The sequence below is a fragment of the Hypanus sabinus genome, chromosome 9, assembly GCF_030144855.1.
Source record: "Hypanus sabinus isolate sHypSab1 chromosome 9, sHypSab1.hap1, whole genome shotgun sequence".
Classification (NCBI taxonomy): domain Eukaryota; kingdom Metazoa; phylum Chordata; class Chondrichthyes; order Myliobatiformes; family Dasyatidae; genus Hypanus; species Hypanus sabinus.
Window position 1 is genome coordinate 119173231 of NC_082714.1, and position 72089 is coordinate 119245319.

Below are 72089 nucleotides of genomic sequence, written 5' to 3' on the forward strand. Positions count from 1 at the left end.
TGGTGAGAAAAATCAGCGTTTGCCTAAACATTTCTAAATAGGATCTGAAAAATACACAGTGCTCACTTGGTGGCTGTAATGTGCTTGCATAGAAGGATAAGGTGATGATAAGATTAGTTTTAAAAGACAGCAGCAAACCTGCTGTTTGAGATAATGCACAAGAATAAATTTCATTCTTGCTACAATCAATTAATTGCTTAGTTTAAATAAAGTATTTGTGTATTTTATATTTATTTGTGAGGACTTGTCAAAAAGTAGCCCAGATGACTTCGTCACTTGCCAGAAATTTATTATCTTTATCATCCCTGAACTTAAAGCTCCTTAAAGCAAGTATATCTTTGAATATTTTAGTTTACAAACCAGTTCTGTGGCAGTTCAAATAAATGCTTGCAAATAGTTTCTGATATTAACTTTTCTGTTAAATTACTATATTTTTTACTGTATGCCTTTCACAGATCTGCTTCTTTAAATCTGAGACTGCAGTTTATCTATTAGCACAAGAAGGAGAAGAATATTAAATCAGGACTTGACTGAATCCACATCTAATTGGTGGTCAGCCCATGGTGCCAGTCTTGGCTTTAATTGCAGGGGGACTGAACAACTGCCGGATGATACACCAACATTTATACTTTTGCTGAAATGACTCATCATTTTCCCAGATTTGTTTGCGACCTGCACTGAAATATTTCTTCACTCATCCTGGCATTGCCTAGTGTTATGGTAGAAAACACTGAATCTTATTGATGATCAAACAGTCTGTGTGAACTTCCTGTTAGCTACAAGATATGGAGAAAGGTAAACAAATAGTTCAGGCATTCACCAGCAAATTCCATTTATGCCAAAATTATGAAAACCAAAGTCTAAGCTAATTCCTTACAAACAAACTTCAGCTTAGTCACAAATTTTATAAAGTTTATTTTAACCCAGTTTGCAGGCTATGTGATTTCATAATTTGAAATGAGGTAAAACAGGTTACTAAGTTCCAATATGTTCTCTCCTTTGGAATGTTAAAATTCAGCAGTTTTGTCAGTAAGTAACCAGTGAGGTGGGGGAGCAGGGTGGGAGGGAATTACTATGATCTTAGTCAACATGGAATATTAATTATGTGCTATAAATGGACAGAGCAAATACAAAAGAAAAAATTAGCTTGATATGGTGTGAAGACATTCACCTTAATTCCAAAACTATTAAAAGCAGGCAATGTTAGATCCACATCATTCATTATGTGGATGATGTTTCCAAAACTTAATTATTAAACTGTAATACTTCAGATGGTGTTCCTCCATATCATTCTAATCACATTAGAATAGCACATAGATCATTTCTCAAAATCAAATTTGTCCTCAACCACATTTTTTTTCCTTATGGAAAACTTTCAGACAGTTGAAACTTCTTAATTACTGTCAAATCTGGTTGCAAATGTAAATTATCTGCCAATGTCAATTTTACATATGAGAAAGGCATATACAACAAGCCCAACTGGAGATTAATAAAATGAGAAGCAGAGGAGATAAGAAAGGTTTCTGTGGGAAGTATAAGAGGTGAACATTGTAAAGCTAGACTCTAAGATTACTGGAAATGCACAGTCACAGTAATCAAAGTCTTACTGCTATCAGTCATAGGACACAAAAAAATTTTAAAACCATTAAGATTAAGGTGGAGCATCTTGTGCAATGTTTCATCCAGAAGCTAACTGACTTGGCTAAAGTACACTGGCAGTAAAGCTATGAGAACAGAAGGAGCTGTGTATCATGGCTGTATGGGCTGCAGTTGATATGGGTTGGGACAAACCTTGAATGAACTCTCTCTTTCTAAGGATCTTCATTTCCTTAGGTTCTAGTTTCCAGTAACTAAATGTACTGTATTCTACAGAAAAGAAAAACAATCAAAAAATTGGTCAATTGTATATGACCGGATAAATTCAATATCTTGAAGTGAATAACTCCTTGTATACAATCAGATTATCCCACAAAACCCATGTCCAAACCATCAACCCCTTCTTATCTCACCTGAGAAAATCAAATGATAATCAGATGGCATGCCAGTACCACTGGTCTGTGTTTGCCAGAGGGAGAAATAACACATGAACAACTTTAGTTTAAAGTGCAGGCAATTGGTGAGAGATTTGGGGGACTACTCAATATCTCCATGGCATTAATGAATTTTGTAAGCGAGTACTACTATAAAAACCTACTCACTCATGAGTCATCTTGAGAATTAGCATGGAGTGCCTTTGTACTAGTTCAGTTTACCCAACAGCTGTTTCTGAAGAATTAAAATATGGTTCAGCAGAACTATAATATGGTTCAGGGATCTCAGCAGTTGTTGGAGCAAAATCAAAATTCAGCTTTGCAGATCCAACAGCTGGTTTGGTGGAATTCAGACAGGATATATAGGAATCAACGAATACCTGAACTTGCTTGAATCTAATTTTCACATTAGAAGCAAAATAATAGGATATAAACTTGACTTTCCTTCAGCTTCTCAATTGGTTTTGCAGACCTCATCGGAGAAAGAGTATTGTTCAATCATTATAATTAACTGCTGCCCAGCCCAGGCATAGTGTAATAAACTTTACAAAGCTCCCCTGGCATCATCAAATTCTTTTACACCATGCTGATCATGATTACCTATGTGAAACATCCTTTTCTTCCAAGGGCAATGCTAAAGGCTCCAGATATATTTCCCTTGAGCTTGGCTTTAAGAAAACATTTCAAAATCCTGATATACCCAAATGGCTATTTACAGCAAGATGCAATCCAAGGCAATATATTTCCAAGAGATTGTGGGATAAACAGCATGTCATTGCATCATTAGGCAATTCAGCTCTCGTTCTGTGGAGGGAACTCATACTAATCTTTGTTCCATTACATGTTTTTGTTAATTTTCAAGCTATTTATATATTTCTGTATAAATATCATGCTATTAACTAAACTAAATTACTTATTCTTAACTATTAAAGTATGTAACCTATATAATTGATGTATTTATGACTTGACTATTTTTATCAAAAGATATTAGCCACCAGATTAAAAATACTTCAGTAGTTACTTCCTAACTTTTCAATTTATTAACATAATTATGAAAAAGTAGTGAACTTTATCTTTCAAGAGATCATTTTCACATTTAGTTCCATCCAAACTGCATTTTCAAACACTCAACAAAAAACACAGAGATAAATAACCTAATTTTAGGCCAATTAAATATAAATCAGACCACTAAAATGTTTGAAAATGTACTAATCATATATGTACAAACATGAAAAAAGTCAGAACTAGTATCATACATCTTTTAGCAGTTATGGGACGAATTCATAATGGAGGATTTCAGTTAGGTGAGATCTGTGTTAAAAGCAAATGTATATCCCGAGAACGAACTTGCAAGAGAGAAGCAGCTGAAGTCAAAGTCATTACAGGCATCATTAGAAAATTCCAATGAACACTTATTAATGCTTAGTAGTAGGCATATTCTCCCACAGTACAACGGAAATAACAAAATCAAAGCTAAGAGTTCCCTGCAGTCCCTTGCAAAGAACATCTGGCATTTGATTTCCCCCACACCCATTGTTAGTCTGCATAGGCTAAATTGTTTTTAAAAATGAGTACAGTTGATGAATTGGCAGCTGCTTTGGGATATTGTTAGCCTAAGGCAATCAAAAGACTTGAGTTCAAACAATAGGCATACTGTAAATCGAATGTGATACCTTGCTCTCAGAGTACTCGTTTCTGATTGATTTCATAATACACTGTACTACCATTCAGAGTATCAACAATGCAAGTAAAATGTGGATATCTTACAGTTCTTGTATTCTTTAAGCTTGCTGTTACTTCATTTAATTCTGCTACTGTATATTTATTGAAGAAAACTATGCAATGACACTACCAGCATTCTTTGTGGAGAGAAAAGAATCTTTTTTTTTCCCCGTGGCTGGAGCTAGAGTGCAAATCCTGTCGACCATTTATAATGAAATATTGGGATATATTCTAAATGGTAGACTTGCTGTCAGCCATTCAGTGATGGTCTTAGAGTAAGAACTGATTCATCATTAATTAACCTTCACATTCTATGTAGATTTCCTCATCAAGATGCAGTTAATTAAACTAAGGTCATTTCAAGGACTGACAAAGCTGATGAAAAAACAGCGATGTTCAGAAACAAATTCCTGCCAGGGAAACAGGAAGTTTGACAGTCCCTGCCTTGTGATTGATAATAGCATCAGCTTAAAATCTCGCCCTCAAGGAATATGACAGCAGCTCGGAGTGGGATTGCAATTACAATAATATGGCAGGTATTGGATGGATTATAGTGTACACAATGTTAAAACGTCTTGCTGTCATGAATTCAAGCACCTCGTACTCAAAGCTTTATAGGCCAATATATCTGCTTCAACTGAATCATTACCTTTCATGGCATGACTATTTATTTTATATACAATAATGCCAAAACATGGTGTTTCTTTGGTCTTAATAAGCGAGTAATCACTTTTCTGTGAACTGCATGGGCGATATTTTCAAAAGTTTCAAAAATAAATCATAAGAATGATCCTTCAGAATGGCTTGTTCTCGTCAGCTGTTAAACTTCTGCTTGGATTTCTTTATTTCTGGGTGGGAAGATTTAGTTTTCATAAACACAGGCTGTGACTATTCACTGAGGGAGAAGTTCATTATCATAATGAAAAGAAGAAATATATTCTTGATTGCTGTGAACTCTTTTTGAATGGTCCTACCTAGTACATGAAATCTGGATTGCCAATTGTCGAACACACTACCGACCCAAGTAAAGAATTTCAATGAACGCATTTTATTTTACATATTTATTAATATTATTTGTGATGTTTATCCCACAATAAAAACTTTAAGTTTTCCAGGTCCATATAATATTACATTTAGCGAATGCTTCCATTTTAATAAACTTACCTGAGCAGCATCCTCCTGATATAATTTCCTTTTGGAGAAAATCTTGGTTCAAATTCTGAAAAGTCAATCCAAAATAATAGTTTGTGATTCTAATATGGCTAATGCCAATTAATCTATTTATCTTTGTGTTTCATTTTATAGCTAAATTTAGTCATTTAGGTAAAACACAACCTTTCAACAAATAGGATATTGATTAGCAGTCTTGATTTCATCCATTTACATTCACTTCAGAGTCAGATATAGTGTGGAAATCAAAAGTTTACCAAAAATTAAAGAAAGAAAATTCAGATAGAAATTATACAATTTGATTACATAACTGCTTGCAAATAATTTAAATATAATAGCTGAAACCAAATGATAACATGGTAATTTTGACAGGAGAGTATACATGACATTTTGACCAAAGCAAAATTATGTAAATATGGTAATTTGCAAACTTATATGTAATCAAACTTTCATGGCAACAATTTCTACAGGATAAATTTCAGAATAAAAGTGAAGTAAAATTATATGATTTCACCACATGCGACTATTTTATTTTTTTAAGCAATTGTAATTGAATTTCAGAATAGATTAAACTTGTTCAAAGGACTTTCATAATGTACGTTTCTCTTCATTTTGGGTGGGCTTTTAAGTTTCCAAGGGAAATGTGCTTCCTTTCTGTTTCATCAGAATAAAAACAGGTTTGGAATTTTCCCTCTGGGCAAAGTCACAGCACAAGTGAAAATTGCACTAGAAGAGCAGGTGAAAAAAGGGTTCTTTACATATTGATCTCATTTTGCTCTGTTTCTGATTTTGTAAATAAATAAAAAAAATGTGCACTAGATATCCAAATGCTTTGCCCAACCCTTGGCTTAAATAGAGCATAAGTTTGTTTGACTCCAATTTCATGATTAAACATGGCAGTCCCTGTTCGCTTTCTGCCTTTGACACTGAGACGGTTGGTTGGTAGAGAATGAGAGAAAGCCACTTGAAGGTGTGATGCAAAGTCTGCTAATTGACATTCAGCAAGTAAGATTTTTTTTTGTGAAAACAACATCCACAGGATCACAATGGAAGAAATATTACAATAGTATGCCTGTTGCCATTGACTACTGGAGTATGAACAAAAAATGTCTCCAAGCCTTCTTAAACTATGCCAACAAAGCAAAGGTTTTGATTCAGCCATCACTTGCTTAATTTAGAACGTACATTAACAGGTTCATGAGCGATGCTATAGTGGAGAAGGTTGATGTGTTTTAAATTCTTTTTTTAATGCATTAGCAATAATATTTATTTAAAAATTAATTATTGGGGACAGTGTCACAGTGAGACGGGGCAAGGGAAGGAGTGTGGATTGAACTGATAAATGATTCATCCTTTATACCTGCCACTGTGTTTCTGAGCAGCACAGCTCAATTATTACTTTCAAAAAGAGTTGCGACATTCGAATCTTCTTACAAGGAAATAACAAATAGTCCTGGATAAGAAAGACTCAAAGAAAGATAAAGTGATATTTATTCTTGGACTCATTTTAAAGGAGCATTTGCATTGGCCAGGGAACAAGTTACTCATATGCCATGTTGGCTGTGGATGTAACCTAGTATGGAGATCTGGGAAACATGAAAAATGTAATCCTACTTACTCCTATTCTCAAAGAACCTTGCTTACGATTAAGCTGTTTAAAAATGAAAATTAAGTGTTGTGCAATGGCGTTATGTTTGATGACATTAGTGCAAACTACTGAGCCAAATTACACAACAAAGCAGAAGAGACCCTAAAAGACATTATTGGCCTTTCTACTGGCACATCAGGTGGCAACCTTGCCATTACTTTAGTGTTCTTTTGTCTGTTTTTACGAGGCTGAGTTGCTAGCTCAATCTTGCATGTATAGAAAGTGTGTAAGGAGCTGATCAGATTCGAACGTGGAACCGCTCACCTCGAAGTCCAGTGCGGTTGCCACTACACCACCGGCAAGCTTAAAAGACATTAGAATTTTTCTTATTGCTGGGTTCAATAACTCCAGACATTGAGCTAAAAGAGGAAAAATATGTTCACCTTATTCATGCATTCAAAGAAAATCCACAAAATAAATAATTATTTTTAGAATGTTGCATATTTGGTAACATTTCTGAAAGTAATGCTTCTCACTTCAGCATCAATTAAAAAGCTAAGGCTCCTAGACTAAAGAACTGCTTCATATTCTTTAAATCATTCTTGGTTTGTCAGGGAAGAACTAGATGCTAAATTCCCAAATATTTTACATATATAAATGCATCAGATTACATTAGGCCATCTGGATTTAATTCAGTTCCAACAGCCATCAGTAACAGAAGACCTTTGCCATGTTCCCCCGAGTTAAATTCAAACATGTCTCCAGAAGAAAAGGGCAATGAATGTAATTACTATCCACACTGATTTTGCCCCAAGTATTTTATGTAATTTTTCATTCATATTTAACTGGGGTAGTCGAGGAAAAGTAAATACAAGTAAAGCAATGCAAGTCCCAGTATACAATCTTTAGTTATAGAAACGGTGACCCTATTGCTCATGTCATCATTATTTTTTTACATGTTGCACTCTTTGTACTATTCTATGCTTTAAGTTACTTCAGCATAGGCTGACTCAAACGTAATATGAAAATAACACACCAGAAGAATTAGTCTGTTGATCTAAACTGTACTTTTCATCTGCAGTGTAGTAGTTGCAGGTATATGTGTCCCCACTCCATCTGAAAACCTTATTATCTCTTGTGAGAAACCCATTTAAATCTTTGGGGAGAAAAGATTGAGAAAATTATTTTCCATATCTTCAGGTAAGCAAAACTACAGGTATCACTTCACTCATCTGAACTGAAAGTTATTCTTTTTTAAATAACTTTCCCATAAAATATTAAAAATTTCCTAAGAGTTCTAGCTTACTATTGTAGTAATCTTTCATATTGATGCACCATCAATAACTCACTCTGAGACGTAAAGGCGAGATATCGGCTTTTAATTGACTGAAAGAAGGAACAAGCAGTGAGTGACCACCATACTACATCCTGGAGACTAAGAGGCCGAGCATCCGGCCTCAATCGCCTTTAAACCGGGAACTGTGGGAGGAGCCACAGGAGCAGTCAGCAGGGGGTGTGTCCAGACAGGTATATGTAGTTCACCACACACATACATAGTCTTAAACATAACATCAAGCCACACTATTGATGTTGTTTTAGAATGTTGAAATAAGTAGTCAATTAACATAACTATTTTAAAATGAGTGTTTTGAAATTTAATTAGAAAACTCAAATATAAATAAATTTGGCAAATATTAAATATATAAGTCAAACCGAAGATCAACACATGGTTAATTCTTCTTTCAACTAGATTCATCTTAAATAGTGAAATTATTTCTTTAAAGATATGTCCTGAAAATATTTTGCAGTGACTGAAATCTGTCATAGGCTGTCTGACATCAAATACTTTTCCATTATCAAAGCTCAAAGATGAACTGATCACAATTGCATAAATTATAGGACAATTACAGACACCTATTTCACACATGTATACACCAGTGTGGTGGCAATTTTTAAATTCCCATGCATTTCCAGAGAGGTGTTGCAATATTTATTCATTTATTTAGTGATACAGCACAGCAACAGGCCTTTCTGGTCAAACGCGCCTGCACTGCCCAATTCACCCATGTGACAGATTAACCTACTGACCCATACGTCTTTGGAATGAGATTGCAATATTGCATCCAATCTGAGAACAACTTAAGACTTCTTTTGTTTTGAACTTGATTGAGATTCTACCCTGCATCTGAAGACTAATTAAATGAAAGAGTGTGTCAGTTAATGGCTCATATTTTGTACTATCTATTGATACAGATGGGAAAAGCAATATATTGCAGTTGTTATAAAACTGAAATAAAAAAAAGACAATGCTGGAAGTACTCATGTCAGCCAGGATTTGTGAAGAGAGAAACACGTTAACGCTTCAGACTGATGATCTTTCAGAAAGAACAATGCAGAATGAGCTATCACTTTACTTCAATTCCTTTGAATCGGAATTATTTTCAGATAGCTCAATATCGGCTGACAATTTTTAGCAACTTTTCAAGTTCAAGCTTTTTGTCATCTAATTGTACATATATACACTAAATGATAAAATGTTCTTCTGGATCATGGTGCACCTGCACCCACAAAACATATATAACAGCACAGCACATGAAACTAAATATTACAATAATTAAGTTAATAAAATATAATTCAAAATGTATGTGGTGCGCAGCGCAGGTAAACAATAAACAGTAAACATTAAACAGCTTGTTGAACTTGTGACAAGACCTTGTTGGTGGCAGGGTATTCATTAGTCTCACAGCCTGAGGGAAGAAGCTGTTACCCAGTCTGGCAATCCTAAAGCTGATGCTCCTGATGGTAGTGTGTCTCAGAGACTGTGGGATGAGTATTAGGAATCCTCAACACTGTTTCAGGCCCTTGTTCTTCAATTCTCACAAATTTATATATTTATTTATTGACATAAAGCATGGAATATGCTCTTCTGGCCTTTCAAGCCAGGCTGGCCAACATCCCCTGATTTGACATAGCCTAATCATGGGACAATTTACAATGGCCAATTAACCTACCAACTGGCATGTCTTTGCACTGTGAGAGGGGAACTGGAGCAATCAGAGGAAACCATGCGATCGAGGGGAAAGCATACAGACAGCAGAGGGAGTGGGAGGGATGATCCCAGTGGTCTGATATTGTTGAGGTCAATATTACAAAAATTTTTTAAAAACACACCATTTAAACTGGAAATGATAACCTGAGCTGGGCTGGTGAAAATTATGGCCACAAAATACAAAATTTTAAAGAAAATACTCTATCATTATTTTGTGATTCCTTTATTTAAAACTGTTGGTTGTCTTTAAGGTCACTTAAACCATGGGTTTAGTTTTGAAAATACTGAAGTTTTTTGATTACGGGTAATTGTAAAATCAGAAGTTTGAATTCTTAAGATGCATCTTCATAGTCTAGATTTTCATCTTATTATGGGAGGTTACAAAAAGAGCTTTTAAGCTTTATTAAGTTCTAATGGCACATCAGAGAAGTCATTCTTTTTTGTCCCACATGCACTAATAAATTAGTGTTTAAACGCAACTTTGATATTTTATAAGTTGTCAGCTGTTAATGGTGGTATGGTCAATGGGGACATACTTTTAAGGATATTTCTTAAGTGCCAATTGATTCCCAAAGTCTTTAAATCAGTACTGATGAATTTGCTTAATGGAGGTAATCCCTTAAATGACATAATCGTCTTCCCACCCAGGCATCCTAATTAACAGGCTTCAATTGGAGTGCTAAGCATGTTTGTGCCATTAAAAGTATACATCAGTTGTGATTAGATCCCTTGACTGCACAGTTTGGAACAGAAAAGTTTGCATTCACAAGGCGCACACATAGTCAATCTTATCAGCATCAGTTTAACAGTGGACTCACACTGAACTAGATTGATAAAGATCAACTTAATACTTGAAAAGAACAGAATGGTAACATCAGACATTCACATTTACATTCTCTGGTTATTGTGAAATCTCAAAATTTCGTGTTTGCCCATTTTCCATGTTAATTATCCACAAGCATTTTACATTATCCCCAATATAATAGTGTCTCAGAAATTGGAGGTATCCTCTACTTAAGTCATTGATGGATAATTCTTTCACTGATAAGTAGAGCCTAATACACAAGTTTCTAGATATTGATAATGTCTCTTGAATTACTAGCATCATTTTGCTCTTTCAAGAAAATCTGCTGTAGCTTTTGACACTACAGTCGGTCCTCCTTATCCGCGGGGATTTGGTTCCAGGACCCCTCGCGGATACCAAAATTCATGGGTGCTCAAGTCCCTTATTCAACCTGTGGTGGACATTAGGACCCGGTGCCAGAGCTCTGAATGCACAGTGTTTCTGCTCACGAAAATAATCACGATCACGATTGAAAATAAAGTGGAAATAATAAAGCAATCGAAAAGAGGTGAAACGCCATTGGTCACTGGAAAAGCATTAGGCTACCTCGGTCAATGATCGGAACAATTTTAAAGGATGAAGTGAGAAAGGCTCTGCCCCGATGAAAGCTACAATTATTACTAAGCAACGCAGTGGTTTAATTATTGTGTTTTGGGGTTTTGAGTTTTTGATCCTCTGCATCAACCAGGCACGGATGGAGAGCGCGCTCGGAAACAATCTCTCACTGGCTTGCACTCGGGAATGGTTCCCGAGCCCGGCGCTGAAACATACGTTCTTAGTGTTTTATATGCATAGAAAGGTAAAACATATATTATATACTAAGACAAACATTTGACTAAATGATGCTTAATAATACCGGATGTACCTGTTCCGACATACTTTGTACAAAAACTTCCAATTTTTTTCGATCCCAATCCATGATACCTCACGCACATCCTCCCATGTACTTTAAATCATCTCTGGATTACTTATAATACCTAATACAACGTAAATGCTATGTAAAATAGTTGTTATACTGCATCGTTTAGGGAATAGTGACAAGAAAAAAAGTCTTTACATGCTCGAACAACAAGTGCGGAAAGAGCACTTCTGAGTTTTCGTGATTCGCGGTTGGTTGAATTCACGGATGCGGAATTTGTGGATAAGGAGGGATGACTGTAGTTAAAGTATATGACTACTACCAAATGACTTCAAACCTCAAACCCTTTCAACAAAGCAGATTTTTTGAAAAGTTTTTAATTGCATGTATGAACAAATTTAATACAGGTTATTGTTTAAACATATGAAGTTTTGACAATTTCAGAATGGATTGGTCTGTGCCTTTAAGTATTTATTTGTGTACATTTGCTTGTAAACATTTTCTCTAACATGTGAAATGAATTTGTGTCAGTTGTGGAAAGGGTAGCTAAAAATCACACCAGGGTCGATGGCAGGCAAGTATACGAAATTATGCAAGTCTGTAATCTGTGAGATGGAGGCAGAGGCTCTTTGGGTCACTCAGTCTCTCTGTGTCTCAGCAACTTACGATAGTCTGATTGTACTTGGGTTAAGTGCGCTGGCACATTATATAGATCTTCCAAAATGGTATAGGCCACAACATTTCTGTCATTGTTATGAATATTCCTCAAAAATGTGGAGAACAACTTGAAAACCTAAAGGGGTTCAAATCTACTCAGTGTCTACTTGTGAGCAGCTATGTTTAATTTATATCTTGTAAGAGAAATTTAACGTGTTTAAAAAAAGTCTTTAAAGGAAAGGATTATTGTGTCTAAGGTACACTCTAGTTAAATCTGCTATTAAAAATTAAACAATGGAATCATGAGAAAACAACTGTGTAGAACCATATTAATGATAGACATTAAGATCCGATCATGTTACAATTGATAGTATTGTGGAGTATTGATACAGGTTTTCTCTAATGTTGCTAAACTTCAGAGTGGTGTTGCAACTTTGTAATGCTTAGTAATCATGATGAGATGTCATGCAAGCTTGTGATGCTATCACATCCATTAATGATGAAAACATCAATTGATGAAAACCTAACAAGAGAAACTGCAGTGCTTGATGTTCCATCCTTCAGCTCTCCAGAATGTAATTAAAAATGGTGGAGGACTTTTTATACATTGACAGCCTAACAGCCGAAAGTTAAAACAGTTTGTTAAAACCATGTCACTAGATTACAATGCTGTATCATTAGATTTGTTTTCCCATTGTTTGGAGCTGCTCTTTCAATGTTGAAGTAATTTTTTTAGTGTATAGAGGATATTTGACCCCCTAGCTATTATTCCTGAGTTCTACAATGCCTATGGTGCTGGTTCATCATATTCGAGTAGTGTCATGTTTTTATTTTCTACCAATATTTATTTGTGCTCATAAGGGTACGAGATGGATGGGAGTGTGCGTCCTGGCAAATTCAGCCCTACGGAGACTTCTATTTCATCCTGTCTTGAAACAGAGAGAAGAAGGTTTCAGAGAGAAGAAAAGCATTCTTTGTGTTCCACCTTTACTAAATAATTGTGCTTCAAACCTCCTTGGAATGAAATAGCATGTTGGTTTTGTTCTTTTCTTTGTGCCATGGATATACTATATAAATTTGAATGATGGGGTAGATCGTAGTGACCTATTTTTATCTTATACAATTGCCTGTTGTTCTTTTTCACTTAGTTGTTCTTTTTTTCCTTGTCTGTCGTTTATTTGCATTGGACCGTTGAAGATGTATCCATCTTTGATAATTTGACAAATATAATGACCAAACCATTACTTATTTTGTGTGTCTGTATATATTGTATATATTTCCAAGTGTTTGCAAAAGTAGTGATGAAACTTTGTAGTACAAAATATGAAGGTGAGCAACAAATAGTGAGACCTCAATGAATGACTTTACATTTAATTTATCCATCTTTATTTAAGATCTAATAGAAAAACCTGAAACCAAAATTACAATATAACATGTTTCGTGCATGAACTACTTTTTGATGTAGTAAAAGTTTATATAGTTAATTGTGTTTGCTATTACAATCAAAATATCAATTTCCTTATCCCTCCTAATAACTACCGTAATAGTTAATATTCATTTATGACAGTGCAATCCTCTTTCATTTAAATATAAGCATGTTTGTTTTCAATGTGTAGTAAATAGGAACTTGTGTACTGCTGTTAAATTTGCTGTATCGGGGAAAATATCAAAGTTACCAGAAAAGGTTAATCTCAAGTAGAATATACACAGCGGCTACACCTAATGTATTTTTTGTTGATGATAGACTGTAATATTTTATCTATCAACCTGAAAATCAGCCTCATCTGAGTGAGATGCCAAAAGTGTTTGATCTTTTCCAGACGCAGTAATAATCTGCTTCTCTGCTATCACTCTCTGACTGATCTCTTCATATAACAGAACACATTAGAACAGAGTACAGACTGCCCTCTGTTTATCAGTTGGTCACTTGCTTGAGGGGAAAGGGACATAAAACAACATTGTTATAATCTAGATGTAGAAAGTCAATTTATAATACCTATATTTGTGATCTCGACTGAGAAAAAAAACAAGTCTGAAATAATGTAACATAACACCTAATGGGTGAATAGCATTTTCAGAATTTAATCATTCTCAAAGTAAAACACCAGTTATTAGTTATGAGTGTATTCTGTGTGTATAGCTAAAGAGAACAATTATTTCCTAAGCACTAGTAGTTTAAGTAGGCACCTGAGTGGAAGAATTTGACTTTACAAACAGAGAGGTCTATGGTCCTAGGTAATCATTTGAAGACTCAGGCTCCTCTTAACTGACAACTTAACAAACTATATTCTGCACTGACTTGAAACTAAATAACATTAAAGAAATGATGTGTTTTCTTGCTGCAATCTTTATACCATCAACACTCTGATTTGAAAAGGAGACCCATGATTGAGATATGTGCCATAAGCTCAAAATAAATCTGTTCAAAGGATAGAGAGATGCCATAATCAGAGTACTATTCTTTCATCACAGATTCCTGGACTGATTCCAACCCAATGTGATAATGTGAAAAGCAGCTCTTATACCTTACAAATAAAGAATTAACACATTGCATACATGTTTGAAGAACATAGGCTACAGATAAATCTATCATCCACTAGGTAACAAAGATGCATGCTGTATTTTTTTAAAAATCAGTATGAACGAAAATATTGATTGGAGGGAAGAATTAGGACCAGATATTCTGTATTTTTATGTATTTACACTCATCCTCAGGAAGGCGAAGGAGCAGAACCCCACTCTTCTTCTATTTGTAATAGGATACAATAAACATGCCTAGAAATTAGATTCATTTGTGTACATTTTGTGCAAATTGCACATAAAGTTCTTTCTGTGCATGTTAGATTGTGCTAGTGATCATTTCTGGGTCAATTAATGACCATCAGGAAACTGGTCTGGGCACATCAATTCAGTTTAACGAGGCTGACATTTGTCTGGCATCAGTTGCACAGCTAATAAGATCCAAGACTGTGCAGTGCACATTTCCTCCACTGCCAACAGAAATTGGGGCTTCCAGTGTAAGCCACCAGCCTTTGATGTTAGCTATCAAAAAAACAAAAAAAAAACTAGGAGGACTTTGTGGAAGATTGGGAATAAGACAGCAATTAAAGAATCTGCACTCTGTCGTGTAAACAGCATCTCACAGCCTTACTATTCAATGTGCTGCAGTTTGATGGATAATTCACTAGAGTTTCCCTCACTGATTACAGTCATTTGAAATGATCACCTGTGACCTGCCTGTCGCAATCACGTGGCCACAGCTCACTGTGGCATGGGGACCACCTACAGCATGGCAGCTGATAGGGCTAGTCTTTAACTTAAAGTGAAGGGAGAAATTTCCTAGACTGATGAAGGAATACCCTATCCTGCCCCCTCTTCCACTTCCTCCCACTTTCATGGTCACCTTTTCTGCAACAGCACAGGCACTCGCATGGGAAGAGTTCCTTAAGCTTGACTTGCTTCCCAGTAGAGTAGACATCCTCATGGAAAACAAAACCCATCTTATTTTAGCAGCTGGATCATTGTGACAATCACATGCTTTACAACTTTATTCGGATAATCAATGGGGGCACCGATGTGCAGCATATGTTAGCACACACAAAGACAACAGACTTTAATTGTTGAGAATGAATTCTTTTGTAGAGAGGTGACCAGCACAGGCAGCTTGTTCTGAATATGAAGATTAAAGTCAGAGGGAGTGTGGGATGCTATTTCTAACAATTCACAGAAACCATGATGTTGTTGTATATATCTAATAGTAAACTACTATTCAGACTAACACTTACACCTGTATGCAGAAACAAACAAAAGATGTTATTAACATACTTTCAGATTTTAACATTCCAGTCATTTTTTAATGTTTACACACTTTACTTTCTTGTCTTAGAAAAAATTTAAAATTTAATTTCTAATTGTTTACAATTCTTACCTTTTGCACAAAATCATTTTGAATCTAAAGTAAAACGCAGTGACACACACATACAGACCCATTGCTTCAGCTTGTTCCAAGCATTTTGAGTGTGGCACTCGGATTTCCAGCATCTGCAGGTTTTCTTTTGTTTGACATATTAGACAACAAGATTTAACTCCAAGGTGAGATCAATGGCTGCTGTGTTCACTTTGACTTTCAAAACATGAAGGCAACTTCATGAACTCCCACAGACCCTGATGACCCTGTGATTTCAGTCTCTGAAGCTGATGTGAGAGCAGCCTTTAGAAGGGTGAACCCACGGAAAGCATCTGGCCCAGCTGAGTGCACGGCCAAGTATTGAATACCTGTGCTGATCAACTGGCCGTAGTGTTCACTGATATATTTAACCTCTCATTTTTGAATTGAATTGAACTGACTTTATTACTTACATCCCACAAATACACGAGAAGGAAAAAAATCTTTACGTTACGTCTCCATTCAAATGTACAATGTACAATTATAGTAATTTACAATAAATATTATGTACAACAGGATAGTCAATATAACAGAAATACTGTAACGTCAGCATGAATTAAGCAGTCCGATGGCCTGGTGGAAGAAGCTGTCCCAGAGGTTGTTGGTCCTGGCTTATATACTGCAGTATCGTTTCCCGGATGGTAGCATCTGGAACAGTTTGTGGTTGGGGTCACTCAGGTCCCCAATGATCCTTTGGGCCTTTTTTACACACTTGTCTTTGTAAATGACCTGAATAGTGGGAAGTTCACATCTACAGATATGCTGGGCTGTTCACACCACTCTCTGCAGAGTACTGTGATTGAAGGAAGTACAGTTCCCATACCAGGCAGTGATGCATCCAGTCAGGATGTTCTCAATTATGCCCCTGTATAAAGTTTTTAGGATTTAGGGGCCCATACCAAACTTCTTCAATGGTCTGAGGTGAAAGAGATGCTGTTGTGCTTTTTTCACCATACAGCCAGTATATACAGACCATGTGAGATCCTCGGTGATGTTTATGCCGAGGAATTTAAAGGTGTTCACCCTTTCAACCTCAGATCCATTGATGTCTATAGGGGTTAGCCTGTTTCCATTCCTTCTGTAGTCCACAACTAGCTCCCTTGTTTTTGTAACGTTGAGGGAGAGGTTGTTTTCTTGACACCACTGTGTCAGGGTGATGACTTCCTCTCTATAGGTTGCCTTGTTATTATTTGAGATTAGGCCAATCAATGTAATGTCATCAGCAAATTTAATTAGCAGATTGGAGCTGTGGGTGGTGATACAGTCATGGGTATACAGAGAGTAAAGGAGGGATCTTAATACACAGCCCTGTGTTCAGGGTTAGATGGGCAGAGGTGAGACAACCCACTCTTATCACCTGCCGGTGATCTGACAGGCAGGAGGCAGCAAATAGGAATAAAAGGGGCCTTTTCTGCTTGGCTGCTAGTGACTAGTGGTATTCTTCAGGGATCAGTATTGGGACCACTGCTTTTCACATCATTTGTCACTAATTTAGATAATAGAATTGATGGCTTTGTGGCAAAATTTGCAGAAGATATGAACATAAATGAATGGGTAGGTAGTACCGAGGAATCAATGCGATTGCAGCAGGACTTAAGCAAATTGGAAGAATGGGCAAAAAAGTGGCAGATGGAACACAGCATTGGGAAATATATGCTAATGCATTTTGGTAAAAGGAACAATAGAACAGACTGTTATCTAAATAGGGAAAAAATTCAAACAGAGGTGCAAGGGGAGTTAGGAGTCCCTGTGCAAAACTCCCAGAAAATTACTTTACAAATTGAGTCTATGGTAAAGAAGGCAAATGCAATGTTGACATTTATTTTAAGGGGAATAGAATATAAAGGGAAGGCAATAATGCTGAGGCTTTATAAGACACTAGTCAGGCCACACTTGGAGTATTGTTAACAGTTTTGGACCCCATATCTCAGAAAGGATGTGTTGTCATTGGAGAGAGTCCAGAGGAGGTTCACGAGAATGATTCCAGGAATGAAGGGGTTAACCTGTGAGGATCATTTGTCAGCTTTGGCCCTGTACTCCCTGGAATTTCAAAAAATGCATGGGGATCTCATTGAAATCTACTGAATGATGAAAAGCTTTGGTAAGGTGGATGCGGAGAGGGTGTTTTTTATGGTTGGGGTATCCTGAACTAGAGGGAACAGCTTCAAAGTTGAGTGGCAACCTTTTAGAACAGAAATAAGGAGGAAGTCTTTTAGACAGAGGGTAGTGAATCTGTGGAATGCTCTGCAACAGACCGCGATGGAGGCCAAGTTCTGACATAGGTATTTGTATTGTCCAGGTGATCCAAGGCCATGTGGAAAGCCAGTGAGATGGTGCTACAGTAGATCTATTGTGGAGATAGGAAAATTGCAATGGGTCCAGATCCTTACTGAGGCAGTAGTTGATTCTAACCATGACCAACCACTCAAAGCACTTCTTCACATGTGAGTGCTACTGGACAATAGTCGCTAAGGCAGCTCACACTGCTTTTCTTGGGTATACAGTAATTGTTGCCCTTTTGAAGCAGGTGGGAACTTCTGACTGTAGTAATGAGAGATTGAAAATCTCTCAGTTGGTTGGCATAGGTTTTCAAAGCCTTACCAGGTACTACTTCAGGGCCTGCTGCTTTGTGAGGGTTCACCTCCTGAAAGGCAGCCTGACACTAGCCTGACACAGAGATCACAGCATTACCAGTGCCACAGGGATCTTCAAAGCTTGAAAGCTCCCTTTCAAAGTGAGCATAAAAGTCACTGAGATCATCTGGGAGTGAAGCATCGCTGCCATTCATGATGTTGGGCTTCGCCTGCAAACCCTGCTTCAGTTGACAGGCATCCAATGTCATATCCAACCACGTTTGGAATTGTTCCCCAGCTTTTGAAATAGCCCTCTGCAAGTCATACCTAGTTTTCCTGTACAGAACTAGGTTGCCAGATTTGAATGCCACAGATCTGTCTCTCAGCAGACAAGGAACCCCCTGGTTCACCCATGACTTTTGATTTGGGCACACACTGATCCGCACAGGTTTTAATGAAGTCAATGATTGCTGTAACGTACTCACTCAGACACAAAGATGAATTCCTGAATACAGTGCTGTCCACTGATTCAAAGCAGTCCTGTAAGCGCTCTTGTACTTCCCTGGTCAATACCTTCCAGGTCCTCACTACTGGTGTTGCATTCTTCAGTCTCTGCCTATAGTCACAGAGTAGAAATACAGCCAAGAGAACAAACTTTCCAAAGTATAGGCATAGGATAGTATAGTAAGCATTCTTGATGGTGTTGTAACAGTGGTCTTGTGTGTTGGATCTTCTGGTAATACGAGTATTAGTTCTTAATAATATCTTAGAGATTTTTTTCAAGATGGCGGGTTAAAATCCTCCAAAATGATGGGGAAGGCATCAGAATGTGTTGTTTTATGCCTGTTGATTACATTGCTCGGATCATCTAGAGAACTTGCTTGAAATTGACCTGAGGTGGGATGTACACCACTACTAAATGATCACTGAAATCTCCTGGGGCAGATAAAATGGTGGTCTAGTGAACAGGACTGGGACAGCGTCACCATGTTTGTACATCACAAGGAACTGATCATGAAGCATACTTCAGGACCACTGACTCTGAAAGAGTCAATAGTGCTACCTGGGAGCATATCATGTACCCTGTTCATCCTGTACAATGCCCTCTTTAAATATCTTATCAAGTAATGGCAAATTATTGCACCAGACTTTCCCATACATTAAATAATTAGCTCTAACTGGATTATAATTGGGGATGATCAGCCTATGAAGAAAAATAAAACAAAAATGTTCTCCCTTTTGGTGATCATAAAGCATTGAAGAAAGATACCCTCATTATCACATAATAATAACTTACTATCTGAATTTATTTTTCTTTATTGATATACTTCATCAACTTTAAATGGATTATCATAGGAACAGGAATTTGTATACCATAGCATCTTTTAAGAGACTCTTAGATAGGTACATAGAGCTTAGTAAAATAGAGAGCAATGCATTAGAGTAATTCTAGGCAGCCTCTGGAGTAAGTTACATGTTGGTGCAATATCATGGGCCAAAGAGCCTGTAATGTGCTGTAGATTTCCATGTTTCTATAATTTCATGAAAAGGGAAAATCCTCCATATTTCACATATACAGTGGATTCTGGTTAACTGGGTGATTGTGAGCATCCACTTACTTGGAACAACATGCTGCTTAATTGGGGCAAGGGACTGTCGCCAAATAATTTGTGATGTGTATCAGTTGCATGCACCTCTGTGGCCATTAGTCACTACACCATGCTTAGAAATATCATTTTTAAGTAGCGTCAGTGCAAGTGTTTGTGTTCAAAAAGGAGTGATTTTTGTCACTGATAGTTGTTGACAATTAAGCAGTAAGATCATTTAGAACCATTTTGCTCATTGTGGTTTCAAGTGTTCAGAGGTGGAGATGCCATAAGTAGCTGGGAGTGAAAATAAAACAATTTCACTACTTCGACAACTTAGGAACTATGAAGGTATTGACAAACATCCTGAATGTTACATTGAAAATGTAGATTTTGGAGGATGCAGTCATTTATGGCATTGTATGAAGGTAATCCATTATCTGCTCTAGGTGTATGCACTAATTTTCTTCAGTTACAGTCAATCATAAGAACATGGCAGATGAATTCCTATGTTGATAAATATTAGGAACTAATACACAGCTTTATAATTCGTTAGAGGTATTTGTAGTGTTTGAATTTGTTCTGTACTTCATTTAAATACATACGTTGTTTCTCAATTAAACAGTCATTTGCCTTTTTTATATCTTTTAATTATTTCCATGAAACTTTGGCTAATTGGGGCAGCAGTTAATCAGGCAAAAACATTATGGTCCTGATGTGACCCAATTAAGCAGAATCCAATTTAAATTATAATTTAAAATATTTTGAAAACATTAGTCCCTTTGATATATTACTCTATCTACAAGTATCGGCAATAATTGGAATTAGAGTTGATAATGCTCATCAATGATTTGCCAGTTTCAGAGTCAGAGAACCATCAAAGATAGCACCTGAGTGTGCATGTAGCCTCAGTCTGCAGCAAATTGTCCTAAACTTAGAGTCATATTAGATTCAACTATATTGTCATCGTGCCAAGTACAGATACAAAGCCAATGAAATGCAGTTAGCATCTAACCAGAAATGCAAAGAATAGTGTTATTTACAAAATAACTGTGAATGAAAAGTAAGTGCTACAGCACGCAAATATAAAAGCACTGAGACAGCATAATATAGGTGCAATACTGCTTAGCGCTGCGATGTGAGATTCAGCAGGGTCACAGCCTCAGGGAAGAAGCTCTTTCTGTGCCTGCTGGTGCAGGAGCAGAGGGTCCTGTAGCACCTACCAGATGGGAAGAGAGTAAAAAGTCCATGGTTAGGGTGAGATGCATCTTCGATAATGTTTTTCACCCTGCCAGGCAGCGTTTATGGTAGATGTTCTCAATGGTGGGCAATTGGGTGCCAATAATCCGCTGGGCAGTTTTCACCACACACTGGAGTGCTTTGCGGTCCGATACGCGACAATTGCCATATCACACTGAGATGCAGTTGGTGAGTGTGCACTCAATGGTGCAGCAGTTAAAAGTCTGTCAGTATCCTGGGACAGAGGTGAGCTTTCTTGATGCTCCGCAGGAAATAAAGGTGCTGTTGTGCTTTTTTGATCAGGATGGAGGAGTTCAGGGAACAGGTGAGATTCTCAGAAATGTGGACACCAAGGAATTTGAAGCTTGATACACGCTCCACTACAACTCCGTTGATGTAGATGGGGATGTGAGTGTGGCTCCTAACATGCCTGAAATCCACAATGATCTCCTTGGTCTTCTGGGTGTTAAGGGCCAGGTTGTTGTCAGCATACCACACGGCCAGGTGCTGGACCTCATCCATGTAGTCCGTCTCGTCATCCCCTCTGATCAGGCCAACTACCGTGTGTCGTCTGTGAACTTGATCATGGAGTTCGAACCATGTACAGGAATGCAGTCATAGCTGAAAAGGGAGTACAGAAGAGGGCTCAACACACAGCCTTGAGGTACTCCAGTGTTCACGGTGAGAATGGAGGAGGAGAGGTTGTCTAACTTAACAGATTGGGGTCTGTTAGTTAGAAAGTCCAAGGTCCAATTGCAGAGGGATGAGCTGATACCAAGCTGGCAAAATTTGGTGATCAGCTTGGAGGGGATCACAGTATTGAACGCTGAACTAAAGTCAATTAACACAATGGTCCCCAACCATCGGGCCACAGACCGGTATCAGGTCGCAAAGCATGTGCTACCGGGCCAGAAGGAAACGATGTGATTTGGTTATATGATACGATATGAGTCAGCTGCACCTCTCCTCTTTTCCTGTCACCCCCACTGTTGAACTTGCATGCACGCGAGGTCATCAGTCGGTCATTAACCTACAACTACTCGATGAGTAAAAACCAAACATCACTTGAGAGTTTCTTTGGAAAAGGTGATAGGGGAAATAAAAGGCCTAACGATGATGATAACACAGAGACAGCTGAGGCCGAGACTGCAAAAAAGGAAAGCTTCCTTCAACAGAAAATACGACGAGTCATACATAAAATATGGCTTTAATATGACTGGTGACTCGCACGCTCCTGTGTGTGATACGTGGAGACAAGCTGTCTAATGAGGCAATGAAGCCCTCAAAACTGCTTCAGCACCTTGAATCCAAGCACCCTGCACTTAAAGACAAACCCGTTGAGTTTTTTGAGTGGAAAAAATGTGAGTAAGTGGGACAGAAGCAAGTGCTGAGAGCTACCACCTCCACAAATGCTGCTGCTCTGAGAGCATCGTACTTAGTGGCGAGCCGTGTTGCTAAGGCTAAGAAGCCTTTCACTGCTGGTGAAGAATTGATTCTGCCTGCTACCAAAGACATGTGCCATGAACTGTTGGGAGAAGCTGCAGCTAACAAGATGGCATAGGTTTCTCTTTCAGCTACCAGTTTCAAAGAGAATTGATGACATCGCGGAGGACATCGAAGCACAGCTGTTGGAATGGCTTAACGAGTCATCATGTGACGAGGAGTGAATAGCAGAACTCGCTTATCTTTGTGACATCAACTTGCTCAATCATCTCAAATTGTCACTTCAGGGGAGAATGATAACTGTCTTCAAGTTGGCAGATAAAGTGTCTGCTTTCAAGGTCAAACTGGAACTGTGTGGACTGCGAGTGGACAAGGGCATATTTGACATGTTCCCAACATTAGCTGGGATTTTGGGAGAGACTGAGGCTGCTCCTTCCTTCTTGCAACTGGTGTGTTATCACCTATCTTCACTGTTGACAGAATTCGAGCGTTACTTCCCAACCGCAAATGACCCAGGATGTGCAAAGGTATGGGTCTGTGACCCATTTGTGAATGTCCCCGGTGAATTGTCCGTGTCAGCACGGGAAGAATATCAACTCCTCGAGCTTGCAAGTGACGGTGGGCTGGAAAGTATGTTTATGTCAAACGGGATCTGCCAGCATTCTGGATCAAAGTCAAGGCCGAATATCCAGAGATAGCCACAAAAGCACTGAAAACGTTGCTTCCATTTCCAACATCATATCTCTGCGAAGCAGGGTATTCTGCAATGAATGTAATGAAAACTAAATTGCGGAATAGACTGAACATAAGGAACCCCCTTCGAGTATTGCTTTCTCCCATCGCTCCTCGATGAGACCATCTTGTTGCAGGGAAACAAGCCCATGGCTCCCACTGATTCAGCAATACTGGGGTGTTGCAATGATTTTATACGTTCATACGGGGAAAATATGTGCTGTGTGTTTAAAATCCTAACGTTACTTAAAATGTTATGATACCATTGACTTATAAGTGACATATAATTGACTGATCACTATATTCATGCGAGGAAAATACGCACTGTGTGTTTAATATTAAATTTGTTAGATAAACCCTTTAGAAACAAAACTGAGTGCATTAGCCACTTGTAAGTGACTTATAGTTGACTTATCGCCTATATTCCTGTAGTGATTAACACTACCCCTCCTCTCCCCCGTCAGCCAGTCAGCAAGAATATTGTCAAAATTAAACTGGTCCACGGTGCAAAAAAGGTTGGTGACCCCTGAATTAACAGCATTCTGATCTACGAGTTGGGGCTGACCAGTTTGATCAGGGCAGAATGAAGTGCCATGGAGATGGCGTCCTCTGTTGACCTGTTGGTGCGATGGGCAAATTGATGGGGGTCCAGGGCAGTGGGCAGACAGGATTTCAGATGTGATAGAAACAGCCGCTCAAAGCACTTGGCAATGATGGGGGTGAGTGCAACTGGGCGGAAGTCATTCAGGCCCGTGGCAGTGGAATACTTCAGCTCTGGCACAATGGTGGTGATCTTGAAGCTTGTGGGGACAACTGCCTGGGCCGGGGACAGATTGAAAATGTCCGTGAAGACCCCGGCCAACAGCCCTGCACAGACTCTGAGCACACGGTCAGGTATTCCGTCCGGACCAGCTGCCTTCCGTATATTCACCCTGCTCAGGGTGGTGCAAATACCGCGGTGGAAGGTGAGAGAGGCAGTTCACCAGGTGAGAGAGGGCGACCTCCTTGTTCTCTTGGACAAAGCGAGCGTAGAAGTAATTGAGCTCATCAGGGAGGGAAGCAGAGCTGGAATGGGGCACAGTACTAGGTGGTTTGAAGTCTGTAATGACCTGTATGCCATGCCACATGCGCCAGGGGTCCAAGGAGTTGAAATGCTCCTCGATTCTCTGTTTGTGTGTTTAGCCTGAGAGATTCCCCTCCTCGGGTTGGCCCTGGCTGAGCTGTAAGCCTCCCGGTCTCCAGACCTGAAGGCTGAATCTCTGGCTTTGAGCAGGAGGCGAACCTCTCTGTTCATCCATGGTTTCTGATTGGGGAAAACTTTTATTTGTTTTTGTGACGTCACTCTATCTACATGCTTGTTGACTTGCTCAAGGACAGAGTTGGTATATGAGTCAATGTTAATCTGAAAGTCTGTGGTGTCATGGGCAGCAAATGCGCTCCAGTCTGTGTGCTGGGATTGGTGCTGAAGAGCAGAGTCAGCACCCTCCAGCCAGATCCTAATAGTCTCCATTGTGGGTTTCACACGTTTAATGACCGGGCTAAACTTGGGAAGCAGAAACAATGATAGATGGTCAGACTGTCCCAGGTGGGGGGAGGGTAGTGACTTTGTAAGCGTCAGTGAAAGGGAACATTCTATCCATCACATCTATCTTGACAACTTTGCCCACCTACGCTCATCCCATTTATCTGCATTATGTCCGTATCCTTTATGGCTTGCCTGTGTAACTGCCTGTTTCAATGGTTCTTACATATAATAGTTGCATTTGATTCTGTGACCTCTTCTGGCAGTGAACTCTGATATCAAAAACTCTCTGCATATAAAGGTTCCTCAAATTCCCATTAAAACTCCTTCAAATTAATCATATACTGACCTGTTTTTGATACCTCTACCAAGGAAAAAAGATTTGATCTATCCTACATATGCTAATTACAATTTCATATCCATCTATCAAATCATCCCTCAGTCTATTTCACTCAAGGGAAAACAAAATCACTTCCAATAATTTAAGTCCTTCGATCTGTGCAATATCCTGGGGAATCTCTTCTTCAGTGTAACTACATCCTTGCTTTTCTGTGGTGACCAGAACTTCACACATTACTCAAACTGTGGTCTACCCAATGAATCATAAAGTTGCAACATAATGTTACAACTTTTACATTTGTGCCTTGACCTATGAAATCCTTGCCTTCCTTAGCCTGTCACTTTTGCGGAACTATGGACTTGAATCCCAATGTTCCTCTGTTCATCAGCACTTCAAAGTTCAAAGTAATTTTATCATCAAAGTAAATACACATGTTACTACATACAACCATGAGATTCATCTTGTGGGCATTCCCAGTAATGACAAGAAACACAATAGAATCAATGTAAGACCACATCCATTCAGGCAGACAAACAATCAAAGTGCTAAAGACGACAAACTGTGCCAATATAAAAACAAAGGGAAAAAAGGAAAAAGTAATTAATAAATAAGGAATAAATATTGAGAATATGAGATAAAGAATCCTTGAAAGTGAGTCTAGAGTTTGTGGAAACAGTTCAGTGTTAGGGGTGAGTAAAGTTATGTTTAGTGAAGTTACCCCCTCTGGTTCAAGAACCTGAGAGATGACTGTCCTTAAGCGTGCTAGTGTGGTTCCTGAGGCCCCTGTACTTTCTTCTTGGAGGCAGAAGTGAGAAGAGAGCATGGTCTAGATGGTGGGAGTCATTGATGAAGGATTCTGATTTCCTGCAACAGCACTCCATGTATATAGACAATAGACAATAGGTGCAGAAGTAGACCATTCGGCCCCTCGAGTCTGCACCGCCATTCTGAGATCATGGCTGATCATTCACTATCAATACCCAGTCCCTGCCTTGTCCCCATGTCCCTTGATTCCCCTATCCATCAGATATCTATCTAGCTCCTTCTTGAAAGCATCCAGAGAATTGGCCTCCACCGTCTTCCGAGGTAGTGCATTCCACACCTGCACAACTCTCTGGGAGAAGAAGCTCTTCCTCAACTCTGTTTTAAATAACTGACCTCTTATTCTCAATCCATGCCCTCTGGTACTGGACTCTCCCAACATCTGGAACATATTTCCTGCCTCAATCCTATCAAATCCTTTAATTATCTTAAACGTTTCAATCAGATCCCCTCTCAATCTCCTCAATTCCAGCGTGTACAAGCCCAATCTCTCCAATCTCTCTGCGTAAGACAGCCCTGCCATGTGAGAAAGACTTTACCTGTGATGGACTGGGTGGTATCCACTACTTTTTGTAGGCTTTTACATACAAGGGTATTGGTGTTTCCATAGCAGGTTGTGATGGAACTGGTCAATATACTCTCCATCGCTCATCTATAGATGTTTGTCCGTGTTTTAGATGACGTGCCGAAACTGCACAAACTTCTAAGAAAACAGGGTTGCTGGACCCAGGACAGATCCTCTGAAATGTCTGAAATAATATTGTACCATTTACTGTGAATGTTCTATCTATTTAACTTCTGAAAATAGATTGCCTCACTCTTGTGAGAATTAAATTCCATCTGCCATGCTCTGCCCAATTTTCCATTTGATTTATATTCTACTGTACAATATTCTTTGCTTGCCAGAACACCGCCAACTTTTTATATCATCTGTAAACATAACTCTTATATTTACATCGAAGTCTTCACGAATGAAAAATATCCTTGCGCCTATTTCTTCAGGGCCATCAGTAAAACACCCTTCCACCATGACCTTCAGCCTCTCTATAATCGAGCCAGTTTGGATCCAATCAGCAAGCTCACCTTATGCCTTAACATTCTGGAACAACCTACTATGCATGTCTGTATCAATTGCTAATCAATGTCCATATAGGCAATATCTACTGCCCTGCTTTCATCTATCTCCTCAAAAAATTCAGTAACATTTGCGAGGTAGGAATTTCCCTGCACAAATCCATGCTGGCTGTCCTTGATCAGCTCCTGCCTTTCCAAGCACACTTATAATATTTTCCAATACTTACCCCACACTGGCAGAAAGCTTACTGTTTTGTTGTTACCTGGCTTAACATTGCCACCCTTCTTTGACAGAAGAACAACATGAGATATCCTCCAGGAAGTTTGAATTAGTTTCAAACCAAAATAAAACAAAGAACCAAGAAAACACTTTGTAAATTCCAGCTAGCAACAGCATGCATCTGTGGAGGAAATACTTTGATGACCGAGACATAATAAGGAAGATAGTATCAAAGGAAAAAAATAAATAGAGGGCAAATGGAGAGATAAATAGCATTAACATTAAGTAAACTTAAGCATATTTTCTTCTACTATAATTAATACACTGTCATAAATATCAAGAATATATTTCCTGATTTGTCCATAATGAGAAAAGCAGATCAGACAGGTACAGCTAGGAAATTAATTAAAAAAGATATATCAGATATTTGTGTAATAAAAAGCTCCTTCCTTAACTATTGAGAAAAAGATGTTGAATCTCTGGAATCCAATGCACGAGGGGCACAGATAGAAAGGAATTGATCACTGAGAAAATAGAGTTGTCAATCTGTTCAATCATGTTTAGATGTTTTGGGTATGCATCCCACTCCAAATTCTGGAGCAATAATAATCTTTGCTGATTCTACATTGAAAGTATAAGAAACAAATAAACTGTCGAGAAGGTTTTATTTTCAGGCAATGTTAAGCAGAGTCTCCATCTGCTTTCTTAGGTGGACATAAAAGAGTTCTCCGGCTATTATTAGAAAGAGAAAGGTGTATAATCCTTGCTATCCAAGCCAATAGTCATTTCACAATCAACAGCGCTAAAATTACCGGTGATGAGCAAATGGCACAGAATGGATTTTAATATGTAAATTGGTTGATACATTACAATTACGTCGTTAGAAGTAAAGAGTTTTAGGATGATCTGATATCACCGGGGTACTACCAGAAGTTGAATTTAAAAGGGAGAATGAAGGCTGAAAATTTTTGCACTGCTGAATATATATTTTTTTCACATTCATGCTTACTTCTTGTTTGAAGTCTAAAAGCAAGACATTGTAGTTTGAAATGCTATTGAACTATTTCTGACATATTGCACATGCATACATGCAGGACTCTTATCCTAAAATAGACATGTAAGGGAAAAATCATTTCCTAGCATTGGTTCATGGTATGGCTTCCATTAGAATACAGACTTCAGGCACTGGAGAATTGCCCTGGCATTAGGCCTGGGAATTTAGAACTGGTAGTATTGCTAGGTCCCTTATAGCATGGCAACACATGGCAATAGTAAAAGCCATTTATACAATCCAACGTGCTAATGGAGAACAAACTGTACAAATAGATTGCACCTACATGAACTTTGGTTACAGAAGAAGGGTTCAAAGGTGCAAAGGTTCATTTGTTATCAAAGTATAATAGTCTGAAACTCTTCTCTGGGTAGCCATTATACCAAGAAAGAGAAGAAAGGCAGCATGATCATCAACCCCCAACTCCCACCTCCTTGCACAAAAAAACTGAACAAAATGGAGCCGGCACATCGATCTCCAAATCCCCCTCCATGCAATAAAAAACAAGACCGGGCAAAAAACGCAGAATTTAATAAACTATAAGACTGAGAAAAAAAAATTCTACAGTACAAGTCGACATCCAAAACACAGAAAACCAGGGCAACACTCTCTAGGCACAGCAGCAGGCTCTTCCCCCTCCAGTAGCAGTGCCATCAAAAGACAGGCAACTGGTGCTTACCCTTCACACTTGCTTTGATGCTTCAATCTTCCTCGTCACTTTCATCTTTAATTGGTGAAATGGGGTCAAACATTGGCTTGTGCACAATGTGCCATGGAGTTCCCAGTCTCCCAGAATCCTCTTGGAGACCGCAGAGCGCTGATGCACTCAAATAAACTCCAAACTTTCGCATTCGCCTTGATGTTTCAATCACCTTCATCGCTCTAATCAGTGAACAATGAAAGCTTTATTCAGCAAATGGAGTCAAACATTGGCTCACACCATGTCGCAAAGCTTGCCTACTGTGAACTTTGCTTATGCTGCCTCTACCTCCCTAACTCCTCTTGGAGATTACAGAGCGCTGGAACACATTAATGATGTCCAAACAGCAAATCATAGGCTGCAACAGTGCTAGAGTCACATTCAAGGTGAAAATCAAATGTAAAAGACATTCAAGAAATGAAATATATGGTTTCATGATCTATTCAGAAGATGTCAACTGAAGGAAGATTGTAGGCAAATGCTATCTTGACCGGAAGCCAGGTGAGAAAACAATTCTGATTGAATATAATCAGGTGCAAGTCGGATGCAGCCCATTACTTCCTACAAAGAAAAACCTAACGTTATGAATGGCTGTGATGCCTTACTCTTGCAGATGAGCTTGATGTCTTTTACGCACACTTTGAGAGGGCAAATAAAACTATACCTGTGCAAATCCCTGCAGCATGTGGTGACCCTGTGATCTCTGTCTCGGCGGCTAACATCAGAACATCTTTCTGGAGAGTGAACCCTCTCAAGGCATCAAGCCCTGTTGGTGCACCTGGCAAGGCACAAAATACCTATGCCAACCGACTAGCAGGGGTGCTCAAGGACATCTTCAGTCTCTCAGTGCTGCCGTCAGAGGTTTGCACCTGCTTCCAAAGGGTGACAATCATATCAGTATCCAAGAAGAGCACGGTGAGCTGCCTCAATAACTATCATCCAGTAGTACTGACACCTACGGTGATGCAGTGCTTTGAGAGGATGGTCAAAGCCAGAATGTATGCCTACATGAGCAAAGACCTGGAACTTTTGCATTTTGCCTATTGACAGAAAACGTCTACAGGAGTTGCAATCTCACTGGCTCTACACCTGCCCTTTAAACATCTGGACAAGAGCAATATTGATTAATTACTACAGCTTAGTGTTCAACATAATCATACCCTCAGTTCAAATCAGCAAGCTCCAAAACTGGGTCCCTCTGCAACTGGATCCTAGACTTCCTCACCTGGAGACTATAGTCTGTGCAGATCCAAAATAACATCCTCTCCTTGCTAACAATCAACATTGATGCACCTCAGGGATGTGTATGTGTCCACTGCTCTATTCTCTCTACACCCACAGTTGTGTGGCTAGGCACAGCTTAAGCACCAACTATAAATTTGCTGCCGACAATACAATTGTTGGCAGAGTTTCAGAAGATCATGAGGAAGCATACAGGAGCAAGATAAATCAGCTGGTAGAGTGGTGTTGCAGCAACTACCTTGCTCTCAACATCAATAAGACCACAGGATTGATTGTGGACTTCAGGAAGGGGAAAGCAAGGGAACAAACACCCTCTTTGAGGGATCAGAAAAGGAAAGGGTGAGCAGTTTCAAGTTCCTGGGTGTCAGCTTGTTGATGCAATTACAAAGAAGGCATGACAGTGGCTATATTTCATTAGGAGCTTGAGGAGAATTGGTTTGTCATCAAAGTTTCTCGCAGATTTCTATAGATGTACAGTGGAGAGCATTCTAACTCGTTGCATAACAATATGGTATGGAGGTGCAACTGTATTGGATCAGAAAAAGCTAAAGAATGTTGTATAATCTACCAGCTCCATCATGAGCACTAGCCTCGCCAGCATCAAGAACAGTACCTCAAAAGGCAATACCTCTAATAGGTGGCATCCAACAGAAAAAACCCCATCATCTCAGACATGTCCTCTTCTCATTGCTACCATCAAGGGGGAGGTACAGGAGCCTAAAGACACATGCTCAATGTTTCAGGAACAATGTCTTCCCCTCTGCAATCAGGTTTCAAAATGGACAATGAACGCATGAACACTTTCTCAGTATTATTTCCCCCTTCTTTCTGCACTACATATTTAATTTATTTTTGTATACAGTGTACTTTTTATTGTAATTTATAGTTTTTGTTATTATGTATTGGAATGTACTGCTGCCACAAAACAACAAATTTCATGACATATGCCAGTGATGTTAAACCTGATTCAGAACTCTGAAAGGACTTTAGAGGAATGTTATTTAAGGAATTACCACACATTGATCTCTTGTTTTTGGGAAAGCATCAAACAGGATTCAAGCTTATTACATTATGTCAAAATTCCCTTGTTGTTCCACTGTCTAATTTATTGCAGTATTACATAGCCAAAATGTTTATGACATACCATTTGTGGATTTTTCTGAGTACTAAGAAATACAGCATATTAATAAAGCACCAAATCATTTTAAGTGCCATTGGCATTTTACTGGTTTACCCAAAGTCATGTTTTTAGTTATGGTTTTAACCAGCCGGCTTACAACCTGAATAGATGTGAAAAATTGTGAGCTTGTTTTCTACCAGGATTTCACCTTTGCCATAGAAGACTGTGATAAGTACACTCAATGGCTACTTATTAGGTACAGGAGTGAAACCAACTGTGGTCTTTTGCTTTTGTATTAGCCTATCCACTTGAAGATTGTTCTGCATTCAGGGATGCTTTTTGGTTCACCACTGTAGTAACACGTGGCTATTTAAGTTACTGTCACTTTCTGTCAACTTGAACTAGACTGGCTATTCTCTTCCGACCTCTTTCACCCACAAGGCATCTTCCCTCTCAAAACTGCTGCTCACAGGATCCTTTTGATTTTTTTTTGCACCATTCTCTGTAAACTTTGTAGACTGTTGTACCGAAATTCTTTAAAGATCAAGATTTTCTGATACTCAAATCACCTCCTATGGCACCAACAATCATTCTACATTCAAGGCCACTTAGATCACATTTCTTTCCCCATTCGGATATTTGTTCCAAACAACAACAAAGTTTCTTGACCACGCCTGCACCCTTTTATGCATTGAGTTGCTGCTGCATGAATGGCTAATTAAATACTTGCATTAATAAGCAGATGTACAGGTGTACCTAATAAAGTGGCCATTGACTGTATCTTGGCATGTCTTTTAACAAAACCCTAGGATATTAACACAATTCTTAGCAAACCAAAGAAGAAAGTAGTATGAAAGTTAGCTTTAATGGAATGCTTCAAATCCTTGCGGATGACAAGAGACCTTATTTAATATCTATCTATCTATCTATCTATCTATTTATTTATTATTTATTAATCTACCTATTTAGAGATACAGCTCAGAACAGGCCATTCTGGCTCAACAAAATGCACCTCCCAGTAGCACACCTATCCAAAATCAGCTTAATCACAGGACAAATTACAATGACCAAGTAACCTACAAACCAGTATGTGTTTGGACTGTGCAAGGAAACCAGAGCACTCGGGAAAACACATGTGGTCAAGGGAGAATGTAGAAACTCCTTACGGATGATGCCGGAGTTGAACTCCAAACTCTGGAACTCCCGAACAGCTATACTACTGTGGCATCTTGCAGATACTTGCCAGTTAAGCAGGGAGTCTTTCTTCAGAAGGCATGGAGTTAACCCTCCCAGAAACTTTCCTAAATCAGGAATCTCGAGTGGACGTCAGATGTTCTTGGAACAGAAGAGGTAATCGAGAAGACTATCAGTATGCTCAATCATAATGTCTTAACTAAACCTATGAGCTTGTACTATACAAATCTGACTTCTTATTGAAGACGCAACCAGGAATCATCTTGGAACATCAAGAAAACAGTGAAGATGAAAGTACTTAATTCAAGGTATGATTATCAGTATTAAGATGCTGAACTTGTTACACTCCACTAACAATAGAGAGACCTGAGCTGAATTCCCATAATTGCTATTGTGAAATTTTAATTGAGTTAGCATTCTAGGTTTTTTAAAACAAATTCCAAGTAGCAGTAAAGAGTCCACTGTATTACTAATTGTAGTCAAAACAAAGAAAATAGTCTACTTTGTTCACTGATAAGTTTTTCAAGGCAGGAAAATCTCCACATGTACTGTACTAACATGGTTGAAAATTCAATGTCCTCTAAAGTGGCTAACAAATTGCAGGGTTCAAAGGCAATAGATATTAGTTGTGTCAACACCACCCAGGTGCTTAAAAATTATTAGATAAAAGCAAAAAATGAATTTCATCATTTTCTTCTGAGAAGAAAGAAAATAAACTTGGACTGTGCTTTTAAAGGTTGTGTACCTTGAGTACAGTTTTATCTGAAGCAATATTGAACTATTAAGTTAAAACTTAACATCTAAACTTTTGATAGGTAATTTCAAAATATTAGTGTGTAATGATCATGTCAATTTGAAGAGAAAATGAATTTGAGGGACAAATCTAAACTATTTGCAATAGATACCATTCCACAGTGTACTTCTCAGACTCCTTTCGTTTAATATATTCTATTTCAATTTAATCTATTTAGAAATGCTGAATGTTCAGAGAAAGTCTATGAATGGTCTCCATACAATCCTTAGAGATCACTTACATCAAAACACTAGATCAAAAAGTGGTGCAGATATAATTTGTCATCAGGGATTTCCTTCTAAAGAATTACAGTGGAGATAGGTGTGGATCAATACTATGGATTTTCACTGCAGGGGCTTGATAGCCTGATTGCTTAGAAACATGTGCAGTGATAAAAAGGCAGCACTGCCAATTTGTTACAGATAGCAGAGTCAGCACATAGAGTATCCAGGATTTACAAGGTAAAGTGATACAAAATGTTATGATTCCTCAGTGGTCATATCTTGGTACACTCTGTGAAGTTTAACTCTCTCCTTATATCTGGTGTTTTGGATTTCCTGTAACAAAGTCATTGCATAGTATTCAAATTATTACAACCAGTAGTATGAGGGTATTGTTACATTTTTTAAATATATAAAAATTTGAAGATATCACTATTCATTTCAGTATGATTCAATCAGGTTTAGGTGCAAATTGAAGTCTCACACCAAGACATGTGACAATGTACTCCTTTATGCTGTATCTTTCAAATGATAAGTTATACTGAGGCAAATGAACGTGGACTTAAAGATGCCAGCGTCCTTTTCACACAAGCATAAGGGAGAATTTGCATAGTCCTAGCCAGATTCCATCTCTTATCTATCTACCAGCAAAATATATTGATAAAATATTTATTTTGCTTCGTACAACTTCCCATGCATAACTGAAAAAAACGATGTAGACTGTTTGCAAATAATATGCATGCACAACGAGCCTGCCAAATACTCAAAGGCGTTAGCACCATTTTATATTTGTTCATAAATGGTGGAAGCCTTGACCACCAGAGAAGATCCTAACTAGAAGATAACTAACTCCAGTAGGCCTATTCTAACCTTGGTCATCATCGGGGTCTCCAAACATACATCTTCCTTCAATAACATTTTTATTTTATTGCTCTCGTCCCCATTCCAACCAATAATACTCCAACCCATTTCCCTGTACTCCCATAATTGATTTCCTTTCTCTCACACTCTCCAAAGCACTTTGAATCTTCTCCCTGCCATCTACAGTATTATCATGCATTGATAGCGCTTCCCCAAACTTCACATTCAATCGCTAGGTTATGCCAGCACCTCCACCACACCTCCACTCTGACCACCACCAGTCCATTTTCCAGCACTCTGAGATTGTCCCATCACCTATGTTTTCACCTGCTTCTTGGCTTAGTCTGTGCAGCCCCCAAAAGATCAATTCCCTTTAGCCCCTCTCAGTTTCATTCATGCTGATCATCACGTCCCCAAACCTGATCTGATTCCAAGCATATCACGCTCTGCATTATGACAAAGAAAATGTTCCATATAAATTTCTCTCTGTTAAAGATCTGTTTTGCTTTTTGCTTGTTGAGTGTTTCTGACATTTTCTCTTTTTATTATGCATACAAACTCTGCACTACCCACACAAAGCACCAAGGTAGAGTCAGTGATGGAATATGGATTGCCTTTAGGTTCATCCAGAATGGCATGGGACCTTTTATAGAGTCTCCTCAACAGACAAAAATACATCTTGAGAGATTTCTAGCTCAATAAGTTTTAATTCATTTTGAGGCTGTTTGTGAGTCCTTACTGCATTTCATTTGCTCATGAAGCCACAGTTGCTCCATTTCAGAAATAATTTATCAGTTCCATTGTGCTTTCAGGAAATCCTGAGGGTATGAAATGTCTTACTGAAAATTCCTTTTCCCTGCAAGAGGAGACAATTGTATTATCTGGAGCATTGCTTTCAGCTGTAGGAATTCCTATGATTTTTCAGAAGTTAGTGTCTTTGTTTCAAATGTTGCAGCATACTCTTTGCATAGGGCTTTTCTCTGGATTCACTCATAATTATGCAACACTCGCTTCGCCTAGCGGCTTAATCTAGGTGGGTGATAACCCACTGCCTGACCAAACTTAAGAAATCTAGTTTGGGTGGATGCTGCACGATTTGTCCCATGTTACAAATCAGTACCCCGAAATAACAAACCATATACAATATGTGATTAAACAATTAAGCTTTATAACTCTTATAGCTACATGGTTAGCAGAGAATATGAAAGAAAAAGGGCTCCAATCTTATTAAACAGTCATGTGCACAGAAAGTTGGAGCTCACACAGTTCAGTAGTTCTTCTTCCACAATCGATCTCCTCATTCGGACCCCCGCTCGGAGTCCCCCCCCCCCCCCCCATCCGGTGATCTACCACATTTCTCCATTCGCATCTTCTCTCTTCATCTCTCCTTCTCCTTCTGGCAAAAGCCCTCAAAAACAATTGCTTCCAGAATCTCAAGACACAGCAACAATCTCTTATTGGCTAGCTCCTATGTCATAACCCAAACATTGCTGCTACAGAGAAACCATTACCTTAACAGTGGAACATTACATAGAAGCCATTACGTTAGCCTTAGCAGTGAAACCTTACAGTGTGTTACACTCTCCCCCCACCGAATTTAGTCATGTCCTCATGACGTTGTGATAATTCACCAACCCTTCCTGCAAAACACAAAGCCCAATCCAGGTGCAAAAGGCAGTTACATAGCTCCCCAAAGCAGTAGAGATCATGCCCTGTTCCCCTGGCTCTACATAGGCCAACCTATGCGGTGGTCTCCTAATTCTCTGAGATCTCCGTACCCCCTCACCAAACTCTTCAGGCTTGGACGCTACTTCGGGTCTGCTTGGCGAATCCTCCCCCGATCTATCACTCACGCCCCCCTGCAACTCGGAGCTCCCTGTCCCATGTCCAGGCCCCGATTCCTCTCCTTCGGGGTCCTGCTGTACCCCAGACTGCCCACAGATCACTCTCCCCCACCTCACTTCACCTGGAGAAGGGCCAGGAAACTCTTCCTCATTCAATGGGGAGTTAGCGAAAGGCAGCATGTACCACACATCCAGTTCATCATCCTCCGAATCAGTATCCCTCACATGGGCAGGGCCCGGCCCAGCCTCTCCAGCTGTGGGCCCTGTAGTCGCCCTGCATTTCCTCAGAGTCCTCTTACTAGGTGTAGTTGGGTTCTGGGTCTACTTGCATCTCTTGTCCCGGGACAACAGGTGGTTCCAATGAAGAATCTTGACAGGCCCATTCCCCTCTCCTGGTTTCATCCGGAAAACCAGTTGGTTCGGCATCTGACTCTCCACGTCATAGGGTGTGGCTGCACAGTGGTCAGCTAACTTGTGCTTCCCAGGTAGTCCCAAATTCCTTATGAGGACTCCGTCTCCCAGCAGGAGTTGGGAGAACCTCACTTTCTGATCATACTTCCTCTTATTTCCTTGATTCTGCATGCTGGCTGCAACCCCAGCCAATTCAAAAGCCCTTTTCAGCACTCTCCTCATATCAGACACATACGTCAGAAAAGGCTTCAGTGGTAAGTCACCCTCGTCAGTCCCAAAACAAAGGTCAATGGGCAATCTTGCCTCGCGCCCAAACAGCAGATAATATGGCGAGTACCCAGTAGCTTCATTTCATTTCAGGCACGACTTGCAGTATTCTTCAACCTCCGACTTCATTCGGGACCAGTAAAACCAGTCTTTGAGCAATCCATACGTCTTTTCCACCCCCAAATGTCCAGAATCATCATGAAGTGACTTCAAAGCAATCCTCTGATACTTCTGGCGCAAAACCAGCTGGCAACACCAGGGTTGATCCGGGGGTGACGTGACCTGGTGTAAGATCTGGTTCATCAACTCCAGCCTAGGCCATTCTCCTAGTAATGGAGGCACCACAGCGTGTTTCATCTTCTCCACCTGAGCCATGTCTCCCTTTTCAACCGCAGACCAAATAGTGCCAGTGCCCAGGTCATCTCGTTGAGCAGCTGCCACTTCCCCAGACCTCAATTCCGGCAGCTGATTGGTCTTCAGAGCAGTCAGGTTACAGTAAACTTGGGGGATGGCATCATCAGAAGCTCCCAATTGATCCACTGCTTGATCTGGCCTCTCCTTTTCCTCTGCCTTCACGGTAATGGCAAACTGACACATGGCCTTCACCCCAGGGGCAGGAACACTCTCCCACTCCTTGTCCCAGTCCAGTTCCTCATGCACCCATCAGGACAAAGCATCAGCATCAATGTTCCGGCTCCCCAGCCAGTTCTTCAGGCTGAATCATAGGCAGACAACGCTGCCAACCACCATTGGCCTGTGGCATCCAGTTTCACCGAGTTTAGGATATAAGTTAGTGGGTTCACCGCAAATGTGGCCCAATAGAGATAATCACTCAGCTTTTCCACCACTCCCCATTTCAACACCAGGAGTTCCAACTTGTGCGTGGGACAGTTTCTCTCAGAGGGTGACAAACTCCAGCTGACAAACATCACAGGCCTCAACCCGGTGCCCTGATCCTGATACAGGATGCCCCCTAACCCTTTTCGGCTGGCTTCTGTGTGTAGTACATACGGCAATCGGGGGTCCATAAAAGCCAGCACTGGTGCTTGGGTCAGCAACTGAAAAGCCTCTTCACATTTTGCATCCCACTTCTGTCCAAAGGGCTCTGACAGGTTTAGATATTCTTCACCCTCCTGTCCTTTTTCTCCTTTCCCTTTCTTCCCCAAGGGAGGGTAACCTCACAGAAGATGATTCAAGGGGTGACTCGCTTTGGCATGGTCCTTCACAAATCTCTGATAATAACCACAGAACCTAAGGAATGAGCACAGAGCATTCACAGCTTGGGGCCTTGGCCAAATGGTCACTGCTTCTATCTTAGCTGGGTCTGTAGCTACTCCACTCCACAAGATTAAGTGTCTGATATAACTAACAGAACTAACGTTTTATAGGACTGGCACTTGTCCAGGGAAAGTTTTAACTCTTCAGCTTTCATGCAGCCAAGCACCTTCAGTAGCCTTGCTTCATGTTCTCCCAAGGCGGATCCAAATACTATGAGGTCATCCAAATGCACCAACACCTCAAGCAAGTTCATATCCCCCACCGTCTTCTCCATGACCCTCTGGAAGGTGGCAGGGGTTCCCAATATGCCCTGGGGCATTTTTTTCAAACTGGAAGAATCCCAGTGGACATATAAATGCCATCTTCTCTTTGTCGGCCTCACTCATCTGGACCTGGTAATATCCACTCCTCAAGTCCGGCACACTGAACCACTTCGCACCACTCAGACAGGCCAGCGTGTACTCAACCCTCAGGACCATATACTGGTCAGGGATGCTGTGCCTGTTCAGAGTCCCATAGTCCACACACATGCATACCTTCCATTCTTCTTCTGGGACACTACTATTGGACGCATAGGGGCTTCGGGACTCAGTGATGATCCCAGCTTCCTTCAACTAACACAAATGCTGCTGCATGTCTTCCACATCTGCAGGGGCCAGACACTGCGACCTCTCTCTAAACAGGGTGTCCTCAGTCACCCGGCTAGTGTAACAAGTGTTCCTGGAACAACCCACATCAATCTTGCCAAAGGAAAAGACACCTTCCAGCTTCAACATCTTCTCTACCAGCCTCCTTTTCCAACCTGCAGGTACCGGGGAGTCCCTGAAGTTGAATGACTCAGTGGTCAACTTTCCCCCCTTTTCCAATAGTTTCTCCCTGACATGCCTCACAGGGGCACTAGACATTACTGTCACAAGGTACAAATGTGCCAGGGGCATTCCCTGCTTGAAGGTGACCTCCCTCTTCATAATGTTCCTGACAATCACTGCCATCCTGCTCACCTGTACAACCAAGGGCTTCTGCAATTTGGGCCTCACCAGTACCCCAGCAGGAAATCCCGACTCCCCCCCTTGTGGTATTCCGGAATATCCGCTAAGGGGGCTTCGCCCTCAGGCGCTTTGGGAAATCTGGGGGTACCCATCACTCTCGCTACTTCCCTGGACAGTACCACCCTAGGCTTTGACTGGGTGCATGACACAGTCCCTCATTTAAACTCGGTAGCCGGCCCAGTGCAGCCATGTACTTCCTCAAAAGCAGCTCGAAACACCACCACTTCGACTGGGTGCACAAGCAGCTCTCACCCACCTTCTCCTTGTAGGCCCACATGAGCCTCCTCACAAGAGGAGCATTGAAACGCCCCCCTCCCCCCGTCTCAACAGGGTCCGGACAAACCAGTACTAATATCTCAAGAACCTCAGACACTCCCTCATCGGCCTCCGAGAACTCCAATTTCACTGACAAATAACCGTCATATGGATAATCACCAGCACTGATACCCCAAATCTCCAGTGCACTGAATGGTGTAAAGGGTAAATGCTTCAGATACTGATTGTAAAACGAATGGTACAGTAACATGACCTGCAACCCGGTGTCGAGTATGGCTTTAGCATAGATTCCCTCCATCTGAAATGACACGCTGGAGCGCGGTCCCACTAATCCTTCAGGAATAGGGTCTTTTGCCTTCGGGAGTTCCTTGGTACATTGCTGGGAATGTGTTCTTCCAGAGGCACCAGGCCATTCCCTCACTAGGTCTCCTCTAAATTTTCCAACACCTCTCCCTCCTTGGTTACCCGTGGGCTCACTCTCCAAGGGGCTTCCTGCACTCACATTCCCACCGGAAGCGTCCCTCTTCCCCACAATTATAGCACATGCTACCGGCCGCCCTCTCCTCACGGAACCCCGGCCACCCGCAGCCCTCTGCTTAGTCCGTCACCTTAGGGGGGGGGCCCTCTCTACCAGTCCTATCATATGTAGGGTCCACACCTGCCTTGAACCCCCAAGACATCTCCGTTCTCAGCTCGGCCACCACCTCCTTTGCCAGTTCCCGGGTCTTGCTGGCCCTGGTGTCACTTCACCACAAGGGGCTACGACTGAGGACTGCACCCTGCTGACAGAGTCCTCTCGCGGCCTCAACGCGTTCTCCTCCTCCAGCACCTCTCTGATCAGCTGAACAAAAGAAGGGGAGGGCGCGTCTTATGAGACTGTCGGAGACCCCATGCAATCTGGTCCTGGGACTGGGCACCCTGGCCATCTGGTCCATTCTTAACTGACCCACCTCAGCCGCCTGAATGACCCCTCTGGGCCACAAACAATTTAGCTGCCTCTCTAGCCGAAAAATAAAAACAGAAAGCTTCTCCCCCTTCTCCTGACGCATGTTTTTAATCCCTACCAGGAGCTCCATTGGGCTTTCTAGTGCCTGCAGATAAGTGATGGCTGCCACTGCAGGGTAATTTAACCTGATTGTTCTGACAATGTCAGCAGCCCGCCCATTCAAACTTTCAATCAATCTCTTGCTTTTCATCATCCGAGCACGGCCACCTAGCTAGCAACTGAGAGGCCAGCTTCGCCCACATCTCATACTCATTCTCCCCTTTAGGGCTGGGCATTATTCCAGAGACTAGTTGGAGCCTGCCATAGCTGGGACTTTGAATCTGATTTTTCCATTTATTCGCCAGAGAAGTAAGGGTGGATACTAACTCAGAATTCTCACTCTTCACCAGGGGACATGGACTAACTAGACATTCCAAATCTGACGACTCTTTCCCCTCACTCCTCTGAAATGATAGAACCCTGTCTTTGAAATCTCCAGCCCCCAGCTACCTCAGCTCTGGTCTGCAATAAAACGAGAACTGCGCCCATCATTTTATCAAGCCTTCGCTCACAATTGCAACTTTAACAGTACTTAACAGTGGAATTAACAATTCATCTGGAGTACAGCAATCTGCCCCACTGGTTCTTTGCTCAGGGTAATCACACAGCATCCAATGGAATCAATCCCGGACAAGCCCCCACAATTGTAACATTCGCTTCGCCTAGCAGCTTAATCTAGGAAGCGATAACTCCCTGCCCAGCCAAACTTAAGAAATCTCTTTTAGGTGAATGCTGCACGATGTGTCACTGTTACAAATCAGTACTTCAAAATAACAACCAGTACACAATATGCGATTAAACAATTGAGCTTTATAACTCTTACTTTGACTACATGGTTAGTAGAGAAACAAAATATAAAAGAAAAAGGGCACCAATCTTTTTAAACAGTCATGTGCACACAAAGTTGGAGGTCACACAATTCAGTAGTTTTTCCACCATCGATCTCCTCATTCCGAACCCCGCTCGGAGTCCCTCCCATCCGACGATCTACCACATTTCTCCATTTGCATCTTCTCTCTTCATCTCTCCCTCTCCTTCTGGCAAAAGCCTGCAAAAACAACAGCTTCAAGACACAGACAACAATCTCTTATTGGCTAGCCCCGAAGTCATAACCCAAACACTGCTGCTACAGAGAAAACATTACCTTAACAGTGGAACATTACATAGAAGCCATTATATTAGCCTTAGCAGTGAAACCTTACAGCATGTTACAATTATAATATGTAAACTTTATTTTGTCTGTAGGCCTTTCCAAAATAGACATGCTTTGGACCTATTTCAGAAAATTTGGAACACTAATTGCATTTTAACAGACCCTATCTAAAATATAGATCTTAAGTACTCAATAGCTGGAGCCTCAACTTTAGGCCAAAATTATGTTAGTACTTATTTTATAGGTTTATTGCTAATGATACATGATGATTATTGAATTTCTCATTTAGGTTAAAGCATTTAAAAAGAACCCCAACTTTTAGGAGATAGGATTTGGCCAAATTTAATATTTTCACTGATAAACATATGTATCACCACAATGGAAAAAAATGGAATGTGTTTGATTTTTGTTCAGACTGTACTGCTAATTCTGCAGGCGAAATTGCCATGATTGATCTTCAACACATTATTCAAAGACCAAGAAACAGACTCTTAAAACAAGCACCCTGTTCCAAGCTCTATAATAGGAAGAGATTAATAAGCAGACTGAAAAAATTCAAGAAGGTGGTCAAAGCTTTCTTGTAAAGTTCAAAATCTTTGCATCATTTTCGGTCCATGGTCACTAAAAGAAGAAAAGGAACATTCAACATGGTATAATGAACTAAAGTCTAGCATCAGGTGCACACAGAAGTGAGTGTAATTCACAGAAGGAACACACCATCTTACAAACTATGCACCTGCCTTTCCCTTGGGCACCTTCTGCTTTACCTACATATGTGGTTCCTACTTCAGCCTCAATGGTCACCTCTAAACTGACAAAATCAGCATGAAAGCAGGACAAGCACAAGAAAACCTGCTAATACTGGAAATCCAAAGTAACACACACAAGTAAGAAGTCAGACTTCCCTTTCTTTCCAGTCCTGATGGAAGGTCTTAATCCAAAGTGTCATATTTTCCATCGATGCTGCCTGGCCGGCTGAGTTCCTCCAGCATTTTGTGTGTGTTGCCTCAGAATGAAAGCAAATCACCTTCAATCCCAAAAATTGCTGGAGGAGAAAAACGATCTTTGACAGAACAATAGAGACATCTCTAGCTTTAAGAGACAACATCTATACATTTCCAACTAGGATTTGAATTTACAGTATGCAATGTGTTGTACACTGAATTTACTTAATTTGGAGTTGATTCTAAACAGTGATTGACCACTAATAATTTTCTAGACATCTTTAGCATATACAAGTATACATTTTGATAAAGGAAAAAAGTCTAGAATGTATTTTAACATTCTGCCATTATTGTCACATTTCAGCCTGATTGCTATACCATGTGTATTCCACATATCAATGATTATGGCAGATAACAAACAATTTTTGCACTGGCTTACATTCTTTCTCACAAAGAACATTTCTGTTGGATAAAATCTGTTGATAAATAGCTACTTGTTACCCTATATCACACTTAGAGACTGAAACTTATCATGGAAGGGTATTTGGGATTTCAGTTTATTCTGGTTGATCACAAAGGGTTCTTATCTTGTTCCAGATGAAAGCTTTTTATTTGATCATGATTTGCATTGAAATAATTCAAGCTGAAATCTGTGATAATAATTAAAATGTGTTTTAAATTTGCTGTCCTGCTCAGGAGACTGAGAGCAGTCCCATATTAGCTGAAATAATTTCAGAGCATGTGAGTGGTTTCCAGGTCAATAACATTGCTATGAATACATTTGTAGAACTTCTACGGCAGTGGATTTAGTCTCCTCATACTAAATTTCAATGTTCAAAGTAAAACTTAGTATTAGAGATGCATGTCACCACATACAACCCTGAGATTCTTTTTTTGCAGGCATGCTTAGCAAACCTATAGAACAATAGCTGTAAACGGAATCTGTAAACTGTAAATATCAGGAACTGTAAACAAGCTTTGCAAATGCAGATTATAAATAAATAGCAATAAATAATGAGCATGGAATAACGAGATAAAAAGGTCCTTAGATGTGAGTAGTTATCCCCTTTTGTTCACGAGCCTGATGGCAGAGGTGTAGTAACTGTTCTTGAACCTGGTGGTGTGTGTCCTGAGGCACCTGTAACCTTCTACCTGATGGCAGCAGCAAGAATGGAGCATGGCCTGGGTGGTGAGGATTTTGATGATTGATGCTGCTTTTCTATGGCAACATTGCATGTAGATGTGCTCAATGATTGGGAGGGTTTTACCCGTGATGTACTAACTAGGTTGAATACACTTTGTAGGATTTTCAGCTTAAATGTGTTGGTGTTCCCGTACCAGGCCATAATGTAGCCAGTCAGCACACTTTCCATGACACATCTATAGAAGTTTACCATTCTCCAATCATAGTGTTACATTGCAATTATGTATTATTAAGAGAAGACAACTTTAATAGAACTCTTTAATGTTTACTCCAGTACTCTGTTCACATCTAGTTATCAATAGAAGCTGCACACTAACATCCTGTAGTTAATATAAATCACACATTTGAATTGTATTATTGACCTACCACTGTGTACCACTTCAAAGAAAGATGAAGGAAAAAGAATGGGAATGAAAGAAGATATTGAAAATATAGACCAATGTAAAGAAGGATAAAGTCCTATTTCCAAAAAGGGCAACCGGGATATTTCATAAAAATAGGTTTACAAACTAATGGGACAAAACGTGACATTTAAAATGTGTTCTGTTGAGTTATTGAGGGTTCATTCTAAAGTAAGTTGTGCAAAAAAACTTAATGTTACAAGCTAATTTATTTCAATAATGCTGTCTTTTCAAGTTTACATTTCTCAAATATTTTCTGCCTTTTCAAGTCTCGTCCAGCAACAACAAACTACCAATGTCATTTTAATAAATGATTTCTCTCCCTGGTGAATGTAGAGACTCAGCATTTGGGAATGTAGTTGGGAAGGGTGATAATTGTGGCTAGGAGACAGGTTATTGGTGGGAAAGAAAGTAAAGATGCATGTGTGTAGGAGAGGATTTGTTTAAATTCTCAATGCCAGATAAGTATTGGGAAGCAGCTTGCCACAGATAGATATTCTTTCCCCCAAGCATTGCTTCAGCAAAAGCTACATATGAAAGCAGAAAATCCAAGGAGGTGCTTTCACATTCCCAAAAGAATTATCTGCACATTGAGTTTAGAGAGAGAGAAAGATTAATGGAATCTACAATATTTTGGGCATACTGAAAAAAATATAATCCAAATGCTAATTAGGTTGCTTATAAAATAGAAAATTGCCTTTTCAGTAAATTTTTTTAAAAAATGTAGCCCAGCACCTCTGCAGTCATGAATGTATAATTTTGAACCAATAGGTGCTGCTGTTGCACCTTATGTCCTGAAGGGTGCAGCAGCACCATTTTCTCTTCTCCTGTCTTATTAACAACAATGGAGCGATTTGTAGCATTGGAACATATTGAATGGATAACTATATATTGACATTTTACTGCTAATTCTCATATTTGTGAGCTGATGGAATGTAGATTGACTTTTATTATGTTTAAACGCCAGAAAGCTGTGCTAAAAATGAGGACTAACCCATAAAAATACTTCGCTTGTCGTGTGTTTATACGGCAAGTCGTTGGTTGTGTAAATAATTCTGTTTTGATGCTATGGGGAAATCTTCGAAATAGCAGCACTTCTAATCCACAGGAAATGCTAGTAAATGTAGCTAAAATGTGCAAAGCTGTTAAAATATTTTAAAATTACAAATTTGGAGAACTGTTGTAAGCACTCTTAGGGTACAAGTGGCAGAGATTTTGAAAATGAAATCTTGTGGTGTTTGTTTTTCACACATAGAATGGAAACAGAAATAGAATCAAAGAGTTAGGGGAAATAAATTACAGAGTTACAGATTTAAAAGGAAATGGGAAGTAATGTGATTGTTTACGTGGTAGTTGGTATGGACTTGATGGACTGCATGGTCTGAATTTCTGACTGACACTTATAACAAAGTGGGCCAATTAAAAATCTTATTCTATTTTACATCATGTCAATCTTCTTTTTAATGAAACAAGAGTGTATGAAATCAAGTACAATGCAAAAGGAGATGCTAATTCAAACTCCACCTATTGTGAGTTAGTTTTGCTGACTAATGTCACCCCAAGGTGCTTTAAATGACTAATATTATACAGAACCTGTGCAGCTAATAAAAGACACATGTGTAGTTCCTCCATCTTAATTGTTATAAGTTTTGTGCAAATGAAAACTTCTTGGCTTATTCTGTTAGGGTGTATTCTGAAGTTAGGGTATATAGCAAATATTAATTTCACCAACAACCAATCTTCAAACCTGAGCATGAATTGTAGATTGAATTTAAAATCCAGCCTTGAATAATAGTTTTCCTGGAGCTGTGAGTTAGAGTTGTTTGCCATCCAGACAATGCTGACTAACATTCATTTTGGATGTCTGGAGTGTGAGTGCGAAGAAGGAAGTGTTTCACAGCTATATATGATTCAAAGGAGGCATTGTAGATACATTGCAACTATAGAACTGTCATGCTGTTACCTTTGATGTTCAGCATATAAACTATCATGTAATTCTGGGTCGAGCAGGCCTCTTTTTCCAAGACTGTCTCAGTATGATGCCTACTGCTCGTTTTTGTTGAATAAAACACTTCTATATCGACTAGCTTCAGTGTCTCTCTGGTGACGTTGTTCACTCCACAATAATTTGTATTGGCCCTTGGGAATGAGGTGTACTTTAAACCCACAATTGCAATTTGACTTGACAATCTCTTCAACACACAGCAACATTTAAACATCAATGAGAGAACTCTGTTGAAGAAAACTCAAGACTGCTAAATTACAGTTTAGAGCAACTGCAGTTTTCTAATATTATCTGAAATATCCTGCATATTAAAAGTCTGTATAGATTTATAAACTACAGTATAAATATTGACTGCAGTTTTCAACCAAATCAGTAAACTCTTGACCCGAGAGTTCAAAGTGTGCTGTAACTGTCAAAGCTGTGGGTGTTAATGCAGTCAATGCCGCTTCAAAACGCCAGAGCAATAGCTTACTTCATAGCCTAAAAACTGTAGAGGGTATTTATTCATTACACACCAAGTTATTTTCCTAAACACACTTTCACCTACACTTTGGAATTAACTATTTAAATGGTAGTTGCCATTTAAAGTTAAACACCAGCAATTCTGAAGCCATTGTCAAACTATACAGACAGGGATAATAAAATTGAAACAAAAATCAGTCAACACACATAAAATGCTGGAGGAACTCAGCAGGCCAGGCAGCATCGATGGAAAAAAGTACAGGTGACATTTCAGCAGGACTTGCTGCAGGATCCTGCCGAAGGGTCTCGGCCTGAAACATTGACTGTACTTTTTTCCAAAGATACTGCCTGGCCTGCTGAGTCCCTTCAACATTTTGTGTGTGTTGCTTTGATTTCCAGCATCTGCAGATTTTCTTTTGTTCATAAAAAAATTAATTGTTTTTTTTCACATTTTCAGAGGATGACGGCACGCATAGACTGGCTCCAACCAATGGTGAAATTTCTTGACCTGTTCATCTTTACTACAACCAAAACACACTGCTGAAGATTAAGAACACCAAAAACTGCAAGTTTACCTCATTAGTGAGCAGAATGCACTGCACATTTATGGACTAATGCGGGGAGAGGGCTCTCACTTTGCCCCTCAGTCTATTACAGTTACTCAGGGAAGTCGCTATCAGAAATGGTGCAAACTCAGAAGCAAGGTAAGCGCACCAGTATTAAAGTGAGACTTAAAGCAGATCCCTGCTGGCCCGTGTTCTTGTTGATTTTACTCGCTAATGTCCGATATGGATTACCTGTGTCTGCTTCTGAACCAGTGAGTGATAATAGACAATAGACAACAGACAATAGACAGTAGGTGCAAGAGTAGGCCATTCGGCCCTTCTAGCCAGCACCGCCATTCACTGTGATCATGGCTGATCATACACAATCAGTACCCTGTTCCTGCCCTCTCCCCATATCCCTTGACCCCACTATCTATAAGTTCTATCTAACTCTCTCTTGAATGCATCCAGAGACTTGGCCTCCACTACCTTCTGGGACAGAGCATTCCACATATCCACCACTCTCTGGGTGAAAAAGTTTTTCCGCATCTCTGTTCTAAATGGCCTACCCTTTATTCTTAAACTGTGGCCTCTAGTTCTGGATTCACCCATCAGCGGGAACGTGCTTCCTGCCTCCAGTGTGTCCAATCCCTTAATAATCTTATATGTTTCAATCAGATCCCCTCTCATCCTTCTAAATTCAAGTGTATACAAGCCCAGTCGCTCCAATCTTTCAACATATGACAGTCTCGCCATTCCGGGAATTAACCTTGTGAACCTACGCTGCGCTCCCTCAATAGCAAGAATGTCCTTCCTCAAATTTGGAGACCAAAACTGCACACAATACTCCAGGTGGGGTCTCACCCGGGTCCCTGTACAGTTGCAGAAGGATCTCTTTACTCCTATACTCAATTCCTCTTGTTATAAAGGCCAGCATGCCATTAGCTTTCTTCACTGCCTGCTGTACCTGCATGCTTGCTTTCATTGACTGATGTACAAGAACACCTAGATCTCGTTGTACTTCCCCTTTTCCTAACTTGACTCAATTTAAGGGACAGTTGCACACTCATCCTGACAATAACATGGCTTCAAGACACCATTCCAAACTCAGTCACCTAATCTCCTTTGGGGTAGACAAAAGTGCTGCCATTTCCTGCAAGTCCTATGGAGGAGGTCTGTGCGTCTATATCAAATAGAACTGATGTGCGAACACCTCAGTAGTAATGGTCCTCCGCTCACTGCAGAAAGGCTTTCTAATGGTGAAGTGTTGGCCCTTCTACTTACTGAGGGAGTTTACTGCCGTTGCGATTATTGCTGTTTACACCTCTGCCTGCGCTAGTGCTAGGGAAGCACCATGGGAGAGCTAAGACACAATCTGCAACCTCAACACCACTCACCCTGCTGGTGTCTTCAGTGTTGTTGGTGACTTCAATTATGCCATCTGTAAACCAGTCCCTCCAAAGTTCTACCGGCATGTCAACTTTGCAACCAGAGGAGAGAATACATTAGACCTAGTTTTTACCAACGGTCATAGAGCCTACAAGGCTGCCCGCCACCCTCAGACCATTATTCAGACCATTTCACTAATCCCAACATGGTTAAACGAGTCAAACCAGTTCTGAGGAAGATCAGGGCCTGGCCAGAAGCTACCACCTCAGCACTGCAGGACTGCTTTGAAAGCAGAGACTGGAACTTATTCATGGAGGTGGCTAACTCTGATCATCAAGTCAACATTGATGACTATGCGGGATTGGTGACTGGCTACATAGGAAAGTGCATTGAGGACGTTACCATGATTAAACACTACACTGGCAGGGTAAACCAGAAACCATGGCTGACTGCAGAGGTTTGTGCTCTGCTTATCCATCAGGACACTACCTTCAGAAAGGATGGAAGGACAACTTTAAGTCTGGCAAGAGCCACACTCTCCCATGCCATCAGGAAGGCAAAGCACGAATAGACAGAAAATCCACGGACACCTTTGTGGCATCAGGGTCACATGGCACATGTGCAAGGTATACAAACCATTACTGATTACACATCCACCCTACATGTCAATAACAGCAACATCTCACTTCCCATTAAGCTGAATCGTTTCTATTCATGATTTAAACAATTGAATGATGTGCCATCGATAAAAGACCCCTCTCTTCCTGAGGAAAGGGCACCCTGTCTAGATGCAGCCGAGATTACGAGAATCCTAGCCAGGGTAAACCCATGCAAAGCTGCAGAGCAGGAGAACGTACATGGTCAGATGCTGAGGGACTGTGTAGCCCAACTAACAAAGATCTAAATGGACATTGTTAATATCTCTCTGACCCTCTCCACTGTCCCTGCAGACTTGAAGGCCAGAACTGTCATTCCAGTGTCCAAGAGTGCAATGGTAACTGGCCTAAATGACTGTCACCGAATGGCACCGTTCTCAACAATCATGAACTGTGTTGAGTGGCTGGTAAAGGATCATATAAAATCCCATCTTCCAGCTACATTGGACCCTTTCCTGTTCACCTACTGCTCAATCCGATCCGCTGATGATGCCACAGCCTCCTGTCCCACCTAGCAAGTGATACCTCATACACCAGAATGTTGTTCATCAAGTTCAGCTTAGCATTTAACATGATTATCCCTCAGAGCCTGGCAGGTAAACTCTCCTTGTTGGGAGTCAACACCTCTCTCTGTAACTGGATCTTGGACTTCTTGACAGGAAGGCCCCAGTCAGTCTGAGTTAACAGCATCATCTCAAGCACCATCACACTGAGCACTGGGGCACACCAAGAGTTGTTTGCTCAGTCCACTGCTACACATGCTGCTGACTCACAACTGCACTGCCAGATTCTGCTCAAACCACATCATCGTGGACAAGACAAAAGCAATGATTGTGAACTTCAGGAAGGCGAAGGTCAATTGCTCTCCATTGCACATCAATGGCTCTGTTGTGGAGCGAGCAAAGAACACAAAGTTCCTTGGTGTCTTTATAACAGATGATCTAAACTGGATCCATAACAGCTTCTCACTAGTCATGAAGGCACAACAGCGTCTACACTTCCTAAGGAGATTGCAGCGTGAAAGGCTCCCTGCCCCCATTCTAACAACTTTGTAAGGATCGCCGTCGAGAGTGCCCTGTCTGGTTGCATCATTGTGTGGTATGGAAGCTGCAAGCCACAGTGGAGGACAGTAGAATCTGCTGAGAGGATTATTGGGGTCTCCCTTCCCTCTATGTGTGAGATCTACTGGGAGTATTGCTGAAAGGGCACAAAGCATTGTTGAGGATCCCAGCACCTATTACACAGCCTTGGACCCACTACCATCAGGAAGGAGGTATAGAAGCATCAGGATTAGGACTGCCAGACTGAGTAACAGCTTCTTCCTGCAGGCTATGAGACTGATGAATACTCTGCCACCACTGAGGTCTCATCACTAGGACAGTGAACTGTTTACCTGTGTTGCGTTTTGAATTATATTTTATTAACTTATTGATAGTATATTACTTTGGTTAATGTACTGTGTAATATATGTTGTGTGGGTGCACTGTGATCTGTAGGAATGTTGTTTCATTTGATTGTGTCAATGTGCAGTCAGATGACAATAAAGCTGAACGTGAAGTTGAAATAGGGACCTGTGCTGTGCAAGAATTGTTTAAACTTGAGAAGAATATGGCCGTGTGCAAATAAACTTAAAATAACCGATATATTAGGCTGCTGTTCATTGACTACAGCTTGGCATTCAGCACAATAATCCCATCCAAACTCATCATCAAGCTTTAGGACCTGGGTGTCTGTACCTTGCTCTGGAACTGGGAAAGTTAATTTCCTCATTGACATGCTTCAGTCAGTGAAGAATGGTGACAACATTTCATCCTCAGTGACCATCAACACAGATGCTCCTTAAAGTTGTGTGCTTAGCCCCCCTCTCTACTTTCTATACACAGTGATCTTGTGGCTAATTGCAGCTCCAATGGCATCTTCAAGTTTACCGACAGCACCACTGTCAGATAAATCACAGGTGGCGATGAGTTAGCTTACTGGAGAGAGATTGATGGTGCCGCAAAAACAACCTCTTTTCAGCAAAACTAAAAGGCTGATTGTTGACCTCAAGAAGGGGAAGGAAGGTGAACGTGTACCAATCTACACTGAAGAATCAGCAATGGAGGGAACAGCAGTTCTAAGTTCCTGTGTAATAACATACTGTGCGTCAAACATATCACCCACTCACGCTGCACATTCTCTCTATTTCCCTTTCCTATCAGAAGATACACAATCCTGAAAGCGTGTACCACCAACTATCAGAAGACCATTGAATGGTTCTTAATGTGATAAGATTGATTTTTGACCTCACAATCAAACTCATCATAACCTTCCACCTTACTGTACTGGAAGCGCACATTTTCTGACTCTTATTTGTGTGCATGAAGTGCAGTAATGAAGTCAAGTGTCACTTCCTCACCGTCATCTTTATCCTTTCAAACTATTTCACTGATGATGTTCTAATCAAAACTATAATTACTCTCTACCCAGTCTCTCTTTGCCATAAATTACTCCATTACAATATATTATCCATCCACCTCCATTCTCCAATTCCATCAAATCTAACCCAGTACTCAGTCTTCATTCACAGCCCCTGATGACCCTGTGATTTCAGTCTCAGAGGCTGAAGGGAGTGCACCCTTCAGGAGGGTGAACCCATGGAAAGCATTGGCCCAGATGGGGTACCTGGCCGAGTACTAAAGACCTGTGTTGATCATCAGGTTGGAGTGTTCACCAATATCTTTATTCTCTCACATCAGCAGTCTGAAATACTCACCTGTTTCAAGCAGCCTTCAGTTATTCTAGTGCCTAAGAAGTATGTGTAATTGGCCTCAATGACTATCATCCAGTAGCACTTACATCCACTATGACAAAGTGTTTTGAGAGGTTGGTGATGAAACATATCAACTCCTGCCTGAGAAGCAACTTGGATTTACTCCAATTTGCCTACCTTCACAACTGGCCTACAACATTAGCTCTTCACTCAACCCTGGAACATCATGGCAGTGGAGGTGCATAGGTCAGGATGTTCTTCATCAACTATGGTTCGGCATTCAATATCATCAACCCTGTAAAACTAATCAATAAGCTTCAAGAAGACCTTGGCCTCGATGCCTTCTTGTGCAATCGGATCCTCAATTTCCTCACTTGCGGACCCCAGTCAGTTCAGTTTGGCAAAAACACCTCCTCCACAATTTTCATCAGCACAGATACAACATGAGGATGTGTGTTTTGCTCCCTACTCTACTCAGTTTATACTTATGACTGAGGTTAAGCACAGCTCCAATGCCATATTTAAGTTTGCCGATGGCACCACTGTCATTGGCCGAATCAAAAGTGGTGACGGATCTGGGAGACTAAAAATCAGGCTGAATGGTGCCATGACCTCTTACTCAATGTCAGCCACACCAAGGAACTGATTATAGACTTTCAAAGAAGAAAACCAGAGGTCCATGAGCTAATAATCACTGGGGGATTAGAGGTGGAGAGAGTTTGGTTATCTGTCCTGGGTCTGGCATGTAAGTGCCATTATGAAGAATGCCTCTACTTCCTTAAAAGTTTGAGAAGATTCAGCATGACATCTGAAACATTGTCAAACTTCTGCAGATGTGTGTTAAAGAATATATTCATTGGTGGCATCAAACGTCACTGTTCTTGAATGGAAAATCTGACACAAAGTGGAATTACTCACTGGAATTTAGAAATTAAGGGGGATCTTATTGAAACGTATAAAATTCTATAGGGATTGGACAGGCTAGATGCAGGAAGATTGTTTCCGATGTTGGGGAAGTCCAGAACGAGGGGTCACAGTTTAAGGATAAAGGGGAAGCCTTTTAGGACCGAGATGAGGAAAAACTTCTTCACACAGAGAGTGGTGAATCTGTGGAATTCTCTGCCACAGGAAACAGTTGAGGCCGGTTCATTGGCTATATTTAAGAGGAAGTTAGATATGGCCCTTGTGGCTAAAGGGATCAGGGGTCTGGAGAGAAAGCAGGTACAGGGTTCTGAGTTGGATGATCAGCCATGATCATAACAAATGGCGGTGCAGGCTCAAAGGGCCGAATGGCCTACTCCTGCACCTATTTTCTATGTTTCTATGTTTCTAAAGTAGTGGATATGTCCCTGTCCACCATGGGTAAAGACCTTCCCACCTTTGAGCACATCTACATGGAGTGCTGTCGCAGGAAAACAAAATCCATCATTAAGGACCCTTCTCCTCCCCAACACAACCCAGGATTAGAAACATCAAGCTCTTGAATCTAAGGATATAATTTCATTCAACATCACTTGCCCCATCACTGAACTGTTCTCACTTTCAAGGACTCTTCATCTCATGTTCTTGATAGTTATTGTTTTTTTTCTTTTGTATTTGCACACTTTGTTGCCTTTTGAACAGTGGTTGTTTGTCTGTCCTACTGGGGACAGTCTTTCATTGATTCTCTTATGTTTCCTGGATTTACTGTATATGGTCACAAGAAAATTAATCTCAGGGTTGTATGTGGTGACATATCTGTATTTTGATAATAAATTTACTTTGAATTTTGAACTTTGAACCTAGATCCTTGGGCAATTTGTCAATGTAAACTGGGCCTCGAACACACTAAATGTAACATATTGATGAAACTGGCCTCCAATATGTTGTCGGAGCAACAATAACTTCCAGGCACTGGCCTGTGAGCCCAGTTTCCAACCCTCTGAATAAAAGGTAACACCTTCTTACCTTGATTAATCCTGCTCAGCCGCAGCATTCCCCCCCCCCCAAAACTTCCACTGCCCCATCACATCTGTCTCTCCCAGTCAGCAATCCACAGACCCAGTGATTTCCACAATTGCAAAGTCTTTTTAGTGCACAAAATATTCAATCATACACAATGTCTTGGACTTGCTGTGCTTTAGATTTTCTCTGTTATCATTCTGTGATGTTAAATTACATTGGTTAGTTGATATTGTGTGATGAAAAATAGTCAACATTTGGCATTCCAGATTTTTAGTGGTAAAATTTATCCTGAAAGTAACAAACTAGAGAATACAAATAGATTGTTTTCTTTATGATTCTGCAATTAATTTTGTTGCTTATATAACATTACATTTCACTATCTAGAAATGGTTCTGGTATCTTTTGACCACCAAGCAGTAAATAGGATGAGAATCAAGGCTCCTTTCACACTTGAATAATTATATCTGAACCCAGAACAAAAGGCAGCATTAAGTTATTTTTCATTCTTAAATCTCTTCCTCAAAACTTATATGTGGTTCAAATGACGTTCAAAATACCATTTTACAGAAACATTCTAAGTATAAATGAAATTGCGAGTCAGCAGTAAATTAATTTTATAACTATTCCGAACTTGCATTTTTCATGGACTCTATAGTCAAATATAGTTCTGTATTTGGCAGTCATAAAATTTCATCCATATTGTATGTTGCTATTCCACAAGTAGCAACACTGGTGAATTAGATTTTAAGTCATATGATGTTAAACAATACTAATACTGTTGTATTGCAATTACTTCTATTGCGATCACTCTTCTCAGAACAATATAGTTTATTTATACCTAAGATTTTATACCAAAATTTTGAGATTCATATTTCTGATGTGCTGAGAAAATATAATATACTGTAGATCTATCTTTAAAAACCGATTCAATATTAATCCTGTGTGTACTGTCATTTAATTCAGATAGAATCTAATTTAATAACTTTGCTTTAAGTGTCAATAGATCATAAAATAGGAATACTTTGAAAGTGCATGGTGAAAACTTGTCTAAAGATTCATCTACCATATTTAACAGTGCTGCCTACATGCTAAATTACAACCTCCATGATGCGCAGTAATACACAGACTGCTGTTCTAGTCTCACCCCACCACAAAGAAGCTCACAGCAATAACACTGCTAAAAAACATGGCCCTGTAATACTAACATAAATTCTGGTTGCTTTGACAAGTACGTAATTTTGTGCAGTGGTGCTCTTCGCATCTCGAGAGTTATGAGGCAATTTCATTCCCATCTGACATATTTACAAAGAAACATTAGACTGAAGGAATTAGTAAACCGAGAAATCTTTATAGATTTTTAGTCCCTGGCTGTCTCACTCACATCTGTTGGCTCTTCCCAGAGGAAATGCTTGAGTGACCACTGTAGAGATCGTCGCTAAACACTAAGCAGTCAGGAGCAAACAGAGGAGATGTTTTAAGTCGGCTGACAGGATTAGGCACAAAGTTTCCAAAATTCTGAATTATATAAAAAGTAATACGGCATGTGTCATGAAAATAATTTTAACCTGTTAGTGTCAGCCAGATTCTGTCATTGCATTCCTGTAAAAAGCACAGATTATTCCAATTACCGAAGTGTTATTTCCGCCAGAGTTTAATGATGCTTGCTTATAAGCATAGCTTCAGGCATCCCCACAATACATTCTCACAATAGGTCATTTAAACTGATCTGTTCTAGTGTAAATACCAAAAGGGCGTCCTGAGAAATTGTCATTAAATGGGCAACAGCTTATGCCATGGCTGATTCTCTTTCTCTCCCTCTGAGCAACACTGGTTGCAGATTCAGCATGCCCTGGCATCAGCAAAAACGACAGTTTCATTGCAGATTGTCTTAGCAGGAACGATCTATCAACCAAACATCAGTCACACTGCAGTAAACACCTGCTAAACTCTACCAGTTGCTTTTCCTAATGCAATCACAATGCCCACCAGACTGTAACTTACAAAATATATAACAGAACTGAATATTTGCACTGATAGCTCCTAACAGCTCACATTTCAACCTTACTCACAGCTCACTAGCCGCAGATTTCTGTGCTAACAGTGTGCCACATAAAGGTTCTTCATCCTGGAAGAAAATCTGGTCAGAGACCCAGCTATTACAAGCGCCAACATGACATCATAATCTAACAGTAACAGTCAGTCAGCTTAATATGATTACCAAAATAAGCATGCAGCCCAATAGATAAAATTGTCTAGGCACTGGTTATTTAAGTAGAAGACATGAAGTCATATCTCTGTGTTGTATTTATATCCAGGCTTTATTTAAAAGTTTTCTTTGACTAGTTGAACTAGGTCATCTGTGACAGGAAGGATACAATTACAAGGATTTGCTAGAGCAGTATACTTCCAGGTGTAGAGAGCACTATAGCTGACATCCATGTGGCCTTGAAGAACAGGATAATTTTTCCTTCTTTGACAGTGGTGTATACAATGGGCATGAAATTGCAAGTTATGAAAATGGTGATATGGAAAGATTGAAGCTATCAATAACAGGATAGCACTTGGTCTGTTTTCAAAATAAAAAAAGAGCTATTTGGGCATTTGTTTGCATCATATTTAAAGTGATTTAAAGTTCTAATTTCAATTATACAAGTGCTGCTGCTTTCTTCTGCACTGACTTGAAAAGTTTTGGTACTGGACTTGACTGCAGTTTTCTGGAAAAGATTGAAGTATAATGGATGCTGTTAGCATTTATATTTTTGCCTGAGCCTTTTTATCACATCAATAAAGTTGTAACACCACATAAATCAGACATTATCTTTTGACTTCTCAGCATGACAGCTGTTACAAGAACATTAAACATCTGCACTATATTTTAAACAGACTGGGGGCTAGAATGTCAAATACACCCTCAAAAAATTGAAGAAAAGCATTTTTGAAAGAAAACTGAAAATACCTTTGAAATTCATTGCAGATTGTGGCAATGCCTCATTTTTAAATGAGAAGGAAATATGGTCTTTTCAAAGTAAAGCACCCTCAAAGCCGTTTGTCACCACTTAACGTGAGTCATCCTATCGCTGGCATAATGATGGAAAAGCAGCGTGCACTGCAAGAGTCATTTTACACATTAAAACATGTAGTGGTCAAGTCTCCATGTTCAACTACTTCTAAAACAATGGATATACCTGGAGAGGTACAGCAGTGACCTTCTCCTGAAGATTAAGGAATGATATGATTGAAAAGTAACTTGATATTCAATATTCCTGGTATCCTCATTCTATTTTTGATATCCTGTACTAGCAATGAGGCTTAAGCAGGATTCAACTACTTGCAGCTATGCATCTTAAACAGATAAAAACACCAGCCAAATTCAAATCATATGAGAGCTGACAAGCCATTTATCTTCATTGGCCTGTTTTCACATAGATGTGGTTGTGCTATTCTGTTAGAAGGAGACATTACACACAGTTAATATGCTTGTGAAATAATTGGCTGCACTCACAATGGCATCTTCAGATATGGTACAGTGACATAAGGATTTTTGGCTACAAAATCATCATATAAAGCTGGAAATCAGGCTGAAAGCATAGCTGGACAATTGCTGTCTGCCACAAGAGTGGAATCAAATAGAGAAGAGGGTCAATATGCTCTTGGAATAATAGGAAAAGTTTGTTCTGCTCCTGAATTGATCCCAGTTCATGATACATTTTTTGTATTTATTTTGTTTTCTAAATTTGTCATTGAAGACTGATGAAGACAAACACTTAAATTATGTTTAAATGCCTTGTGACCCATTGCTATCTAGTATTTTAATGGATAATTGGATAGGATGGTGATAGCAATGATTCCAAATTCAAGAATAAAATTGATCAAAACAGTTTTGCTTTTTAAAATGATATTGACACTTGATAAAAGCATCCAGTAAAGCATTTTATCTGGTATATAAAAGCAAAACTGTGCACTGATACAGTCTGCAGTGCGATGGCTAAATCAGACAGTTATTTGCTGATCAAGCTTCCCATTACAAGCTATGTATCCCACAGCACTTTTTTTTGCAAAAGTAGAAAGACAGCATGCATTTTTGTCACCACAGCATGCTCAGCATCTGCTGTACTATGAACATTCCCAGCTGGTGAGTGTAGAAGTATATAATCTGAACTTTGCATAATAGTTGTTCTTAAATTTTAAAGTGAGAACTCAACTAGAATTAGGCTTCAACAATCAATGATGAATTCTGGGTATCAATATTCTTTCATGGTTCTGAATAAGATTTTAAGTAATTAAGACCAGGGTAGGTGATCTAAATGCATGACCTTAGTGCAGCTTATTAATAAAACAAAGCACAAAATGCAGATCATTAATGTGAGAACGTGATGGACGATTTAACAAAAGATCTTGTGTTGTTATTAAAAGGTTGGTTTTCCCTTTAGGATAAACATAATGAGTAGCAGGATAATCAGAAGAGACAAAGAATTTTAACCTGAAAAAAGCTTTACATCCAACTCTGGTTAATGGAATGAAAATACACTACTTCTGCATTTCACAAGATGAAATGTCTTAGCTCAGCTCGTTACAGGAATGGATGCACAACACCAGGCAACCACTGAAAAAAGTTTGAAACTTTAGCTCTTAACAACAACTTCTGGACTTAAAGGTTCAGATTTTAATCTTGAGACAGAAGTGATGGGAGATTTATTCAGCATTTGACCCAAGCTATACTTGTTCCATGAATATTTAATACTTAATTGTTCAAAGTGAAAATGGATTACACCTTTAAAATTGTATTAACTTAAAGAAAAAGATCAAACACAGGTTTTTATCTTTCTATTGGTAAGAGGCCAAACATATGAAGCTCAAGTTTATTACAAAGTAAACCCTCTGAGAGCTCATTTTACTAATATGAAACTACACATTTTGTTATTTTTATTTGTGTTCTGACATTCAAAAGTACCACAAAGTTTAAATTCCAGCATAAAATATTATAATTTACAAAGTAAAGTGATAATTTTCACAGATGATGAAGAGTATCTTGAATATACTGAAAAAATATACTTTCTCAAACGTAAATTATAGCATGTTCCAGGTCACATTTTGTTTTAATTTCATTTAATGGATAGATCACTTTCTTTTAGTAAGTCCATTGCATATTTTACAGAATTGACAGTCGATGTACTGGTAACAATTTCATTCCTTGTCAAAGTGAACTTTTTAAGGTGAGTACACTGTGCTTTTCATGTCCTTTAATTGTAGAGCAAGCCTATGAAATTCAAAGAAGCATGATCATTCCTACTTTATGGGCTAATAACCACAGTCTGTAATTTTACAATCTACAATATAAATTCATAAGAGATACTGCTCAGTACGATTAATTTATGACAAAGCTAAACTCTTAGTGCTGATGGAAGTGAAATACTGTTTCATGGATAATTTGATAGTCACAAGATTATATTCTCTTAATAAGAGTATTCATATTGCTGTGATTTACCTAATTAGTTTATGCATTCAAGAAGCATTCAGATTTCCTTTATTATAAGAATGTTGTTATGGTGGTTTGTAATATTTTGAGGATATTTGTTTTCAGCAAAGCAAGGGAAAATTATGTTCAAAAATAAAAATATTTTTCAAAATTACCGACTGATGTATGCATCAGAGGCATCAAATCATGGAATGCCTGCGTGGTTTGTAGATTAAAGCACAATCTATCTGCGCCAATAACATCCCTAAACATTGACCTTAGAAAAGTGCCTTGGACAGCAGTTGTATGACATTTCATTTCCCACGCGACATAGTAAGGTACAATTTCAGAATAAAATTAGCAACATAATGAAATATAGTATTGAAATATCAACAATGCAAGCCTTAATGATTTGGATTAAACTGTTGAAATGAATTTAGGAACTTAATACCATATAGATAGAGAATTTTGTCTTAACTCTATGGATGGATGAAATAGAGACTTGAAGAATTGCAAGGATAATATTCCATCTCCACAAATTACCTTTTCCTGTCTTATCTTCCCCTGAAATGTATAATTTATTTTGTGCTGAACTTGATCTGTTTTCATAAAACCTATTGGTGTTGTTTGTAGTAATAAATCATCTACAACATGCCATTCTTAAAATCATAAAAATAATGGAAAGTTGATCCACCTTAGTTCATGAAAGTTATCTACATGCCACCATATTATTTGGCAATGATTATTTAATTAGTGACAAAAGGCATTGATAGTCAGGTTGATAATGTGATGATCCCTTGATTCTTGTACTTGATCACATAATAGTAAGAGGGAGTTGCTGGATTTGAACCACAATTATAATGAAATAAAGAAATAGCAAACAAAATGGAAGTCAGTAATAGATCCTTAATCAGAGCAATAATAAGCAAGAATGCTACACACTTAGGCTGAAAAAAAACTCTTGATTTGATTAAAAATATTTGTGGATTTTCTAATTTTTGTTCTGGTACATCTGGATTTGTTTACAGCTTAAAATAGAAAATACTTTATTCTGATCTTTTCTTTATGTCGCAGTCAAAATGTCAATAGAATACACTGTGCTTCTGTCATAATGCAAACTTGAATTTGTATGGCACATGATAACTAAATTTACAACTTTTTTTTGCATCAAGGTTTCAATATAAGTTTTGCACGAGCAACTATATTCTTTTGTTGGCATGTGCGTCAGTTAGTTCACAAAAGTACTAAGGAGAATATTTAAATATCTGTTGTATGATGAAGGAGTCGCCAGAGCCTGAATAGAATACAAAACAATGAAGTTACACAACATTCACAACACAGTCAGATAATGCTAACACTCGTACTTGCCTAAAATGAGAGTAATTTGCCTAAGATCATAAATATGGTGCCAACCAATTAACAAGTGAAAATTTCTATTGCAAAAAATGTAGAAGAATACGAGTAGATACACTCCTGCTGAGAATGCACTCATTTAGACATATTTCACTCCCCAGCTTCAGCTGAAATTTTAAGAATGCAGCATGCTATTGTATGGCATTCAATTTATTTTCTATTCTTCTCTATGTATTATCTCAAGCTGTGTGTGCCTGAGGAAAACTATTTTGTTCCCACCCCTATTTGTATTACCTCGATGCACTGTTATAACAAATTGATCTGTCTGAACGGTATGCAAGACAAGTTTTTCACTGTACCTTGGTACATGTGATAATAATAAACCAATTTACCAATTTACTTTGTTCACAAAAAAGAACATTGTGATACCAAATTACAGTTATCAGAAAACTGTGAAATTGGGATATATTTGCTTTAAGGAAACGTTTATTCTTTTTAAGAGATGGTGAAGTACAATCTCCACAAACACTCATACACACATGGCCACTTGCTAGACAAGCTGCAGCCATACTGACCCATAGCAATTGGGTCTTCAATTACTTTTTTGTTTATTTCTGATCTATTTCTGCTGAATGATGCCATAATTGCAGAGTATTTGTCCATGCAAAAGTCCATGTAAACTGGGTAGCAAATGCAGAAAATGTTGGTTCAGGAAATATAGCCTAAAGTATATAGATAGAATAGGTACTTTCTGTTCAGTTGATGACAGTAGAGAAAATTTCATTGTTTCTATATGAGCCAATTACTCTCACTCAAAGGTAGACTCATTTCCATTCCTATCAGGATGCTACATTACTGAAAGAATGAACCAGGCACAAACATCCTTGGAAAAATTGCAATAGGGGAGGAAGGGGAATATGGTTTTCTAGAGTAGGTCAGATCCAAGCAGGTGCTCAAGTAGCAATTAACCTCCATGAAACTCAGTGAAGAATCATGTCTGAGACACCTGTGTTACAGTTTTGGCATGTCTATTGAAACCTGCTGTTTGCTGCAGTTACAACTAGGCAAGGATGCATTGTTGTTATTTATCAGGGTGATTGTCCCTCTGCCTTTTAGGTGTTGGCACTTTTCAGGCTGGAACAGAAGATATTTGCCTCACTCCCCTATTTCATAATGATGGTAGTGATGGTTACCATGGACACACTTTTAGAGGAGAACTGGCTATGTTTAATACTCTCTCACCAAGAGAAGAAAGTGGAGAAATCACGCCACCTTATGAGGATTACATATTTATACACGATATAATAGACTACACATTTGCAGATTGCATACACAACAGGAAATCTAGCATGAAACCACCACTCTGTAGCACAGGGCTGGGCCTTCAATATTTGAGAGAGAGCAACCAATCGAGTCCATGTTTACTTCAACACCTGTAAATACGCTGTGTATAAATGCCATAGAAATTTATTTTGTAACAGCAGTACAGTGCATTATGAATATGCCAATCATAAATGACATAAACTTAAATTATACTTGGCTTACATGACACAATGAACTAAAATAACATAATGACCTTCGCAAGACATCAGAAATGTTGTCCTCCTTCAAACATCTGTTCCCAGGATGCAGCTTTCCTTTCCAGTTGTCCTCCTTCTCCAAAGAACAGGGTTTCGTTTCCTGCACCATCATTAATACTGCCCTTACCTTCATCTCCTCCATTTCCCAAATGTCTACGCTCACACCATCTTATCACTTCCTTAACGGTGATAGAGTTTCTCTTGTCCTTACCTAACACCTCATGAGCCTCCAAATCCAACACACCATTTTCTGCAATTTCCACCATTCCAAAGGGATCCACCATTGAGTATTTCTCCCTCTGTGATTCCCTTATCCATTCATCCCTATCCACTAACCTCCCTCCTGGCACTTATCCCTGCAAGGGGCCAAAGTGCTACACCTGTCCATTCACCTCTGCCCTCACCTTCATATAGGGCCCTGAACAGGCTTTCCAGGTGAGGCAACACTTCACCTGCGAATCTGCTAGAGTTGTCTATCGTGTCCAATGCTCCTAATGTGCCTTCTCTATATTGGTGAGACCCGTCATAAATGAGGGGACTGCCATATCAAGCACCTACACTCCACCTGCCAAAAGCAGAAATTCCCGGTGGTCATACATTTTAATTTCCATTCAAATTCCTGTTCCAACATGTCAATCCATGGCCTCCTCTTATCGTGGTGGGAGATTTAAATTTACCAAATATTGGTTGGTATCTCCCTAGAGTGAGGGGTTTAGATGGGTTGGAGTTAGTTAGGTGTGCTCAGGAAGGTTTCCTGACACAATATGCAGATAAGCCTACAAAAGGAGAGGCTGTACTTGATTTAGTATTGGGAAATGAACCTGGTCAGGTGTCAGATCTCTCAGTGGGAGAGCAATTTGGAGATAGTGATCAAAATTCTATCTCCTTGACCATAGCATTGGAGAGGGATAGGAACAGACAAGTTGGGAAAGCGTTTAATCGAATAAAGAGAAATATGAAGCTATCAGGCAGGAACTTGAAAGCATAAATTGGGAACAAATGATCTCAGGGAAATGTATGGCAGGGGATAATTGTGTGGTGTTCTGCATAGGTATGTTCCAATGAGACAAGGAAAGGATGGTAGGGTACAGGAACCATAGTGTACAAAGGCTGTTGAAAATCTAGTCAAGAAGAAATGAAAAGCTTTTGCAAGGTTCAAAAAACTAGGTAATGATAGAAATCTAGAAAACTAGGCTAGCAAGAAAAAGCTTAAAAATGAAAAGGCCTTGGTGAGCAGGGTTAAGAAAAACCCCAAGGCATTCTGCAAGTATGTGAAGAGCAAGAGGATAAGACGTGAGAGAATAGGACCAATCAAGTGTCTACGTGAAAAAGTGTGTATGGAAATGGAGGAGATAACTGATGTATTTAATAAATACTTTGCTTCAGTATTCACTACAGTAAAGGACTTTGGCAACTGTAGGGATGAATTTCAGCAGACTAAAAAGCTTGATCATATAGACATTAACAAAGTGGATGTGCTGGAGCTTTCAGAAAGCATCAAGTTGGATAAGTCACCGGGACCAGACAAGATGTACCCCAGGCTACTGTGGGAGGCGAGGGAGGAGATTGCTGAGTCTCTGGCAATGATCTTTGAATCATCAATGGGGACTGGAGAGGCTCCAGAGGATTGGAAGGTTGCAGATGTTGTTCCCTTATTCAAGAAAGGGAGTAGAGGTAGCCCAGGAAATTATTAGAACAGTGAGTCTTACTTCAATGGTTGGTAAGTTGATGGAGAAGATCCTGAGAGGCAGCATTTATGAATATTTGGAGAGGAATAATGTGATTATGAATAGTCAGCATGGCTTTGTCAAAGGCAGGTCGTGCCTTACGAGCCTGATTGAAATTTTTGAGGATGTGAGGAAAGTAGAGCAGTAGATGAAGTGTATATGGATTTCAGCACAGCATTTGATAAGGTACTCCATGCAAGGCTTATTGAGAAAGTAAGGAGGCATGGGATCCAAGGGAACCTTGCTTTGTGCATCTGGAATTGGCTTGCCCACAGAAGGCAAAGAATGGCTATAGATGGGTCATATTCTGCACAGAGGTCGGTCACCAGTGGTGTGCCTTAGGGATCTATTCTGGGACCCCTTCTCTTTGTAGTTTTTATAAATGATCTGGATGAGGAAGTGGAGGGATGGGTTAGTAAATTTACTGATGACACAAAGGTTGGTGGTGTTTTGGATAGTGTGGAGGGCTATCAGAGGGTACAGCGGGTCATCAATAGGATGCAAAACTGGGCTGAGAAATGGCAGATGGAGTTCAACCCAGATAAGAGTGAGGTAGATCATTTTGGTAGGTCAAATATGATGGCAGAATATAGTATTACGGGTAAGACCCTTGACAGTGTGGAGAACACAAAGATTTGGGATCTGTGTCCATAGGACACTCAAAGCTACTGCGCAGGTTGACTGTGTAGTTAAGAAGGCATACAGTGCATTGGCGTTCATCAACCTTAAGAGACTCCTGGATAGGTACATGGAGCTTAGTAAAATAGAGAGTTATGGGTAACCCTAGGTAATTTCTAAAGTAAGTATATGTTCGGCACAGCTTTGTGAGCTGAAGGGCCTATATTGTGCTGTAGATTTTCTATGTTTCTATGTTTCTAATGAGGCCATCCTCAAGATGGAGGAGCAACACTTTATTTCCCAACTGGGTAGCCTCCAATCTGATGGAATAAAATCAGTTTCTTTGTCTGGTGAAAAAGATTTTCATTCCCCCCCCCCTCTTTTTCTATTCCCCACTTTGTCCTCTTACCTCTTCTTACCTGCCTACCTTCTCCCTCGGTGCCCCTCCTTCATTCCTTTCTCCTATGGTCCACTCCCCTCTCCAGCCCTTTTCTTTCCAACCCAGCTGGCGTCACCTTCCAGCCATCCTCCTTTCCCTCCCCTCTACCTTTTTATTCTGGCATTACTTCCCACCCACCCCCCCCCCCCCCGGCACTTCCTTTCCAGTCCTGAAGAGCAGACTCAGACTGAAACATTGTCTGTTTATTCACTTCCACAGATGCTGCCTGACCTGTTGAGTTCCTTCAGCACTTTTTGTATGTGTTGCACAATGACCTCAGCGCACATTGAGGGAATTATAGTCCAAAATAGAAGTAGGATCATTCAGGCTTACTCCAATGACCTGATGGCAGTTGGAAAGAAGATGTTGAATTTTTAGACATGCATCTTCAGTACTTCTGCTCCTGAACATCCTGCCTAATAGCAGCAAAGGTTTGCATGATAAGAGTCCTTGATATGGATGGTTCTTGGGGCTCGACTCCTCGCATCCATCAGTGCAATCATTAGCTCCCACTGGATTTGAAGGATGTGTCTGGAGGTTCCCCTCCCCTTCCATTACTACCTATTTAGGCCCAATGTTATTGACTTTTTACTTCTTCCATTAATACTCCAGCATAACAACAGAAAATCTTAGAGTTAATGCACCATTATTTTCAAATTCAAATGATATGTTCAATTCCTTTTGCCAACTGTTCCTCCTATAGTAGTACTTAATTTTAAACACAAAACTTTAGCCTTTCAGGCTCTCAGCCATGATGTGCACAGATTCTCTGGAATGGTTAATACTGGCTGCGTGCAATGGTCATTTAAAGTGGAGAAGAAAGCCCCAGTGCAGAGAGCTGACAGCATTGGGAGAAATGGATGGCATGTTGATTGTGCATTCTCCATTGTATTGAATATGAAAACCTGAAATTACCATATAAATCATTAACATAGTAATAGTTGAATGAGCAACATTATATGAAGATCACCTATTCTATTGGGAAGTCTTAAACACATTGTTCAACATTTACCGTTTTGTGAGATCATTAGTAGAATTTTGGTGGGCCCACAAGTTTCACTTAGACAACATGCCCAGCTCTGTTGAAAGTAAAATAAGTAGAATGTTGGACATCCACCGTGGATATTTAACATAAATTGACATAGCACTCATCCGCAACACTTAACTTACATTGCGGTTGGTTACATGTTCATGTACCAAAAACAAAAACTATGTTTTTAAACAAGTAAACTGATGAAAAATATGGTTTGTATTTTTATATAAGAAATCTGATTTCATAAACATCCAATGCCCTCAAGGATAATTTCAAAATTCAGTCTTGGAGGGCTTTTTAGTTTATTATTGTAGGAATTTGCAGCAAAGTAAAAGGAGGTCAGTTTGAAATCCATTTGCATTTTTGTTGTGATTTACAATTTCCACTTTGTTAATTTAAAATTTTAGAACAGTGTAATTTATTAAAGTAATGAAGGTCCCATTTATAAGGCTGCAGTGAAGCTTAAAGCAGCTGCAGTGATGCAATTACAAGAATATATTGCAAAGCTGAATAAGAGAAAATGAGTAAAATGCAAGGGAAACATCAAAGGAACTGTTTTAATTCAAAAGAGATTGCACAATGTAAATCAAAATTCTGTTCTCAACTTCTGATGTTGCTTTGGAATGAGAACAAAATCTAAATGGAGAACTATAGTAGACATTGTGTTTTTGCTTCATGAAGATAGAAACTTGATTTGTTCATCCAAATTTCCCACTATGTATTACACTATTTAAGAAATATGGTCATATAATTGTTTATCTCCACTTTTCATTTTTTCATCACAGCTTCTATATATTGATTCTGTATATTGTTCAATGCATAAGTTGTTCAGGTAAGTAGCTTGAACTATTTGTCAATGATAAGACAGTGGAGCACATTCTTGCATTGTCCATTGACTTGTAAAGTATAAGTGGAGATCAAATGCTACTATAAAGCTGCTAACAGATACAAGATGATTGCACTGATAAATGTCAAACATAAAGGTAGCTTTTAGATCACAGGAAATGGACTGCATATGGAAGATGACTTCTAGACAAAAGCAGAATCTGGTTAGTAATGAGGCATGGAGTCTCATACAGTGAATATGACATAAGCTCAATTGTAATATTTTAGAAGTAAGATGAAAATATGGTGCCTCTAAAAAAGCAAAGGCTAGATACAGTAGTATACAGTAGCACTTAAAGCCTGCCCGCGTGCACGCGCGCGTGTGTGTGTGTACGTGTTTTGTGTTTAGTATTGTCACATGTACCAAAACTAAATTGAAAATCTTTTTCTTTGCATGCCATTCAGACAGATCATTGCATACACATGGGCATTGAGGGAGTACGAAAGTGGAAAAATCCCAGATGCATAATAGAAAGCTACAGCAACAGAAGAAGTGAAGTACAGGTAGGCAAAGTAGCAAGGGCCATGACAAGGCAGAATGAGAGATCAAGTGTTCATCAGTGGGATAGAAGCTATCCTTGAGCCTGACAGCATATGTTCTTCTCAAGCTTCTGCCTGATGGGAGATGGGAGAAGAGAGAATAGTCAGTATGGGAGAGGGGCTGTTGATTGTGCCAGCTGCTTTACTGAGGGAGCAATAAATTTATTGTGTGTGTGTGTGTGTGTGTAAAAAGAGGGCTGGGAAGAACATATAGTACTTACAATTTATTAGTATTTGGCCAATAACAATCCAAGAAAAAATGAAGATCCCATGAGAAGAAGCAAGAGATGACTTATTCAATTACTAATGAAGAAATCTGTAAGCCTGCAGCTGCATCTAATCTTGTCGCTAAGTGAGTTTATGAAGAAGGCCATCAGGTGCAAGATTATGAAAGCACTTGAAAATGAAAAGTTCTGCACATTTGTAACCAATCAAATGACACATTATATTCTCAATCATACTTAATACCTAATTGTAATGTCATTTTTGTAACCAACTTGATATGTTTGCTGCAACAGACTGCTTTTGAAACAGCCAAAGATCTTTTGAAGACAATTGGCTGCAAATCAGGCACAAAACCGAAAGCACTTCATCACGTAAAACAGTCCAGACCTGTGAACAAGTGTTTATCAGTCCAAGGTCCCCAGTGATTATGTGATCTATGCCCCAAACAGGAAGCAGAACCTTCTGTATCATGAATTAAGTGGGTCAAATCATTGGCACTTGTAATTCCCAGATCACCCATTTGGGGGAAAAATTTGGTTACTAGGGAAAGGATATTTGAGGAAGAAATTAAATGGGTAACTGGCATTGTGAAGAGTTAGAGGAGCATTTCTACTTTTCCAATGACTATAGAAATCCTTAAAAGCCTGGTAGACCTGCACTGAGTATTAGTGAGGTGGTTCAAAGAAATGAGAATGCCTACCACTGCCCTATCAATTCACATCTCCAACAGACACACTTCCATTTTATGTGACAACAAGGAATGATCATAAAAATAAAAAGCAGTCAAATTTTTGTCTACAGAAAATTAATCCACCAAAATTACCCCCATCACCCTAACCCTAACCCAGCCCATCTCATATACCACCTACTTTGGAAATAAAATGGTTCCTTAAGGGTACTGATAAGGGAATTATCCCTCTGACCAAAAGGTACCATAGAGAATCCATTCCACTTTCTGCTTATAGAGTTTATTGGTAATGTGAAACCACTCCTGGCCATCTCTCCCACCAGTCTTTCAAGACTCAAGCTCCAGACTCTACTGTCCTTTCTATTCAACTTTGTTCCATTCCTGCAACCTGATATCAACACATCAAGCATCTGGTATTCAGCTAAATATTTCTTACTATTAATGCCTCGGGAGGCTGTGCTTCAACTTGGAACTTATTCTCATAAATTAGAAGTTGGCTGAGAGCTTCAGGTCATTTACGTCAGAAGAATATCATGGCCTGTTCCACCCGTGTTCATCACAGCCTTGAACCTTTGCATCCAGGCAACAAATAAAAATCTTCATCATCTCTTCACTTCGCACCATCCAGGGACACAAACAATCTTTCCAGGTGAAGCACTGATTCACTTTTACTTCTTCCGAGCTTGTGTATTCCATTTGCTGTTCACAATATGGTCTCCTCTACACTTGGGGAAATCAAATGCAAGCTGGTTGATTGCTTTGTGAAGCTTCTTAGGTGCCTGGCACTTAAATTCTCCATCTGACTCCCACCGTAAACTTTCTATCTGTAACCTCCCACACTGTTGTAATGAGGCCCAACACAAGATTGAGGAAGAGTATTCTGTTTTCCATTTGGCATGCAACAGCCTTCTGAGCTCATGGTGGAATTCCACACATTCAGGTGACTTCACTTGTTGGTCTGGAACAGTCATCTACCTGCATTATTAGCTCAGTTTATACTTTCTCCTTTAAATTTTTCTCCAAGAGCGGAGGACAGCAGAGCCTAATGTCGGCCTTCTTACCTGCAGTTTACACACACATTTTTTTTCCCTTTGTTCTGTGTTCTCACTATAATTCCTCCCATTCTCTCATTGATCAGATTGCCATAAGACCATAAGATGTAGGAACAGACTTAGGCCATTTGACCCACTGAGTCTGTTCCAACATCTCATTATGGTTGATCAAATTTTCCTCACAACCCTAATATTCTGCTTCATCCTGTACCTCTCCATGCCCTGAACAATCAAGAAACTATCAGCCCCTGCCTTACATACAGACTTGACATGTGGCAATGAATTCCATAGATTCACCACTCTCTGGTTACAGAAATTCCTCCTCATCTCTGTTCTAAAAGGACGCCCCTCTATTCTGAGGCTGTGTCTTCTGGTCTTAGACTCTCCTCTCAGCATCCACTCAATCAAGGACTTTCACTATTTGATTGGTTTCAATGAGCTCACCACTGAATTCCAGTGAATACGTGCCCAGAGCCATTAACCACTCTTCATATGACAAAACATTCAAAACTGGAACTTCTTTGAACCCTCTCCAGTTTCAGCACATCCTTTTGATGATAAGGGGCCCAAAACTGCTCACAATACTCCACTAGTTCTTTTAAAAGCCTCAAAATTACATCCTTGCTTTTATACTCCAGTCCTCTTGAATGCTAACATCACGTTCAACCTCCTCACCACAGACTCAACCTGCAAATTAACCTTTAGGGGATCCTGCACAAGCCCACCTTGTTTATGGTTTAATCTCTGTGGTCAGCCTGATGTTATCCTCTCCAAGCCATACCACTCTGTAGGAGCAAACTGGAAGGGCATGTGAAGTTGGTGTTCAAAATAACAGGTGATTTATTAATATTGGTGTGTGCCATGAGACCAGTCAAAACTGAGATATCTGAGGATGAATTTGGTAGCTTTCTTAAATACTCAGCTGACAAGCTGGATGCTTGTTCTTCTAAATGAACGTCCCTCTAATGTTAATGCTTCATCTGCCTTCGCAGTTCATGCACTAAAATGGCAGTCATTAAAACAATCAGCTGTACAACAATGATAATATGAGAGATAAAGTCAAATCTAGGCACGGATTTGTACATTCAATTCCCAATTCCAAACACCATCCCAAAAGGAGAGATACTTTGGCTCTATTTTCATGATTTACCCTTTATGACAATGCATCCCGTTGCTCAATGACTCCTTATCCTCTAAGTTGATCATTTCCATCAACAGTAATGTGAGGAATTGGTGGTAGGTTTGTGGCTATATTCGTGTGTCATTGCCATAAGTCACAGCTCCAGCATCCCTTTTGCAGTTGGATTAGGCACACTCTGCCCCACAATCATTAATTTGGTTGAGGGATCACTATTGCCACATTATAGCCAGTCAGATGGCATTGCAACAGCCCCTTGTAATATGCCTTTGCTGATGTTGTGACATAGTAGATATTGTTCACCAAATTATACTTCAGGAAGATTTTGTTATTAACAGGTAAAGTGGACAAGTAACAGTTATCATATGTAGCAAAACCATGATCCGTTGGTCCTCTTCGTACAATTTCCTCTGGGTGCTCCCAATGATTTCCCCCTTCAGTGATGCTGCATCAAGTTGAGAAATAACAGGTGGGATAGACAAAAGCGAGTCAGTGGATGTTGTTTATTTGGATTTTTAGAATGCCTTTGACAAGGTGCTGCACATGAAGCTTCTTAATAAGGTAAAGATGCTGGCATGGATAGAAGATTGGGCATGGACAGAAGGCAAAGAGTAGGAATAAATGGTGCCTTTTCTGGTTGGCAGCCCATGTCTTGTGGTGTTCCGCAGGGAGACCAGACAAAGCTGATCTAACTGAGCACAAATTTAGTACACAGGAACTTGATTAGCTGTAAAACTGAATGGTGGTTACAGAACGACTTAATCAAGTAGAAGACTAGACTTTGATGGCATAAGAATATTTTTATCCACAAGTCTAACAGTAAGTTTGACTTCCTGTTTGTACAATGGAAGCACACTATAACATAATCAATGAAGTTCTTGAAACTTGGGTGTTGTCACTGTTGTGTTCCATGCCTCCATTTTAGGCTTTGTATGTGGCTCACTTTTACTAAATTAGCTAAATCCGCATCCTGTTTACTCTTTATTAACCCTTGCTATTCTTTCGCCTAAAATACCCTCCACCACTCTCCCTAAAGCTTTGCAAGCTTCTTTTTTCTCCTTTTCAGTTGCGATGAAGGGACTTCAACTTGAAATGCTGAACTTCTTGTCTTCCCACAAAAGTAGCCCGAACTT